This window comes from Miscanthus floridulus, chromosome 12, assembly GCF_019320115.1.
Source record: "Miscanthus floridulus cultivar M001 chromosome 12, ASM1932011v1, whole genome shotgun sequence".
NCBI classification, from domain to species: Eukaryota; Viridiplantae; Streptophyta; class Magnoliopsida; order Poales; family Poaceae; genus Miscanthus; species Miscanthus floridulus.
Window position 1 is genome coordinate 6,511,195 of NC_089591.1, and position 72,089 is coordinate 6,583,283.

Genomic DNA, 72,089 nt, shown 5'->3' on the forward strand with positions numbered 1-72,089 from the left:
GAGAGATAGATCTAATAATATAGTGAGTTCGTTTACTTAGCGTAAAGAGGTGGTGATGAAAACTCATAACAAAAAGAATAGAATGAGTTTTGTTAATTGTTGGCATAAAAATAATTTCTATGAACAACCGCAAATTATAACCAGAGTATAGTGTGGAAATAAAGATTTGAGGGCAAGTTACGTAGCTGGGCATGCAATTTTAAATCTTGAAGAATAATAATGTCAGCTAGTATTTTTGGGAAGCTCAGAATTCGAATTGAAATTAAATTCACTCTTCACGGTTAAGTCGGCAAACAAACGATTATGTTTAAAGTGCTATCTTTGGTGAATTATATAGTGGAACATACTTAAATAGTGCTTTAATATTATGTTTCTATGAGTTAGTACGAAATATGGACTAGGTCATGGTATGTTAGTTAGTTAAAATTAACAAGGTTTAGACCCTTTGAAAATTACGGCTAAAGTGTTAAAAGTTGTAGATCAAACTGAACCCTTAACGTTTCTAAATCGAAAATGATAGACGATGTCGTTTTTTGCATTTAAATTCCAACAAAATTGGTTAAGCGACACACCTTTGTTTTTGCACGATTGGGTGCATAGAGGTGTGAACTTGAGCGTGGTAAAGGTGGTGGTTGCGTTTGAGTTGCGACGTTCACGCAAGTAGTGTCCGAACTACGTCAGAGCGCGTTTTGGCTATGTCATTGCCGCTCTGTTCGTGAACTGCCATTCAGCGCGACAAACCTACCTTGGCGCCTCTCCAATTTCCTCTCGGGGCATCCAGTCGCGACGGCATTTGCTTCGTTAGCCAGTCGACAGTGCCAATTTGGGGTTCGTGGACTCGTGGAGTTTTTGGCGTTTCCTCCGTCCAGTCCACTCCACGATCGATAGAGTATCATCTCGGTGTTACAGAATAAGACGCGCGATGGGAATGGCGAATGCATGCATCCGTCAGTCCGTGCCATGACTTGCGGCTTAATTAAGTTGAGAGTTGCATTGACATAACTCTTCCTACTAGCCGGCCAGCCCGGTGCTCACTGTTGACACGTCGTCTACAGTCAGTCTCACAATCGCCTCGTGTGTATGTAGGCAGAGGCATCATCACCTTTTGCTAGCTAGCAGCTTGCCAACAATGGGCGTTGTGCATGTCATATGGTTGCGCGGTGGCAGCAACAGCAAGATCACTAGTGTGCACTGGCCGGCGTTGGAGCCCAGGCGAGCGTCCAGAGTCGCCGGGGTCGATCGAGGTCCGTCACTGCCCAAAATGGAAAACGAATGTACGTAGTAAGAATATTACTCCGGCCGCATAATTTACATTAGTGCGTATATATAATATCCCATATATGTATATCTAGAAAATAACATGAAGACAAATGGCACTCAAGTTCGATGAGAGGACGTGCCTACATCTATCGTCGATCGAGTTTCACTTTGATTTGAGGTGGCGGTACATATGAGCTCGCTAAGCACCGAGATTATGGCATGAGAGATAGATCTAATAATATAGTGAGTTCGTTTACTTAGCGTAAAGAGGTGGTGATGAAAACTCCTAACAAAAAGAATAGAATGAGTTTTGTTAATTGTTGGCATGAAAATAATTTCTATGAACAACCGCAAATTATAACCGGAGTATAGTGTGGAAATAAAGATTTGAGGGCAAGTTACGTAGCTGGGCATGTAATTTTAAATCTTGGAGAATAATAATGTCAGCTAGTATTTTTGGGAAGTTCAGAATTCGAATTGAAATTAAATTCACTCTTCACGGTTAAGTCGGCAAACAAACGATTATGTTTAAAGTGCTATCTTTGGTGAATTATATAGTGGAACATACTTAAATAGTGCTTTAATATTTTGTTTCTACGAGTTAGTACGAAATATGGACTAGGTCATGGTATGTTAGTTAGTTAAAATTAACAAGGTTTAGACCCTTTGAAAATTACGGCTAAAGTGTTAAAAGTTGTAGATCGAACTGAACCCTTAACGTTTCTAAATCGAAAATGATAGACGATGTCGTTTTTGGCATTTAAATTCCAAAAAATTGGTTAAGCGACACACCTTTGTTTTTGCACGATTGGGTGCATCGAGGTGTGAACTTGAGCGTGGTAAAGGTGGTGGTTGCGTTTGAGTTGCGATGTTCACGCAAGTAGTGTCCGAACTACGTCAGAACGCGTTTTAGCTATGCCGTTGCCGCTCTGTTCGTGAACTGTCATTCGGCGCGACAAACCTACCTTGGCGCCTCTCCAACTTCCCCTCGGGGCATCCAGTGGCGACGGCAATTGCTTCGTTAGCAAGTCGATAGTGCCAATTTGGGGTTCATGGACTTGGTGGAGTTTTTGTCGAGCTAGTAAGTGAACTTTGGGCTGCTTTAAGAAGCGTGCAAGACGTCATTCCAGGCTCTCGGCCTGAGTACCCTGGTCACCATGCGAGCACACCGTCGTGGGCTAGCCGCTCCTGGCCGTGGCCGCTGCTCCGCTGGCCTCCCTCGCTGGCTCTGGCTGCACGCCATGCCGCGGGCTATCGTTGTTGCTGCCGCTCTCGGTGCTGTGCCGTGTCCATGCCTGAGCCATGCGCGTCGGGTCGTGCTGCTGCGCTGCGGTGCCGCTGCACGTGCGCTGCCGCTCGCGAGGCCGATGGCCACTACCAGCCAAGAGCCACAGCTTTAGCCGACGTGGTTCCTGTCTCGACCACTCGATCCACCTACTGCCGAGCCGTTGCCTGTCTCTGTTGTCCCGTCGCATTGCTGCCTTTGTCGTGGAGCCGCTGCCCACCTACCATCGCCGCCGACGGAACCGCACCACTCCGCGAGTTAAATTCGCGCTCCATGGGACACCGCACCTCGATTCAATGCCCTAGTAGCTAGGTGTGGAAGCTAGCTAACAGCCCGCCCCGCATTAGGGCATAGCCAAGCTTTATTGCCGGCCAATTTCGAGTTTTGCTCACCGCCGGTCCATTTCACTCTCTTGTCTTGGTTGGTTTACGGTGAGTCTCTTGTCACCGCTGTAGTTCATTTGATGGCCGTATAAACTCACCTTAGACCCCTCTATCTGATGCTCGCCTCGCCTTGGCCAGAACCTTCACCGGTGATGGGCTGACGCGTTGATGTCGCGCCCGGAGCGCCGCCACGCGGTGCGGGCGCACGTGGCCTAGTCACCTCGTTGCTTCCCCATCTTACCCATCACCGCAGCTAGCCTCGGGGTAAGCTCCTGTTTCTCTCGCCCGATCCGTTATACTCGTCGTAGCCCTAGTTCGTCGGAGAAGGCGTGCCTCCGTGGAGGTTTGCCCACCTGTGTGGGCAGCACACTAGGGGTCATCGTTTAGTTTCAAATCACTGCTCTAGGTTTTGTCTTGGCCCCGCGGTGCTCGTAGGCTTGCTCGTAGGGCGGGTGCTTTGCTCTGATGGCCAGCGAGGGCGCGTTGCGACGGCCAGAGCCACGCCACCATGCGCGCGGGGGGTGTTGACGATCGGCTTGTTTCGAAGATAGGTTTGTTGGGGGGGTGCTCTCTGCAAAGGTTTTCTCTGGTGCAATAGTACTCGGAGGCGCCACATAATATTCAGGTAGGCTAGGGCTATTTTACAAAAAGCGTGGCGCTGGTGCGGGCTCCCCCGCCATGGGCCGCTGCTGGGCCAGCTGCCGCGCGCGCCGCGTCCACGTGGGCCGCTGGGGCGATATGGTTGCTGCCGGCCTCTTTTTCTTTTCTAGGCATTTTCTAATTTTGTTTCTAAGTCAAATTGTAAATGTAATGTAAATTTGTGTAGTGGACCAAAAATTATGAAACCAATTTTGTTAAGCTTCTAAAATCATGATCTACCTGCTAGTGTACTTGGTTCTAAAATATTTCACAGATGCTTTAAATGTTTTAACATGCTCTAAAATTATTAAAGTATGAACTTGTAGGAATTTTTGTGGTAAAATAATTATAGTGTTAGCTTTGAAAATTTTACAGTAGCTTCACAATATTATTAGGTGCTTTCTGTGATTTTTGCAGCTCCAGAATAATTAGTTTGCTAGAGTACCTATTAAGCCCTGGTTTGAAAATATATTAAATCAATAAAATGAATTAAGGATATATCTGGGGATTTTGTAGCTAAAATACTTATTGGGAAGTAATGCCTCGCCCGACAATATGGATACGTGGCCTTGTACATTAGTCGCTAGAGCCAGCTCGTTGGTTTAGCAGCGTAATCGTATTCACAGACAGATGCAATGTAAGTGACGCGTGTTTTCTGCGTCACTAATGACCCTCTGGACGCGTCACTAATTAGCATTTCTAGCATAGTCGCTGGTCAGTTTGGACGGTGAGTAGATGGTGACATGCTGATTCTCCTCAGTCTCCAGCGGCAGTTAGCAGCACACTTTCAAGTGCACAGACAACAGCTAACCGATGGTCGCATGCAACAGCATTTTGGCCATGAATGCTCGCGCTAAACGCCAGCTAGCTGATGATTGTGAATTAGTGGTTGGTATTATTTATCGAAAGGCTCTTGAATTTGATGATTGGGACGTGCGTCTTGCCATGCATGTCGTGCCACTAACTGATTTCGTTAATTGAGTAGTGATAAGCTAACGACCACACCAACTTGCTTATGGCCCTGTTTGGATCTCCCAAAAAAAAAAAGAGTTTCGAGGTAAAAAAAATGAGAGCGAGATCCATTCTTGAATGAATGACATTATTAAAAAAAAAGGATTTGTAGCAGCGTCTCTTTTTTTTAGGAGCGGCTCTATATTCAGTCGCCGCTGCAAACGGTGTCCAAACGAGTCGTCTCTACAAATCTATTTGTAGAGACCGCTGGTATTATCAGCCGCCCCAACAAATGGCTCAATTTGTAGGGACGGCTATATATCCAGCCACCCCTATAAATCGGATTTATAGGGAATAGACGCCGAATAGTAAAAATTAAGTACTAAAATTTGATTTTTTTTTTGAAAAAAAAATGGAGAAATGACCAAAATAAAAGTTGTAGATCTTGAAAAGCTATGAAACTTTGTTGTTTACAACTCTTTTATTTGAAATCATTTACTGCTTCAAAATGCTATTTCAAATTCAATTCTAAAATTACTGTAGAACTCTACTTTCTCTTTTTAATCTGTGGCTAAAACTTGTAACTAGTATTTCTTCCTCGTACTAACTTCAAATTTGATGATTTTTTTCCTAAAATTTTCTAAAATCATGCTCTATCAATTTATTGTGCTCTTACGGCTATTATTTTGTCTATATTTTCATGTGACTATGTTTTATCTATTTAAATTTTGAATTTCAAAAAATAACAACTTCAAACGTTATTTTAAATATTAAATTACTTCAGCTAGAAAAGTCATGAACATAAAAGTTGTAGAACTTATCAAGATCTACAAATTTTATTTTGGTCATTTCTTCATCCGACAAAGTGGTAGTAACATTGTTCACAAAATATAATCTCTCTCTTATAGTTCCGTAAACTATATGAGGGATATGTAAAATTTGCGAACAATGTTCACAAAATTACTTCAGCGATTTGTAGCCACCCTTCCATAGGTGCGGCTGGCGAAACCGCCCTACAAATGTCCATGAGCCGTCTCTACAAATGAACCCTAGCAGTGTGAATTCTTAATGAAATTCCGATGATCTACCCCAAATATACTATTTAGAGATTTTCACTATACAAAAGCAACAGTCACTGTGCATATGAAATCCGAACACTCCTCATTTTTTTAATCTGGCCAGATTCTACATTCACTCTCTAGAATCTAGAATCTCACTCTGAGAACGAGATCCAAACATTCCATGGTGTGGTGGTGCCAGGCTAATAGGTTGCCCCTAGAGTGCCTTGAGTGTTGGGCTGTTTTTTAGGCCGCATCCCATATTGATATATTGTAGAAGTTTTTTTATGCTAGTTGAAAAGCAGAGCTCCCGCTACTTACGTCAAAAAAAAAAAGACAGCTATGCATAGTGGTTGTGTGCAATGCGAGTGACACTGCGTGCATGCATGGGACTGAAAAAAAAGAAAGAAAAAAGGATTCTTGCTTTTGCTTCTTAGAATGAGTTTGTGCGTAATTCATAAATGGTGATGGAAATGCATATACCCATCAAGTTCTTTTACATGAATCTTTCTTTTTTTGGAACGAACGAGCTACATATTTGTCTTCCTCTCGTTTATTTTGGAAAGGAGGGAGCATGTGCATGGCATCTACAAGCTTCAACGGGATGGGTGGCGTTATATGGTCAAGATTCTTGGAAGGATCTGCACACAACAGATTTCATCTACACCTACTTGTCTTGTACGTACGCCCAATCGGCCGGACGCGTAAGATCACTATAGATGGCTACTGGGAAAGACAAGAACAAAGCTAGAGCTTTCTATACTCGCATACATGTGGTGGCTAACAAATGATATCTAAGTTTCTAGCCTCTCAGATGACCTCCGCACCGTTTCCACAATCTTTTTTAATGAAAAAAAAATTGCACCATGGTGTAGGCCTAGATTGCACGGGTCAAAAGTACTTTATTAATTCTATAATGGAATTGCTCTTTGAATCTAGCCGGCCGGATGGAAGAATCTTATTAGTCGACTTTAACTTTTTTTAAAATAATATTTACACTTTTCATCTAAAAAATACGGTTCTGGCTTTTTGAGAAGTCAAATAATTTTAAGAATAAGTAAATGTATATAAAAAGGATATTAACAGCTATGATACCAAACGAGTATCATTAGTAATTATGAAATATATTATCCTAGTAAGCATATTTGGAGACATAAATATTGATACTATTTTATTCCGGTATAGGAGGCCGTAATACCAGGCGCGCTGGAGCATGGAGCATGCAGGTAATTACTCGAAGGGTCGCATGCAGGCTGAACTGGCCGGCCTAGCAGTCGTCCAGAACAATAGCGTCGCATGCATAGGAGTATTAAAGCGGAAATGACGAACGTCCGTGCCTGGTAAATAGGAATGGAGGGAGTATAAAGTTAGTCAAACTTAGTAAATATTTACTTGGTGTAGACTTAGAATTGCATTCTTTTTGGAAACACGCAGGCATCTACAAACACACGCAGTAACAACACCCTTATGGAAACATGCTTCGAAAATAAACTTTGGCCAATAAAAAATATACAGTGATACATAGAAGCAGGGGAGGGGGCGTGCATGGATGGATTCACGGCACGGCATGTAATAATAACTAATAAGTGGTGCAAACGTAGCATGCGTCGTCATTGAGATTTTTACTGTGCCGGCCGGCCAGTAGACAGCGTTATCATCGCAGGTGATGCGGCACCGTCCACGAGACTGGTCGGCCGTTTCGCAGGCAGCATCATCCTCCCAATATGCATAGCTTCCTCTTTGCCTTGCTCTGCTCTGTTCTGCTTAGAGCATGGATAATAATTTCGCCAGCAGCCGGCGGTAAGACTAAGCCACGTCACTTAAGCCAGTAACACATATAGTGAGCGGGCTGTTAAGTTGGCTATATAGTAATATTTTAATAATTGATGCTTGAATGTGTATATTATCAATTGGGATTCATTGTAAACTTGAACGGGATGGCTTGCAGGCAGCTGTGCAGCCTTGCCGGTGTGGCCGGCGCACAGGATCATGAGGTGGTCCATGGCAGGATGAAGCGTCGGTTTTGCCGCCGGCACCAGGCTGGATACGGGCTTTTTGGCCTCGTTTCTTGCGTTTCAGCCGGCAAAGAGCGAAGCGCCCGACCAGCCCTCTCTCTCCTCTTCTCTCTCTGCCACATCAGATTTTTATGACGTGGATATCTTCTTAGCCAGCTAACTAGGCACTATAATACTTGCTCTTAACAGAGCGGTCCTTTCTTTTGCTGCTGCAGTACTCCTACGTGATTCACCAATTGCATGCAATTCATCGTCTCGCATCATCGCCCCCGAAAGCTTGAGCAATCATGCATGATGTCGCATGGTTGACCAGCTTTTCATCGACCTCCTTCCTTCCTGCATAGCATGAGTACCCATCTCAAGCACAGGCACGCGGCCTCTGCAGCTCTGCTCTTCATCGTTCCTCTGCTTGCTTGCTCATGTTACTGCATATGGTGATGATATAGTAGGTTCGCCAGTTCGGTTTTTTCACCTAGCTACTCGCGACACAAGATATATAAACATACATAGGACGAGCAACGTCAACTCGTTAGTTGGCAAAGAGGCATCAGAAAGAAAGAAAGAAAAAGGTTGGAAGGTGAATACGTGACATGGCCTGCCTGCCTCAATCACACAGGACAGGAACACGACATGAGCACTTAACCGCCAATGCAACACCAAACATACTGATGGATCTCAGCAATCTCTAGCTATATATGCAATTATGCAGCAGCAGCACCGACGAGCGAGCTGAGGTTCTATACATCCTCTAGCTATATCATGATTGCAATGCACAGTGGAGTACTATGTATACATGTATGTATGATGTAGCTAGCTAGTTATACGTGATGTGTGACAATACAAGTGGTGCTCAAGTACTGTTCAATTCAGACACCAAACCTAGTACACTACGTGGAACTTATTTGTCGTTGGCTACACCAAACGCACAACTTTACAATTAAATAAGTGCATTAATTAGTCAGCAAACGCAAATGTACGCCGGTTATTAGACCAGTCTAGGTATCTAGGATAACGACTCTGTCCCTGCATCATACTATCATAATACTATCTTCCAGTGCAGTCCAGTGTGGATGGGTAGTAGCATACGCCGCGTACGGATTGAGAAGAACATTTTAACGAATATATTTAGCGTTGGTACAACGTGTACCTACCACATCAAATCCGACTTTGTGGCAACTGCTTCCTTCCAAGATGGCAACCATTAGTCATGTATGTACTCCAGGCTCAGCCCTTTTAATATACTGTTGGGACACGGTTATGAGTCGCGGAGGCTAGGGACCGCAACATCAATGAAAGCTAACGATTAACGAATTTTATAAGTGACGTGCAGGAAAAGAAGATGAAGGCCTCCGCCCGATCGGCCGATCAGGGTGAAGGACCAGAGGCTGTGGTGAAGGCACCCGAACGCGGTCCAAGGCGGAGGCTCCGACTCCCTGAGCGAAGGCGCCCGGATGCGGCCAATGGCTAAGGCTCAGATGACACCTGTGGAGGCTACGGGAGTCGGCGCGAAGGCACGGGCGAAGGTCATCCCGGACGAAGGTTCTGAGAGCCGAGGGACTTCCTGTAGGGCAGCGGTGCCGGGCCATGGGCTGCAAACGGGCTCACGCTAGCAGCCCATCAAGTAAAGGCGGTTGAAGAAGAAGGCACCCGAAATACCCCTAACAGTTTGTATTAGTATAGGAATATTCCAATGATGTTAAATGGGTAGAATTATAAAGAGTAGCCTTAGCAAGCAGTTCCCTATAAAAGGGGAACAAAAACTCTATACAAGGTGGTCGTTGATTGCATTAATGAAACCCTAACCAAGCTTGGATCCACTCTCCATCTTTCACGTCTTCGGTTGCTCCTCTCTAGTCCTACCTGCTGAAAACCCTCGCTCTCCAACATATACAGTATATGATGATCCATCGCCAATGGTGTAAGGAAGAGCTGATGATGATGGCAAAAAGCAGCAGCTTCCTTCTCAAATTAAAGCCTAGACTAACCTATATGCATCATATATATGCATGCATGTGCGAACTGCGAAGCTAGTTCGGTTTTCTTTGTTTCTTGATTTCTTTTACGATTTAAGGGGAAAAAAGCAAAGAACAACACGCACATGCCTGCCTCTGTATCCAGTAATTGGAGTAGTATCTCTGGCTGAAAAAAAAAAGGCAAGATGGGCTGTTTGAAAAATAAATGAAAATGGCGTTACTGACTATCTAATTAAGCCACCAGCAGGCTAGTAACTAACTCCAATAAACAGAAAAGGCACAAGTAACGACTAACATGCATGTGTGTAGAGTATAGACATAGAAGAAACGGCGCCTGTGTAGTGGTGACATACAAGAGGACGTACGTACGATGGAAATGCAGGCAGCAGCTAGTACCAAAAGTTTGAATTCGCACGGTGAGAGTGAGAAGGCGACTTGCTATCCAACTCTGGTAGTCGCGACAGTGGTAGCTTTATTATTAGTCGTCCCTTCTCCATAGCTAGCGAACAGCGGCTGCGCAACAACACAGGACACAGCTAACCGACAGTCGACAGCGGCAACTAACAGGATTTAGACGGCCGACGGTTGCGATGCATCTTGCCTAGGCAGTATCAAATCTAATCTAATAATGCACAGCACTATTACTCTACTAGGAGTACCACTACTAGTGAGTGTGATCAGTACACAGAGCGGACGATTAGGCCATGTTTCAACCTTTCAACTTGCATCGTATAGTTCAATTTTTAATCCTGAACTATAAAACCAGGTACCTGACATCCTCCAATTGTCAAAAACGAAAAAAAAAAATAGTTCTTTCGTTAGTTTCAAATGCAGTTTACTATTTCTAAAATAATAAAAACATGTTTTAATCCCTATAAATTCATAACTTATGTATTAGTTTTACTAGATCATACCGGTGCGTTGCAACGGGAACAAAATAATGCTCGACCTTTACTCAGACAACATCCAAAACCTTTTCAGGCCCGCACCTTTCCCACCAACGCACTTCAGCACCCTCATCGCACTCTGCTGGCAACTTTGGAAGCGAAGGAATGGAGGAGAGGGCAACAATACGGCACAAACTCAACTCATGGCATGTGCTACTGATGCAAGTCTCTGGAGGCTGCGGCTGCCCGTCAAAGATAGGGCTGTTGCAGATATCTGGATCGGTGTTTTCACAACGTCTATGTAATAGCTTTTCAAAAGATTAAAACCGCAAATGACGTATTTCTCAAGCTTTGTAACCATCTACTGCCCAAGGGCAGCATATGAGCAAGAAAATTCAGGTGGGGATGTGACTTTCAAAAAAAATGCTCGACCACCTCAGCGTGGGTCAGGTGATGGCCATAGTCAAGGTCCACAGACATACACAACTTTAGTATCACCTCATCGAATGCAACTTAAAAATGAATGTTACACGACATCTAGATTCTTCATAGTAACTTGCAAAGACGAATGTTACAACTTAAAACCTAGGTCATTTGATTTGGTTGAGCCCGGTTAGGCTCCCTTTTGGTCGAGCCCAATTGAGCTCCCTTTTCTACGAATGTTACATGATGTTGCATGCCATGGCCACTTATGAGTAGTATTGCCTCCTCGCGTCCCCATGGCCAAGGCTAAACAGGCAAACACGTAAAAAACAAACAACTCCTCACGTGAAATCCCAGTTCCACGAGGCATGGGTGACAGATGGGGCTAAAAACAACAAGCTTCTCCATTGTTCTTGCTTGTGGCCTAGCTCCTAAGTATCCCTCCTATGTGCGCGGCAACGAGGCGCGCGGTGATAAGAGCACAAACAAGGCGAGGCGCTGGGGCAGAGTCGCGAGGATGGGGAGGAGTTGCCAGGACAGAGTGGCAGTCGCTGGGGCGAGGTAGTGCAACTTTCTCTCCGTCCATAGCGAGCTTCTTTTACACTTCAGTCTATAGCAGTCACCAAGCTTTATGTAGTAGTAATTTGGACAACTAATGTGATTTCTTCTTATTCTTCTCTGTCAACTATCACTCTTTTTTGAATGGAAGGAGTAGTTCGGATCTAGCAGGAGTAACATGTTTTGCCGTTCATCACTCTGTTCACTAGCTTAGCTACTGCCACGCCCATGCTTGGTAGGCGTCCTCTCCCTGTTCGTTTCGCTCAAATTTGGCCGATACTACTGCTAATGCTGATTTGTTGTGAGAGAAAATACTATTTTTTCACTGAAAAATACTGCTGAAGTAGCGCTGCAAAATAGGACGAGCTATGGGCAGCAATAGTTGCATGAGAAAAGCAGGCTGGGTGGCATCTGCAATGCGAGCACACTCTCGGTCAATTCTCAGTTGGTCGGTGGATGCCAGTAGAGTGGGCGTGGCTGGCAGGCATGGTAGTTTTTTCGATGTCCACGGGACCAGCGAACGGCTCTGCCGCCTATCGATCTGTGTGGTACGGTGTGGCCGGAAACAGAGCCGGTCAGCCACTGCTCTCCTTTGTCACCTCACCTCGCCTGGCCAGCATAGGAGTACAATGCAAGAGCCTAGTTTTACTGTGCCTAGCAGCACACACGCTACTAGGAGCAGAAAAGATGAGCATTTTCAGAAGGGGGGGGGGGGGGGGGGGGGGGCGATTAACAGAGGCTTGTCTCTGTAAATTTCAGATAACATAGCACTTCATATGATTTTAGAAAACAGAGCATTTTAGAAAGACAGGCCGTTTTCAGACGGGTGACGTGGTGGGTGTGGGCAGGCGCGGGAATTACTATTTTAATTAATTGCTAAAATTACAAAAAAATAATTTCTAAAATTAGAAGGAAGAAGAAAATGGCTGTAGTACAAATTATCCACAGATGAGGCAGAACCTGGAGTCATGCATCCATGGATTCCATGGAGTGAATGGGTGTTCTGGTCACTGCTCGGTGCTCACCACACGCTAAAGCAAGCTTCTTCTTCTTTTTTGCGATTCGATACTTCCACTCATTTAAGAAACATCACCTTTGGTCATCACCGGCTTCCCACAGCTTGATTAGCTCTTGGCAATCGGTTTCAATGATCCGCTTCTGCACTCCTTTCTCATGAGCAAATGCGGCTCCATCTCGGCAAGCCAACGCCTCCATGGTCAGTGCATCAAGCCGATGACGGTACCATATCGCTCGGCCCCCCACAAAGGCCCCCAGCCCATCACGTAGAACACCTCCCGTCGCTCCTTCACCCTGTCCCGGATAGAAGGCGCCGTCTACGTAGCACTTGAGCCAGCCCTCTTGCGGTGAACTCCATGTTGGCATAGGCCGCCGTGAATCAGTCTGCCGGCTTGGTTTGCAAATCTGCCAGAGGTCCAGGGCCGTATCGACGCACCACTGGATTGCAGCTCTGATCGGCAGCTCGGCTTCTCCATGGCGCCTTCTGTTCCTCTGAGTCCACGGCGAGTACATGCCAATGATGAAGATACTCCTGTTCTTCTCGCTGCAAATATCCCCTCTCAACAGGTCGCTTGCCCAGGTTACAGGGTGCATCCGCGGTAGTTTAGCCCTGGTACGCTCCTTGATCTGATGCCAGAAGAGTTTCACCAGCGTGCACTCCATGAGGGCGTGACTGATAGACTCCCGATCAGCACCACACCGCTCACAGAATGCCGTTGGATCTATGTGCCGCCTGTTAAGAATTTCTTTCGCAGGGAGAAACTCATGAAGAACACGCCACCAAAAAACTTTCACTTTCGGCGGGACAACCAATTTCCAAATTTTACTCCACGTATCGTCACCTGATCCCCCCGCCCCTACCATCTCACCTCGTGCCATGACCACGAGTTTACGGTAGGCAGATTTGACAGCGTATTCTCCATGTTTCTCTGGCTCCCATGCCCACCAGTCATCATCCTGTGGACGGATTGGTATTCGCAGTATCGCCGCTCCACATCAATCGGCAAGAAGACATCGCGGATCAGCTGCTCATTCCAGCTCAGTTTCAGTCAAAAGTTCAGAGACCAAAGTAAGATCCTGTCCCTCTCCCGGCGTGATTGGCTTGGCATCAAAGTGCAGGGGAATCCATCTATCACGCCATATGTGGGTCGAGACACCATTGCCAATTCTCTTGATCATGCCTCTGTCCAGCACCCCCTTTCCGGCCATGATAGCCCGCCAGGTGTGACTAGCACGCTGTTTCCTCGGGAACCAGCTCCTCTAACTTAGGAAGGACTACGTCCTGGGACGTACTTGTGCCCAATGCCCTTCGTTTCTGAGGAAGCAAACAACTAATCCAGCGGCAGAAAAGAAGCAGGAAGGCACAGATGCATCGTCCCATATAAACAATGTGGCCCAAGTAGCATCGAGAAGCACTCCTATTTGAGAAAAAAAGAAAGAAAATAAAACGGAGGCACTCGGCTCGCCGCCCACACCCTCGGAAAAAAGGTCGCCGCCGGCCGATTGTTTTCGCTCACCACCTCCTTCGGCTAGGTGAGCAGGCCCCTAAGACAGCGACCTCTACTGACGTCGCTGGCTCCCACGTCATCCTTCCTATTCCTCGACCCCGCGAAAGAGACGTGCTTCAAGATAGCCGTCGGCCGATTGCTGCTGGTCGCCGCCTCCCTCGGCGTAGCTGTGCTGGCGCAGGTGAGCAGCCCCTAAGAAAGTGAGGGGCAACGGAGGAAGGGTGGCCGCTACTGCCAAGCCTACGGCACCATGGAACGAGGGGCATCACACACAGCCCTAGACGAGGGCAACAACGGCAGGTTGAGAAGACAAGGTTCAGAGTAGCAGTAGACATATAGTTGAGAATTAAAAATGTAAAATGATGTGAATTGAGATTATAGCTTTGTATTGGTTGTGATGATGGAATGTTTGTCAATTTGAGTGCCTGAACCTTGTCATTTTGAAACTTCAGTGCTTTTTTGGTAATTGTGTCGATTTGAAATCTCTGAATGCAAAAAGAGTTTCAGATTTTGTACTCAAATACTATCAATGAGGCTTGCAGAGTGGCAACAGAAAGCTGAACATATATAGCAGGTCACTTCTATGTGGCAAATATATGACCGTCAATTCAACTAGTGCAAATATATACATAACTAGAGTTTTTTCAGATTAGCACATTACTAATATGTGGCAAAAGGAAGTTGTATATACATCTTCATGCCCCCAAATGACTAATATATGGCAGGTCACTTATATGCTCCAAACTTCAGTGTTGTGATTTTTTTATCTGATAACTCTGAAGGGCAGAATATGTACCAGTTCTACTACAATGCTCATTTGCAACATAGCAAAAGAAAGCTAAGTTATATGTACAGAACTAGAGTTTTTGCATTCATGATAATTGCCAAATAGCAAAAAAAAGCCAAGTTTGCCCACCTGGGAGCATATCATCTAGCACCAGATTTGTGGCAAAAGAAACCTAAACATTTATGTCCACCTGGGAGCGTCCCCAATGTTACATACAATTCTCATACTTGAAAATACTAACAGCTCTTCATAACAACATCACCAGAACCTAGACAGAAGGTCATTGGTCATTGGTCCCTGTAAGTTAAATGAAGAAGTAAGTTCTTTTAAAAACGAAATATTATCTCAAGATTTGTAAAGTGGCTATATTATGAGCATATTACCGTCAACATTTGAGTGAAGCTAACTTGTGCCTGTGCTTGTGTACCACCTGAATTGGAAGCTTCAGAAAAAAATGGATAGAATGCACCTTGTGCTTGTGCTTGTGCTCCACCACTAACTGCCTCTTGTTCATGTACAACATCATTATTACCTGCTTCGCCAAACTGAGATGTAGCTTTGTTTTCTCTCCTTTTTCTAGCCTTGTGCTTCTTATCGAGCCAGGTTCTTTTTTGTTTTGAACTTTTTGTTTGGACATCCCTTTTCTTTATGCTAGCATTAATCAACGATGTCAAGTGTGTTGTACTTGAATCTTGAACAGTGCTTGTACTTATATTGACCTGATAAGTGCTTGTACTTGTATTGACCTGATAAGTGCTTGTACTTGTATTGACCTTTTCTGCAATTTGCTTACCAAGGATGTCAAGTGTGCTGTCCACTAACATTGTGCACTCAGGAGAGTTAGCTGCTTGGTGTGCCAAATTGAGAAATTTGTGGGACATATATTTCAACCGAAGCATAGCATCCATATTAGGATTTTTAATTATGTTTCTCTCTTGGTTGTCTTGTACAGTTATAGTCCGTGCTTCCCGTGTCCAACGCTTTAACATGTATTGTGGTGGTAGTGACTTGATATTCATCAAATCAGGAACCTTAAGAGCATGGCTACACAATATCCCAATTCTATCAAACTGCCTGCAGCTGCATGCAACTGTTTCCTTCAAAGGATCACCGATAACTTTATATTCCTCCTCATATGTAAAATCCCCTACTAGATATTCATTAGTACCATCCAGTGCTTTGGTGCAAGCGGCCAAAGATCTTTCATATTCACCTTGAAAAGCTTCAAATATAATAGGCGTGTACAGCTTGCTAGCCTGCACCAACATAGGTGGTGGCCTCATCATACATATTTTAGGCATTTTTTTTCCTTGAATCAAATTCTAAATTTAGTTCATTATTTCTTTTCCCTTGCACCACCCTTTCAAAATGTTTAAAGAACAGGATGGTATCAAAATCTGATTTGAAATGGATTTTCAAGTCATCGTTTAGACTATCACTAAGTTGTGTACTTCTCATTCCTAATGTGAAGACATCCTTCATATAACATTCAGTCCATTTTTCTTTCAACTTGTAAATACTGTCTAACCAAGTTTGCTTGCTCACCTTTTGCCTCATAAGTTTAAATTTTTGTTCAAATTCTGCAATGTCTTCATACTCAAACATGCATGCACTAAAATCTGACAGAACATTTGTTTCCCCATTCTCCTCCTTTTTCTTCTTCCTTTTCTTCTCTTTTTTCTTCTCTTGACTCTTCTCCTTTCTATTCTCTTTGTTCTCCTCTTCATTATCCTCTTCATGTAGATGTTTGACTGCATTTTGCATGATGTGAAAGGTGCATAATCCATGCCATGTTTCTGTAAACACTTGAGAAACTGCCTTCCCCATTGCAGCATCTTGATCTGTATAGAATGTTTTAGGTTGCTGTCCATTATGAGATTTTAGAAAGGTCTCAAATAGCCACTTGAAAGATTCAAATGTTTCATCATACATGAGAGCAGCTCCAAAAACAACAGTTTCTCTAAAATGATTGAATCCAACAAATACACCAAAAGGCCTACTCTTCATGTTTGTTCCAAAAGTAGTGTCAAAACTAACGACATCACCAAAATGTGCATAGTCCATGATCATTTTAGCATCAGCCTAGAATATATTTGTTGTCTGTTCTTCACAATCCATTTGCAGTGCATATTGGAATGATGGGTTCTCAACAATTTTGTCATGAAAATACTTGAGCATGCTGCCTGCTTGGCCGTATGCTATCTCTCGTTGGCGCTTGGTCCGCAAATAATTCTTGTGATCATGAAGGGTGTAGCTAAGATTGAGTGGACCACCAACTTGACGACTAGCCAACTCATGTGCAGCTTTTGGTCCAATTCCTGCATCATCCATTGTTTCAATTTCAAAAGCTTGTAACTCTGAAATTTTCCTTTGTGATGCCATTAAGTGTAAGGTTTCTGACAGGTGTAGTGCATGATTGTGTTCCAAAACTAGCTCAGACACTTTTAGATTTCCATTTTCTCGATCCATTTTTAGATTTATGTGGACTTGGCAGTCAGTTCTAGTTTTAGCTCGAGGGCATCTTGTTAGATGATCTCTTTTGTCCGGCAATCGATGACCCTCCTTTGCACAAACAAATTTGCAAGATGTAATCTTGCCATCGGATGGTCTTTTGTTTGTATACCTTTTTCTGACATCAAAGCCTTGCTGTCCACCGTAGCTAAGCCAAAATGACCAAGCTTCATTTGAATTTCCAAATTCCATGCCAACGTGTGGTACCAAACCAGGCAGCATTTTTCTAGAACAAAAAAACATGATTCACTTGTTAGGATCATGATTCGGAGAAAATTCATTTGACGTCAAATAACATATATGAGAGTAGCTGTACATGGAAAATTCAGATCTGAGGGTAGCAATTTCAGAGAAAATTCTACTACTAATTTCAGATCTGAGAGTAGTTGTACATGGGATTCAAATAACAAAATTCATTTGACGTAAAATAACAAGTAATAGAATACAGAGGGGTTGTGTTACTCACTTGTTAGGATCATGATTCACTTGGTTAGCTTCTTTTATGTTGGCCTCTTCTTCCATCTCCATGGAACAGAATACAGGAGCAGAGCAACTTGCCCCTCCAGTGCTTGAATAACCCAGGGAATTGTCTTGTTCATCGATAGAGTAATTCGGCGGCGATCACTCCTTGGTAGGTCCGTCTGTGTAGCCCTCTCGCAACCGCGTGCCCTTTTTCGGCAGCACGGCCCTCTACCCGCCATTTTCCTTGGCTCGCGCCTTTTTCCTGGTCGCTCATGCTACAGGAATGGGCCACAAACAGGCTTATGGACATGTGTATGCGTATGTGCTTGTTCTTTGCCTATTTGCTTCCTACCGCTTGATCAGGAACAAACGGCATCGGGCGCCACTACGTCCCACTTTCTTAGGGGCTGCTCACCTGCGCCAGCATAGCTACGCCGAGGGAGGCGGCGACCAGCAGCAATCGGCCGACGGCTATCTTGAAGCACATCTTTCGTGGGGTCGAGGAATAGGAAGGACGACGTGGGAGCCAGTGATCCACGACATGAACTTGGCACAGAAACCCCTTCACAATCGGTCAACGGTGTCTCAACTAGATGCCATTAGACGCTTAATGGGGTTGAAGTCCGAGTTAAACTTGAGTCGAGAAGGCTTCGATAAGATGTTGGCCGTGATTGGCACCCTGCTTCCGGAGGGCCACATTCTGCCAAAGAGCATGTACGAGTCACAGAAACTCCTTCGTGCACTTAAAATGACGTATGAGCAGATACATGCTTGTCCAAAGGGGTGCGTCCTATTTAGGAAAGAACACAAGCATACAAAGTTCTGTCTAAAGTGTAAATCCTCCAGGTACCTAGAGGTAGACTCTGATGATGGCAAGAAGTGGCAACTTACGATCCTCGTGAAAATCCTATGGTACCTTCCATTCCTACCGAGGATCCAATGGCTATACATGACCAAGGAATTCGCGAAACAGATGACATGGCACAAAAATGTCAAACGGTACAATCCTGACAAGATGGTACATCCATCCGATGGTGAAGCTTGGATCCGCTTTAATGACAAACATCGTGACAAAGCAGATGAGGCTCATAATGTACGTGTTGCGCTAGCAATAGATGGGTTCAATCCTTATGGAATGATGGATGCCCCATACACATGTTGGCCCGTCTTCGTTATCCCCCTTAATCTCCCCCCTTGGTGTCTCCTTTCAACGACATAACGTATTCTTGTCGTTGATAATTCCTGGACACCCAGGGAGTATATATGGGTGTATTCATGGAGCCCATGTTTGATGAATTGGTCCGTGCTTGGGACGAAGGGGTATGGACATATGATCGAGCTACAAAGACAACCTTCAAAATGCACGTTTGGTACCACTACTCCATGCATGACTTCCTGGCGTATAAGATATTCTGCGTCTGGTGTGTTCATGGGAAGTTTCCATGCCCAATATGCAAGGAAGGTGTGAGGTTCATTTGGTTGCAGAAGGGTGTCAAGTATTCGTCGTTCGACAGACATTGTCAATTCCTACCTCTTGACCATCCATTCAGACAAGACATCAAGAACTTTACAAAAGGTGTCAAAGTGACAAACCCTGCACCGCGGATGATGACTGGTGCCGAGGTTCATGCTCAGATAGATGCTCTCGTGACCAATGAAGAAGGTGGTTTTGTGGGATATGGTGAGCAACATATGTGGACTCATATCTCGGGCATGATGAGTCTCCCTTATTTCGATGACCTTCTTCTACCACATAACATTGATGTAATGCACACTAAAAAGAATGTCGCTGAGACACTTTGGGCAACACTCATGGACACTGAAAAACCCTAAGGCTAGAGTGGACCTAGCAACGTTATGCGATAGACCAAATTAAGAGATGCAGCCTCCTAGTCGTGGCAAGACCTGGAGAAGACCTAAGGCCGATTTTGTCTTGAAAAAGTACCAAAGGAGGGAAGTACTTGAATAGATCCAGACGCTAATGTTCCCTGATTGGTATGCAGCGAATCTAAAGAGGGGAGTGAACATAGGCACTCTGTGAGTCAACGAGATGAAGAGTCATGACTACCACATATGGATTGAGTGGCTTCTTCTGGCGATGGTTCGAGGCTATGTCCCGGAGCATGTCTGGCAAGTGCTGGCAGAGTTGAGCTACTTATTCCGCCAGCTTTGTGCCAAGGAGCTCTCTCGGACCGTCATTGATGACTTGGAAAAAGCGGCACCCGTGTGGCTCTATAAGTTGGAGAAGATCTTTCCACCCGGCTGCTTCTTGTCGATGCAGCATTTGATTGTGCACCTCCCATATGAGGCATAGATGGGGGGGCCCGTGCAGGATCATTGGTGCTATCCAATCGAGAGATGTCTGAAGACTCTTCGCAAAAATGTAGAAATAAAGCCAAAATTGAGGCTTCCATTACAGAGGCATACATTCGAGAGGAGGTGTCGAACTTCACAGAGAAATACTACACTGAGAACCTTCCTAGTGTTTATAATCCACCCCCTCGTTACAATGCTGGCGAAAATGAATCAAACCTCAGCCTTTTCCAAGGGCAACTCGGAAGCGCAAGTGCATCGACCACTAAGCAATTGAAAAATGAAGAGTGGCGTAGTATCATGCTATATGTGTTGACCAACCTTGTCGAGGTGCAGCCGTTCATTGGGTAAGTTTTGAAAAAACTTGTTTTATTTCGCCGTATGTCCTTGTTTCTTCGTCCAACCCCCTTGTTTCTCGTTGGTACAGGGAATTTCTTCGTCAATCCTGACATGGATCAAGGCAACCTACCCCGCAAGAAAATGATACCCTTCTTTCACAGGGTGCGGGACCAGAGAGCCCCAATTTCATTTGTTGGTTCAAACAGAAAGCCCAAACTGATGCGCCTATAAGTGATGAGCTGAGACAGGTTGCAAACGGCTGTGCCGTTAGGGTCAAGTCATTTACCGGTTATGACGTGAATGGATATCGTTTTCACACAGCAAGCTACGAGCAGAGTCGGCCCAATCGAAAACCACAAACAGCAGAGTTATTACGCCCGGTACTGATGGACTCGACTATTATGGAAGAATTAAAGAAATCTATGAACTATCATTATATGGTTCCAAACCTCTTACTCCTATCATATTCAAATGCCATTGGTTTCATCCTGGAGTAACGAGACGGACCCCTAAGCATTGGCTAGTTGAGATTCGACATGATTCCGTCTATCTAGGAAAAGATGTCTACACTATGGCTCAACAGGCCATCCAGGTTTATTATACGTCATACGCGTGCAAAGACGCCGAGCATCTTAAGGGTTGGTCTATTGTGCATAAGGTATCGCCATATGATAAACTACCTGTCCCAAACGATGAAGATTACAACCTCAACCCAAACACATATGATGGAGAGTTCTATCAAGAAGAGGGGCTACAAGGGAGGTTTGACATAGACTTAACCGAAGAGATAGGAATGGAAGTAGACAATGAAAGGGATGATGACGAGGACGCTGGAGACGAGGTGCGAAATCTGAAGGGCATACAAATGCTTGAGCGATTACGTTTAGGCAATGACAATGAAGACAACATTCCTCCTTCGGATAGTGTTGATGAGTTGGACAATGTTGATAATGATGACGAGACCTATGATCCAGCTAATCTCAATCATGAAGATTATTTCTAATACATGTAATACTATGTTTTTTATAATTATGTTTTGTTTATTTTTGCATATATTTCTAATACATGTATTACTATGTTTTTTGTAATTATGTTTTGTTCACTTTTGCACCTATTTCTAATTACGTCTTTTTTTCTTTTTTTATTGTAGGTGATTGAACAAAGATGGCGGGCGACCGTCATAGGTCCGTAAACTCGATTTACCAAAGACCATGCCGGCTACAGGAGGAGGCGGAGGGGATGGTGGAGGGATCGAACAGGAGGAGAAGGAGGAGGACCGCCAGCCACAGGAGGGGGCCGTCTCCTCCCACGCTGCGTGAGGAGGAGGTGGCGCCCGTGGATGAGTCGGACGAGGAGCTAGTTTGGCAGACGGATGAGGAGAAGGGGCCGCACGAGGACGACGAGTGGGAGGCGGCAGGCACGGGTTCTGCTTCCTCCGACTCCTCTTCGAGTGTCTACTTGCGAGGTCCCGCGAGCCTCCCACAGGTTCCGCTTCCTCACCAACGCCCAGTGATTCGCCCTAAAGGGCAAAAGTAAGTAACTTTATATGTTATCACCACTACTTTGTATGATATGATGAAAAAAACTAATAATTTTTCTTAATCACTTGCCTAGGAACTGGGTGGTTGTGCCGGGTGGTAGCGCACGGCTAGTCAACGGCATCCTGGGTCTTCTGTGTAGGCAACACTTCCCCGGCATTATCACGTACGCATCGAAGAAGGAGCCGGCCTACTCGTTTGACCACTACACCATCTCCCTCGATGCGGAGTACCCCAGCAAGGCGACGTGGGTGAAGGCAGAGTTTTGGGTAAGTCTCCCTTGCACAACATTGCTCAATACGTCGCATTCATTGGACTTTTCTTGAAATAATGAATGGATACATCACTTTTGTATGCAGACTTATTACAGATGCGAGGAGGGATTTGAGGCCAGTGCGGAGCATGTGACTATCAAAGCCTGTAAAACACTCATCACTAACATGCATCACGAGGTGTGCATCTAGGCCATCGTAACCTACTACGGGTCGAAGCTTGGAGAGAGGAAAACCAAGAAAGACACAAGAGAGATGCAGCTGACCCGGGAGCAGTACCTTGAGGTAAATGAAGAACATCAATATTGATTCGTTTTGAGATTAAGTTGGTTTAATTTGATCTTCTTATATGTCCAATACTTGATGACGTGTAGATGATTCCCTGGTGGTGCCAAGCGTATCCCGAGTGCTGGGCGATGGTGGTGGAGAGGTGGTTCATGGAGGAGTACCTCAAGATACACAGGGATGCCCAGGACCGTCGTTTGCAGATGCAAGGTCCAGCACACCATCAAGGCAGTCGCAGCCTCGCCGGATACAAACAAGCATGGGTACGCGAATTCATTTATCTATTGTGACGCTCAATTTTGCCTAATTTCTAATCATCGTGCTGTCTTTCTCGTAGTCGGTGTCACATAGTGGCCAGGCTTGCTCGGACTTCCAGGCATGGTGTATGGCCCACAAGGGCAAGACGACGTCTGGCGTCTTCTTCAACCTAGAGGACCCACCCGAGGCATACACAAACCCGAGCGTCCACTCCCACATTAGTGAGTACACTGAGGTGGCGAGGTCGCTCCATGGGCCAGATCATGATTCGAGCACCCAGGACTTCGATGGAGAGGCCGTCATAAGGGCAGGGCAAGGCAAGAAGCATGTGTGGTTGTGGCTTAGCGACGGCGTCATCGACACGGCCTCTACTCCCTCTCTCTTCCAGATCCGACCACGGAGCACGAGCGAGAGTCCGGCCATTCGCACACGGTCGACCGATGCACAACACTGGGTCGACGCACTCGAGGTTATTCCTGTTTTACTCGTCATACATTGATCTTTACACACCTTAATTAGCTTTGCATTACTGAAACATTAGAGTGAAATATTGCAGGCCCGGCTAGAACAAGAAATGAGGCAACATCAGGAGCTGGAGGTCGGGCAGCAGAGGATGGCGGCCCAGCTGGAGGCCGAGCAGCAGGCCCAGGCGCAGAGGCTGACGGACATTACGGAGTTCCTACAAGGGCTTGGGCAACGTGTGGGCTTCTCTCTGCCGGCTGGGCTGTTGGTTCCACATCCGCCTTGGTTCCACATCCGCCTCCGCGTCCTGCAGCTGCAGCTACTCCTGTGAGTATAAAAGTTTTTTACTTTCGCTTGTGCTTTGCTTGTATGGCCTCTACCTTCCTAGATTAGTTATCCAAATAATCTTGTCTCACATGCAATTTTTTCTCCTTTGTGCGGTCTCCATCTGACGGTGGTTCGAATAATCCACCTCATGCACCTCCGAATGATGGAGCTGGGCCTTCACCACAGTCGCAGTGCCCCGAGATGAGTGCACGTTGTATTTTTTTCATTTGTTGTTCACTTGGTGATGGACTTGTGATATACTTGTGATGCACTTGTGAACTTTGATGGACTTGTGATGGACTTGTAGATTTATTTGGATAAACTTGAGCACTTATTATTATATATGTGATATATATTGTGATGGATGTGATATGTGCGGATGGATGTGTGGATGGATGAGATATATATGTGATGAATGAGATATATATGTGATATATGTCTGTATGAATTTATTTGTCATGATGAAATATAAAAAAAAATTAAAAATTACTGTTTTGGGTCACTTTGCCGAGTGTTGCACTCGGCAAAGGACCCCGTTGCCGAGTGCCATGGTCACAGCACTCGGCAAAGCTAGAAAAATGGGCGCTCGGAAAATCATTTTTCCAGCTTTGCCGAGTGCCATGACCATGATACTCAGCAAAGATTTTTTTTAAAAAAAATTCAAACTTTGCCGAGTGCCGGCCAGCGGACACTCGGCAAATAATTTTTTTAAAAAAAATTCAAACTTTGCCGAGCGCCGGCCAGGGGGCACTCGGCAAAGAATTTTTAGAAAAAAAATAAAACATCTTTGCCAAGGGCCGGATAGAGGGCACTCGGCAAAGAATTTTTTTTAAAAAAATTAAAAAATCTTTGTCGAGTGCTTGCAGGGTTGGCACTCGGCAAAGCGACCGTCAACAGGGCCGGTGCCGTGATGGTCGCTTTTCTTTGCCGAGTGCCCGATAAAAGACACTCGGCAAAGAGGGCTTTGCCGATCAATTTTTTACCGGTGTGTTCTTTGCCGAGTGCAATTTGGCCTTTGCCGAGTGCCTCAGGCACTCGACAAAGAACCTGAATCCAGTAGTGGCAGCGGTGAACCTGCCCTCGCAGGAGAAGCAGTCACAACACGATCACAACTCTACCCTAAGCGGCGCTTAGACCCAGAGGGGAAGTTTGTGTTCAGCGGCGCCACGACGGCTAACCGACGATATGCGGTGGCCGGCACCGGCTGTCAGTCGGTGACGGGACATGGACGCCGTGATCGCAGTGATCAGCGACAGAGCAGGCCCTAGAGATCATCGGTGAGGTGATCTAGGACGGTGGCGGGATCATGGCTGGCGGCGGTAGCGAGATCGCCTCCAGAATCGCCAGGGAGAGGCTCCGTGATTTCCGAATATTCTGTTTCCTATCCTTAGCCCGTGTTTAATTCAAAAAAAACTTCCCCAAAAGTACTACAGTAGCCATCATATTGAATCTTGCGATATGTGCATGGAGCATTAAATGTAGACGAAAAAAAAACTAATTGCACAGTTTGGTTGAAAATCGCGAGACGAACGTTTTGAGCCTAATTAGTCCATGATTGAACACTAATTGCCAAATAAAAACAAAAGTACTACGGTAGCCAAATTCAAAACTTTCCCCCAACTAAACACGCACTTAGTGTGCATGCCCCGGACTTAACCCGACGTGGGTTGGTTGGATGGATCAGTCTTGCTTGCATATCGGCCGGGTACAGGGCAGAGAACAGCCAGCAGCTAGCTAGTAAGATCCAGATGCTGGCGACCTCGTACACGTACCCCTATTTTTATCATCTTCTCTCCTCTTTTTTGTCTGTATGTTTGTTTCTTTTTTTTTTGTTTGTTTGTTTTATTATGTACCCTGCCGCGCATTATGATGATCTAGTCACGCTTCGGATGAGATAAACAAACATCATCCATCAGACAAGTACTCGGTGCTTTTTTTTTTGGAGAGAGAGGGAGAACTAATATAAAGTAGTGTTGGTATAACTTTAATTATCCAGGGGCCAATGTACGTGTCTCCTCCTGCTGCTGCCGTCGTTTATCCTGTTTGTCGACTACCGGCTAACATTCACGATTAACACTAGGTCTTCTAGGTCTAAAAAAAACACTAGGGCATCTACTAAACACGAGTATATATACATCCTCCGTTCCAGAATAAACATACATTATATTTCTCGAGAAGTTAAAATGCTTTAAGTTTGATTATTAGTTTGTACTCTAAATATTAGTATCAAAATTTATATCTCTAAATAAATTTATTATACATTCCACGAATCTATATAATGTTGCTTATTATTACGCATTATAAATATTAGTATTTTGAGTATATTTAGTTGCTCCCTTTGTTTTAGAAATGATATGGATTGTCCAGATTTATTTCTAAAACAACGGTCTTTTTAGGACGAAGAAAGTATATTTTAAAAGATTTGACTTCTTGATAAGCAAGATGCGCGTTCATTTTGAAGCGGAGGGACTACATGTGTCCTGAACATATTTTAGTTAGTACTACTAGCTACTTATTACTTTAACCGCTGGTGAGCCACCATCAGTCGCTGGTGTGTTATGTTGGTTGTGCAATGGTCTAGTCTAAGAGAAGAGATGTTAACCGTTACCTTCGCCTTAAAACAAATCAATTGTAGAACTGTCAAGTCAAACTTATTTAAATTTGACAAACCATGCATATAGCCTCTGTGTCCACAGAAGGATATGATTATAAGGTTTATGTAGGTCAAACTAGCTTAACTTTGACTAAATTTACAGTGAATAGTACTAACAATTATGCCTCCAACTAGGTTTATTATAAAAATATATTTAATAATTAATTTAGTGGCACTTGTCTTGTATTATTAATCTTAGGATGTTTTTTTATAAACTTTTTCATACCGTTTGACTCCTCAAATGCGAAAATTGTTTTTTCTTTACAAGGGAGTATGAATGGAAAACATCACTGTGATAACACAGTGCACATAATAATAATAAAAATAAATCGAACCATTTAGTATTCCAAATGAAATTAAGTTTTTTTTTCATAATTATTCCAAACGAAAGTACTGTAGAAAGCTGTAGCCATGCACGCCTACGTAGCGTAGGCCCCGCACGCTGGCGGTGGCAGAGCGGCAGGCATTGGATTGGATGCCAACTTACGAGAGCTCCTGCGGCAAACAAGAAGGCCGGCCGGCTTTACGCTAGTCTGCCGTCTATGTAGGGATTCGTGGACGTTGGTTGGTTCCAGCTTAAGTTAGCCATCGGATCCAAATTAAGCAACAAGTATATGCATGCGTATATGCCGATGGATCTGCAGGCCCGGCGTGATTGATTAATTAAGCAACAAGTAAGTCATGCATGACATGAACGACGACCCCCCGCTTAATTTGCATCACGCCCAAGTGATGATCAGGAACGCGCGCGCGCCGTGAACCCAGACCCTCTACCCGTACGTGGTCGACTGGTGTGGTGCGGTGGCCGTGACGATCGATAATATGTAGACCCACGGGAAAACACAAACACGCATCATTCCGTCCGTTCCCCTGGCGTTTCCTGCGTCCGTCCACGATACCATCTCAAGGCCTGCTGGTCACCTGGAGGTAGCGTACAGAATCAGGCCAGGCGCGAGAGATGGGCTGGAATGGCGGATGCATCGTCCGTCCGTGCCATGACGTGCGGCTTAAGTTCAGTCGCATGACATGCATCTCTTGCAAACTAAAGCCAATGGCCTCATGTGTATGTAGCAACGACTAGCTAATACATGTAGGCAGAGGCCATCATCTTTTATATTTTGCTACCTAGTTTGCCAATAATGGGCGTGTCATGTGCGGCGACTCGCACTACACATACCATGTGCATGCATGCGAGGCAACAACAATTAAGATCACGCTAGCATGCAAATGCATATGCACGCAGCACAAAACTAGACGTGCACGACGACGGCTGTTCACACTAGCTAGCTACTACGCTAGCGCCCCGGCCGTGACCTTGTTGCTTGCCACGCATGCTACCACCATCGACCTTGTAACTTTTATATATATATATATATATATATATATATATATATATATATATATATATATATATATATATATATATATATATATATATATATATATATATATATATAATGTAAAATCTGCCACGAGACAACTGTCCGGATCGAGTGGTCTTTGCATCGCTGATGGAGGCAGACAACTCAACAGGATACATACTTCCTCTGTCTCAAACTATACGTCGTTCCGATAACCTTCGAGAGTCAAATAATCTCAAATTTGACCGAAATTATACGATGAAATAATAATATTTATGATACCAACTAACTAAGTATACTTATTTGATGTTATCAATCTTTGTAATTCATCTCTATAATTTTGGTCAATGTTCTGACTCCTCAAAATTCTTGGAAAATGATTACCCAAAACCAGTAGTAAGAATATTACTCCCGGCCGTATAATCTACATTATTAGTACGTATGTACTCAATGCCGTACATATATCTAGAAAAATAATTAATCTGCAGAAAAATGGCACTCGAGTGGGATGAGAAGGCGTGCGTACATCATCGATCGAGTTTCATTTTGATTTGAGGTTGCTGTAGTTATGCTAATGCAAATGCAAAAAGATGACAAGAAATAATCCCAACCGCAGACGTCAGCCAGGGCACCGACGGAAGTCCGGGCCCACCTGCCAGCCAGTGTACAGCGGCAACTGGTCCTTCGGATGCTTTGTCGGAGGTCCCCGGCCCCACACCGAACCAAAACGGACCACCCGCTCTCCCCTCGCTTCTTTACCGTGGTCCTCCGTTCCGTTACGCCGCCAATGTTCGTTACGCTACGCTACAGTTGGATTGGATGCTTCTGCAACCACCGTAGAGCCGCTGCTGCTATGATCTGTTTTCTGACTGTGTCTACGTCTGCGATGATAAGGTTTGTGTCAAACATTTTGAGAATATAAATCATGAATAACTTTTAAGCTGTTGAGTTGAAAAATGTGAAAACCATATAAATATATAGATTTCTCTTGAAATGTATTTTTATAAAAGTATGCATATATCACTTTTGAACGAATATTTTAATAAAAATAAGAAGTCAAAGGTTATGCTTTGTAGACTGTGTCGCTATTCAAAACGACTTCTTTTACCAACCTAGAGGGACCGAGGGAGTAGGAAAAAAATTAAGTTTCTCGTTCAATTGCGGATTTTTTTTTTGAAACAACACAATTGCGGATATGTATCCCCTCTCTTCACCGCACTTTTGGATTGTGCTATATCATTCAGTGAATGCAAATAATTTTGTATGCCACGGAAAGGAGCGGGGAAAGATACTATGCTAGCTATTTGATCATTGTAATCCGCTCGAGTGCATGAAAACAGAGGATCTATTTTGTATCCATGCAGATGATATGGCATTTTTACGGGCACTTTGTACACAAAAATTCACGAATTGTTTTCTTTTCTAAAAATAAATAAATTGATGCTATTTTCCTTCAAAAAATCCTACGTTGTACTTAGTATACTCCAATAATTTAGCAAAGATGTTAACTCCCATAATTCGGACAAACAAAACAACAAGATGTTCTTGCTCAGCAATCAAAGATAATGTAGTGCCAACTTTACAACTCTGGAAACACACAAAAAAAAAAAAGGAACCAAGGAGTCCGGCTATCGAAACATGGACACAAATTTGGGAACAACCTGTTGCAAGAACAAGAGGGCAATTCTAAGATACTCACGATGTTGTTCAGTTCGGTCAAATTTTCTCTAGTTCTGAAAGTTTTTTTTTCTCTTGTTCTTTGTAGCTTTTTCTTCTGTATTTCTGTAGCTTCTTTTCTCTTGTATTTCCTTGTTTCTTCTCTAAGCCTCTTGGCTTTGGACCTGCATTTGTACATACTGTAATTTTAATACAAATCAGGTAGGGGCCTCCGCTCTGGACTTCCTCAAAAAAAAGAGAAGATGTACTGGTGCCTGAGCTTGACCATCTCTCCACTGCATCTAGCCTGTTCGCTCTCTCACCCCCCTACTGCTGACGATGCCCGCCAGTTCTCCTTCCCTCGCCATCCATCACGATCACGTCCCTAGCCATTTTCTTTTACCATTGTTGGCACTTTTCCTAGAACGGATTAGAATTAGGACATCTCATTCTCCCTTTTAAATTAGTAGTGTTTCTTGTGCTACAGTTGAGCAAATTTTTGCTTAGCATACCTTGAACATCTACAAATTTAGGATCTAATTGTGATCTGCAGTATTGTTTTTCTTAGGAAACAAAATAAAATTCTATATTGCCAATATTTTCCCTCTTCAATGCACTTAACCACATTTTTTATTGTACGTGCAGTATCATTCGTTGAATGCAAACGATTTGATAATAAGAGACAGGAGCGGAAAAAGATATTGTGCTATTTAATCATCAAACCAACCCACTTATATTCCTTCAAGACATGAAAAGCGAGATGCGAGAAATATGGGAAATAATATGATATTTTTGCATGGCAGTTTCAACCTAAATATCTGCAAAATTCCTATGTAAAAAATAAATACATTAACTATATATTTTGCAGGATTTTAATCTCTAAATCATCCAAACAATCATTTTTTGTGGAATCTAGTGCCACATAACTGTAATAATTTTCGAAGATGTTAACTCTCCCAATTCAGACAACAAAACAACCAGATGTCGTGACGCCTGACCACCATCTCTCCCATAGCCCACAGTGGCAGTGACTACACCGCTATGACATTCTAGTGCTCTCCCTTCCCATTGCCTCTCTCCTGTTCGCTCTCTCACGCCCAACACCGACCATGCTACCACCCATCATCGCGTCTATCCCTTTATAGGTGTCAATCTCCTTCCTACAACTCTAGTTCACATCGATCATTTCTACGTGTTCGTGCTCATAGTGTACGCTAGGGTTCATGTACAAAGGCAATTATGAGTTTAATTGTGACTTGCAACATTGTTGTTTTCTATAAAAAAATTCTAACACGTGGTCATTCCCCCTTGCCACGATACATTTGATCGTGGACTATCATTCATTGAGAGATTATGCACTGATTATAAAGAAAAAAAAGTAGGGAAAAAGGGACAATATGCTATTTGCACATCGAATCGTCCAACTTGTATTTCTTCAAAACATATGTAAGAGTTGAGGCCCTATTTTGCAGCCATTGATATGAATAGAGTATGCCATTTTTTGCATGGCGCTTTATTAGAGAGGAAAAAACGACATCCATTGAAAATGTTATAAAAGAAATACATATGGAAAGTATTTCCACGGAAACTTTACTCAGCACCAAAGTTGTTGCTGCATGTTTTCCGCTAGGATGCACCAAGCAATCATTTTGGGTGGATTCCTTGATGCCCATACATCCTATAATTTGGCAAGATGTAACTCTTCTTGATTCAAAAGGAGTAAACCTCAAAAATAAAAACCTTGCAATTCAATGTACTGCCTTTTTATCTGTTGTTTTCGCTTCTGGCGAAGTCAAACATAGTTAACTTTAACCAAATATATATATATGAGAAAACATTAGTATTTATGGTACATGATTAGTATCATCGGTGAATCTATTTTTATAGTAACAATTTTATTTAGAGATACAGATATCGATAGTATTTTTTTATAAACCTGGTCAAACTTACTGCCACAGTAATTGGATCCCGCCCTCATTTCAGAGTACCATCTAGTTGTGCGTTGTGGGAGTATACCGTACGAGCCCGAACGGTTATCGTGCTGACAATAGCTAGCGTTACTGACAACAGTGTGACTGATCACACACATTCCATCCCGTTTTATATTACAGAGAACGAAAAAAAAACCATAGAGAAAATGGAGGAGGCGCTGCATTATATATGACGCCCGCAACGCCAGTTTGGTGGAAGCCCAGTACAGTCTGACTTTGCTGGACCGTAATGCACGTACACACACACACCAGCAGCAGCAGGAGGCCATCTTCCTAATCCTATCCTAACCCCCGCAATTAGTTGGCGCGACCGCAGATTTTGGAAGGCAGAGGAGCCGTGTAAACAAACCACCATGTGGTTCCTCGTATTTGCGTTTAGGTCCTTGAGCTCGCAGTCGTGGGGACCTGTTTGCGAATCCGGTAATCTGGAGGGGCAATGCGGGTACGGCTGGTCGGGGGCTCGAGGCCGGAGCGGCGGCACTAGTATAAATCGGCGCGGCGCTCAAAGCCCGTCCTCCTCGCCTCCCCCACCGTCCTCCCTCCCTCCCTCCTCCGCCTCCATCCGCCTCGCTTCCCGTACCTCGATTCCTTTCTCTCTCTGCGCACGCACGCAGTCTGAGAGGGTGTGCGGTGCTCGAGGGGCGGTACATGGCAGAGGCGGGCTCTTCCGCGGCGAGGACCAGGAGGGCGGGGCTCGCCGCCGCAGCGGCGGCGGCGCTCCTCGTCCTCGTCGTGGTCGCCGGCAGCGCGGGGCTCCCTGGCGGGCCGGTGAGGGTCCTCGACGGCCACCGGTGAGTTTGCATCCCCCTCCTCCTCTGCGTCTAATGTGGGGCTCTGCGTGGGGTTTTCGGTTGCCTCTGTTCCAGAATTCGCCTCTGTTTTCCGTTAAACTTCCCTTGGGAATTTTGCTTGCTACGGTTGGGGCCGCGTTGCTTTGCTACCGAGCCACTCGATTTCCGTCTCGCGGCGGCAGTCTCCTTTTTCGAATTGGTTTTCATCTGCTCCGGCGCCCGCACGACGTGGTGCTGCGCGGCGTCGTGTGCCAACCACCTGCGCCTCTACTAAGTATTACTAACCGGCTCACCGCAAGCCTCTGTGCGTCGCAGGAACCGGAGCACCACCGCGGCGGCCGTGGTGGCGGGCGGCGCGAGGCGGTGGCTGCGGGACTCCTCCTGGCCGGCGGCGGCGACGACGAGGTGAGCGCGCTCCACCAAGTCCTTCCATCCTCTGCTTTTTCCTCTGCGCCTCCTCCGCCTGGGGTTTGCCAGGTGGGACGAATCCGGTGCGTCGGTCCACGCGGACTCGCGATCTGGGCCGTCTAATTCTCTCCTTTTCATTTATGTATACGTTCGGTCCCCATCTAGATCCCGGAGGCAGCTGCTGCTGCGTCACTGCTCCGTTCCGCGAATAATCTCCTTTTGGGTTCCTTCATTCAAAAATTTTTGATCCCAAATTTTGGTTTTGGGTTTTGAGGGGGACGTTGGTGCGCGGTAACCAGCGGAATTCGTAATTTTGGGCTGGGAACTTTTGGTTTCAAATTTTGGATTAGAGCCGTGTGCAAAGCAGTAATAGCACAGAGATGCTCTCTCTATGCTTTCCGTTGCCGAGTTCGTTACGGTGGCAGGTAGAGAGAGAGAGAGAGAGAGAGAGAGAGAGAGAGAGAGGGGCAGTATCATAGTTTGCTGCAACCAAACGTCCAAACCCCGACGTGCCGCTGCAGTCCTGCACCGGCCACGGTAAAAGTGGGGTAAAGATTTGGGAGGACGGACGGCGGGCGGACAAGAAGCCGCGGAAAAAGCTGGCGGAGGAAGCAAGCGAGATCGCGGCGTGTCCCTTGGCGTCCCCGGCAAATGCACTCACACCTGGCAGGAGCAGAGGAGGCACTCATTTGGTTTTGCACTTTTGGCTACACAAAAAAGAAAAGAAAAGGCTGCAAAGGAAAATTCGCTTGGATAAGCTGCAGCCTTGTTGCCCTCTTGGGTACGGTCTCGCGTGCGCAAAGCGATGTTCTGTGTGTGCTGCGCTGGTTGTTTACTCCCGTTTGCCTTTTGGGTCGCGACCGACCAGAGCACGCATGGAGCGGCACGGCCACGGCGTGCATATGCATCCACTCCGCTGCTCGCCGCACACGAACCATGATGATGAAAAACGGCGCATGGATTCATTCACCTCGCGCCCTCGCTTGCTTTTCCGCTTCTTCACCCACTTCTGTTATTCCTACTGCCTAAAATTTGCAACTCCATCATCATCATTGCGATGAATTGCTAGTGCTGGAGGAGTAAAGTACCATTATTTAACTCCATGTATAACATGAAACTTTTCTCTTTCTTTCTTTCTTTGGTGACAGCAATGCCGTACGAAATTGGTCTTTTTTTTATTGAAATCAGCTATAACATACCGACTGAAAGCGCTGTGTTAGCTGTTGCCATCATCTGCATGTGCTGTGTTTCTTGGTTGCGGCGGTGTCCAACATCACTCACGGACTCACCTGGAATTGTGCAGGGGCAGGGCCGACGGTGACGCCGACGGGTCAGCCAGGGCCGTCGTCGCCGGCGCGGTGGAGGATCCGGAAGCCGTGGCCAACGATGTGCACGTGTAAGTCGCTCTCTCCTGCCTTCCCCTTCAGCTCCGCCTCAAATCAATAAATCACGCCAACTGACTGAAAGCCCTGTTGCTGATGTAAATAGTAGATCTAAGCATGATTTGCGAATTGTTTTACCACCAGCACTGCAATGGAAGTTCTTTGCTTTTCGGCTAGACCTAGTAGTGTGTACAACAGACTAGTAGTAGCCTTTCTGTCCACACCCGGCAAGCCGGACCCACCTGCAGTCTCACACAGTAGAATAGAAAAGGAAAAAAGAGGAGATATAAACAAGAATACTGTTCTCTGACCGGAGCAGATCTGGTTCACCTAGTACCAGCAGCGGCGTACTTTACTCTGCCACGTGGGAGCATAAACGCGCGCGGGGCCCGCCTGCCATGCACCTCCCACACGCACTGTCTCTCAGTCACAGGCCCGCACCTGCGCTCTTTTATGGCGACGCGACCCTGCCGCACCGCCCCGCCGTGCATGGGCAACTGCCGGGGCCGGCCGATCGCCATTAACTCCGTTGCCTTTTTACGACGTGTCCACGGCGACCGGGGACACCTCTCTCCCTTTCCGTGCTCACCGCATCACCAGCACGGCGGTGCAGCTGCTGCCACCGCACACAAACGCGCGAGCTGTGAGGCTCTAGAGCCACTGGTGTGGGTGGTAGCACACTGGCATGCAGCAGTGACACACCACGTTCTCCCCACGCCCCGAGTGGGGCAGCCCTGCCCTGGTCGCCCCTGCATTTGCGACGCGCATTCATGGTGTTTCCGGTCCATCTCTTTTTCCCACCAGCCACCTATTTCTATGCAAAGATCTTCTGGTAGAGCTGGTAACGGCAACTGATTCACAGTTGAGTATGCACTGTAGTGGAGCTCGAAACCTGTAGGGCCGATCTAGAATACAATGCTGCACCGACAGAAAAAAAGAAGTGTTCTTGTTTGAGTTTGGGGCTAACAAGGCATTATTATTGACCGACATGTTAGATGCAACGAATGGGCATGGACAGTGAATTGGTCCCCAGAGAAATAGTGTATACAGTGTAAATCTCCTGCAAGTTTCCTGGCTGCATTGATCTCCTAATTACTGTATCTGAATTCCGCAATGAATATCGCTACATCTAGAATTGCCGTGGCCCATGCATGAGATGCAAGAGTCAGTAGGAAATGTTGTTTCTGCCATCTAATTATTACTGCATTGGGCATCAAATTGCTGAATTACTGAATGCTACTTCTATCTGTCATTGCTCCTTTTTCTGTGTAGTTAGTGTTAGTAGTAGTTTCTATAAACTGAGTGGTTGACATGCTGCATGCATTCGAAATAATTGGATGAATGGCTGTTCTGCAGGTCCATCAGGAACAGCACGGCCCGGCGAAATCTCGGGTACCTGTCGTGCGGGACAGGCAACCCCATCGATGACTGCTGGCGCTGCGACTCGGACTGGCACAACAACCGCCAGCGCCTAGCTGACTGTGGCATCGGCTTCGGCCGCAATGCCATCGGTGGCCGGGACGGCAAGATCTACGTGGTCACCGACCCGAGCGATGACGACCCTGTCAACCCTCGCAAGGGCACCCTCCGCTACGCCGTCATCCAGGAAGAGCCGCTCTGGATCATCTTCAAGCAGGACATGGTCATCACGCTCAAGGAGGAGCTCATCATGAACAGCTTCAAGACCATCGACGGACGTGGCGCCAACGTGCACATCTCCAATGGTGCCTGCATCACCATCCAGTACATCACGAACGTCATCATCCACGGGCTCCACATCCACGACTGCAAGCCCACGGGGAACGCCATGGTGCGCAGCTCGCCCAGCCACTATGGGTGGCGCACCATGGCCGACGGAGATGCTGTGTCCATCTTCGGCTCCAGCCACGTCTGGGTGGACCACTGCTCACTCTCCAACTGCGCCGACGGCCTGATCGATGCCATCATGGGATCCACGGCCATCACTGTGTCCAACAACTACTTCACCCACCACAACGAGGTAGTACATCCTCCTACTAGATCCTGTGTTTTTTTTTGTCCTCACCCTGTAATAATTAAGTGCCCCTGTGCGATCGTCCTTTTGTTTTCTTCACCAAAGACATCGGAAACTTGGAGGATTCTACATGGTTTGGCACATAGAATTCGTTTGTTTTCTGCCAGTACAAGTGTAGTTTAGAATTAATTCCTTCATGCGAATTATTCTCTCAAATCCAACCAGAACTTGTCGGTTGCTTATGCTGAGGATGGTGCTCTAGTATCTGACGGTCACATGCATAACGAGATTTTCTCGGTGTTCTCTGGAAACAGCCTGGTTGGATTTCTCATCTAATGGTGAAACTGAAATTGATGCAGGTGATGCTTCTGGGCCACAGTGACTCCTATGAGAAGGACAAGGCAATGCAGGTGACAATAGCCTTCAACCATTTCGGTGAAGGTCTCATTCAGAGAATGCCAAGGTGAATATATGAAATGAACACCAGCATACTGAACCTTGTCTGTTTGTTCCTCTCCAGCTGCATCACTATGCACTGATCTGTATTCATTTCTTGTTACACATTTTATTTTGCTACCCCTTTGCCACAATCTCAATGGTTCTTGTTTCAGGTGCCGGCATGGCTACTTCCATGTTGTGAACAATGACTACACCCACTGGGAAATGTACGCCATTGGCGGGAGCGCTGAGCCAACCATCAACAGCCAGGGCAACCGCTACCTTGCTCCGACAAACCCATTCGCCAAGGAGGTACTGTAGATATGATGTCTTTGTTAATTCTTTGCATTGAGCAGTCAATTTTTAGTAGCTAAAAAAAACTCCAATGTACTGAACTGCAGGTGACCAAGAGGGTCGAAACTGCTCAGACTGTCTGGAAGGGCTGGAAACTGGAGATCAGAGGGCGACCCTGCTGCTGAACGGCGCCACTTCACCCCATCCGCCGCAGGCGCCTCAGCCAGCTACTCGCGCGCGTCCAGCCTTGGCGCCAAGTCATCATCTATGGTTGGCACCACACCCTAGATGCCGGTGCTCTGTCGTGCCACAAGGGCGCGGCCTGCTAGCGCACCCCAGAAGGAAACAGACCCCACCCCCACGCCACCCCTCCAACAGAAAGAAACAACAACAGAAAACTAAGCTACCTCCACACCATGGTTACAGTTTTTTTCCGCTTCTCTCTTTTTTGTCGCTTTTTGACAGGGTTATATATGATGGGTCCTTCCTGATTCACCATTTGCTCACCTCCCCTGCTCCTGACTGGAAAGCTACCCGGAGCAGGCGTGAAGCGTTGCTGATTGGTTTCGCTCGGTCTCTCTATTAGTCATCTGATCTGAGTGTGGTATGTTGTTGCCTGCCAGCGAGTGCGTGCGTGCGTGTGTGATTGGAGAACATGTCAATTGTTAGTAGTGGCAGTAGTACAATGTTATGCCTGGACTGGGATGGATTTGCCCTGTAGAAGACATGGAAGAAATCCATGTTCTATTCTTCTTCTTCAGTGAAAGCGAAAACATTACAGGTCTAGCTGCATATTTTGATCTGGACGTACAGCAATGCGCTGCTTTGAAATGTTTGCGCTGCAGTTTGCTGTTTGTCCTTGAGTCATGTGTTCAATGTCGATAAGGCTTGTTTCGGTATAATCTCTAGTCCAGGGGGATCGAGGGGGATTTTGGTCTTTTTCACTTTTTATGAGCCGTACTGTTTTCAGCGAAGGAAACAATGTTTTTCTCATCGCAAACCAGTCAGCGAAGAACTGTACTTTCAGCCATGACTTTTCAGCAAAGCAACCGGGCCTTTGACTTATAGCAGGGGATCCTCGATCCCTTTCAATCCCCCACCAAACCGAACAAGGGTTCCATCTGAATCTGATGTGCTGAGATGAGATTTTGGCTGAAAGGACACTATCACCAGCACATTGATCGTGCACTGAGGGCTGGGATGTTTGGTGACCGGGCCTCTGCCAGTTGAACATTGTGAGATCCCACGTCACAAACTTGCACCTGCACCTGCCTGTTCCAAATCAAGAATTTTTCTGTGAGCACGAATGCAGGGAGGAGATCCTCTGTCAGTACTTTATCCTTGGAAGCAGGAGTACTTGTGTACTGTAGGAGGGATCGGGGATGGATCTTGTCATGTTCATTGATCATTGAATGCTGCACGTCGGGCGCCTCCCGATGAAGATGCAGATGTCGAGCGGCAGCTGCAGCAGGAGGGCTGTCCACGCCAAGTGTTAACAGGGGCGGAAAGCATCTTGTTCATTGCTCGGCATTCACAGTTGCCAAGGTCCTTCCAGATCAGGTACTCGGACACTCTCCGGCATGGCAGTAATGCTGGCGTGGGGTTTGGTGTGTTAGACTGATCTCTAGAGCATAGATCAAGTTGGGTATTTCATGTAAATAGATAGCAAGTCCTAGTACATGTTCTAAACAGAGATTAGAGGGAGGAGTAGAGGAACGTGTCGAACCTGACACTGCAGAGGAGGATCTGCTCGCGTCCGCCATGGAGTCGGTGTCTACGCTAGGCAGCGACGGTCGGAGAAGAGTACGGTGATGAGCAGTGACGACCGACGGTGAAGACCGATGGTGGCGCAGTGAAGTCTGGCGTGGTGGCAGCCCTTCGGTGTAGATGCAGAGACGGCACGGTTGGTGGCTTCCCGTCACTGGCTGCGCCCCTCTAGATCGGATTAGGGTTTAGGGATTTCGGTGAGGAGCTTGGCTCAGGCGAACCTCGTGTTAAGAGCCATCGGCCCCCACCTCTTTTTATAGCGCAATGTGACAGGGGCCCTCCAGCCATGGTGGGCAGGGCGTGCCCGATCAGGGCGTGAATCAAAGACCCAACTGGGCCGTTGGGTCCAGTTAGGATTAGAGATCAATCTAACAATCCCCCCTTGATCTTCTTCCATCTTTATTTTCATATCATTTACTTTCGTTCATTCCATTACAGATTAACGCATAGAGCATGTCTCATCATCATGGCCCATTGCCGATAGATTTAACAACTACAACACACCACTCTGTTTTGAAATAGATACTTATCTTTGGGCCTTCTTTTGTCCAGGAATTATAGGTTTTCCCTTAAACCCATGCCGGCTATATGTTCTCTGACCACATTGGGTGGTAAGCCTTTTGTAAGCGGATCCGCGAGCATCTTTTCAGTACTTATGTGCTCAAGACTTATGACATGATCCCGGACTTTATCTTTCACAACATAATATTTTATGTCAATGTGTTTGGCAGCACCACTTGACTTATTGTTGTGAGCATACTGTATTGCTGGATTATTATCGCAGTATAACTTAAGTGGTCTATAGATGTCGTCAACCACCTTCAAACCGGGTATGAACTTCTTTAGCCAGTTCACCTGCCCCGTTGCCTCATAACACGCTACAAACTCGGCATACATTGTGGACGATGTAGTGACGGTTTGCTTTGAGCTTTTTCATGAAATTGCTCCCCCTGCGAGAGTGATTGGCTTCTTCAAATAAGGTGGGATCATCATCCATCTGAAATTCCTCAGTGTTGTATACTTCATAGTCAGCAGGAATAGCTGATTTTCTAACTCTTTAAGACCTTCTAGGGGCCTCCACATTTAGCACATCTTCTGTTTGAGGCTGTTGTTGCTCCCCCTCATGTGTGGCAATAGGTTCTATAGGATCCTGAAGAACAGGTTTCTCATCTTCATTCATTGTTGCCACAGGCGGAATAACAACAGCTGCTGGCACCACAGTATCTTACATTATCGGTACAACGACAGCAGGTAGTGAGAAAAATGGCTCATGAATCATCGGAGTGGGCGTATATACCCGCTTCTCTTCAAGGTCAATTTCTCGAGCTACCATACTCTCCCTCATCATTTCATCCTCTAGGAAGACAGCGTGTCTCGTTTCCACAAACTTTGTATGTCTGTCTGAACAGTAGAAACGAAAACCTTTTGACTTTTCTGGGTAGCCAATGAAATGATAACTTACTATTTTGGGATCTAGCTTCCCAATGTTTGGGTTAAATACTTTAGCCTCAGCAGAACTCCCCCCCACATGTAAGTGGTTTAGTGAGGGTACTCTTTCTGTCCATAACTCATACGGTGTTTTTAGGCACCGACTTACTTGATACTCTATTGAGAATATGAATGGCGATTTTTAACACCTCCATCCACAGGCTCAACGGTAAGGTGGAGTAACTTATCATACTGCGCACAATATCCATCAGGGTATGATTGCGTCTTTTAGCTACTCCATTTTGCTAAGGTTCGCCCAGTGTAGAATACTGGGCTACTATGCCATTCTCCTGTAAGAACCTTGCAAAGGGTCCAGGAACTTGGCCATATGGGATATGCCGACCGTAGTACTCCCCCCATGGTCGGACCTGACTATCTTAATCTTTAAATTGTGTTGGTTTTCAACTTCTGCCTTAAATATCTTAAATTTATCCAATGCTTCTGTTCTTTCTTTGATTGGATAAATGTAGCCATAACGGGAGTAATCATCTGTAAATGTTATGAACGAATCATAACCATCCACACTCTTTATAGGAAACGGACCATAGATATCTGTGTGAATAATCTGTAAAATTTATGCGCTTCGTTTGGCATCTTTCTTAATTTTTTACATACTTTCCTTTAATGCATTCTCTGCATTGTTCTAAATCTGAGAGCTCTAATGGAGGAAGAATATTATTCTTAACTAGTCTTTCTATTCTCCCCCTCGAAATATGGCCTAAACGACAGTGTCATAATTTCGACAATGCATCGTGAGCTCTCTTTCATTTTCTGTTTACATCCGCAGACGAGGATACATTCACATTGTTGCACGCAACGTTCCCATTATCGCATACAACATTCACATCATCACGTAGTGATAACAGATAAAGCTCATTTTGTAAGATAGCAAGACCAACACATGTATTATTAAATGTTATCTTACATTTGCCATTTCCAAAATGGCAATCATATCCATCATTGTGCAAGCATGAAACACTAATCAAGTTTCTTTGTAATGAGGGAACATAAAGAACATCTCTAAGTAAAAGTGTGAAGCCATCAGCAAGCTCTAGAGAAAGATCGCCAACGGCTTCGACATCTGCTTGGACTCTATTTGCAACTTTAACGTGTCTTTCTCTTCTTTGCGTAGTCCTCGTCGAACGGAATCCCTGTAAAGAATTAGCAACATGAACAGTTGCACCTGAGTCAATCCACCAAGTAGATTTCGAATATTATACATACATGGATTCATTTATGAACGTAATAATGTTCTTACCTTTCTTTGCCATGATCATCTTTAAGTAATCGGGACAATCTTTCTTATAATGTCCTGTCTTCTTGCAATAGAGACATTGATCTTTCTCTACTGTGAACTTGTTTTGCTGAGGCTGATGCAGCATGGGACCCTTCCCCTTTGACTTTGAGGAAGAGTTAGCATTATTATTCTTTTTCTTATTGTCTTTCAAATAATTGATAGAGCCACCATTGGTAGCTTTTATTCTCTCCTCCTCTTGCACACACATAGCCATGAGCCTCTCCATGTCCTATTTTTCGGGCTATATGTTGTAGTTGACAACAAAAGTGTCAAACTCTTTTGGCAAGGAAGCAAAAATCAGATGGATAAGGAACTCTTCCTTGAGAGCTAGATCCATTGGTTTCAGCTTGGATGCCAAATTGCTCATCCTTAGTATGTGCTCTCTTATGCCACCATTACCTGAGTACCTCTCTGTCACCAGCTGCTTTATCAGCTGGGTAGCATATGTCTTTGAAGAGCCAGTGAACTAACTCTTTATTCTTTTGAGGTACTCGGTGACGGTGTCACACTCTAGGATTGAGCCTACAATTGCAGGCTCAATCATGTTCTTTGTCATAGCCAAACATTTCTTGTTGGCAGTGACCCACTTCCTATGCTCAAGGTCATAGAATATTCTTTGAGATGTAAAATCCCTCTCTTTGGTTGCCCAAGCGGCATCAGCCTCGTTTGTCTTCCTCACCGGTGCCACAGGCTCACTGGGACACGATGAGGTGACTACCCAGTCCACCTTAGCCAAGATGAAGGCCAGGTCAATCTTTTTCTTCCACTCCGTGTAGTTATCACCTTTGAGAGTGGGGATCTCTTTGATACAACCCATTAAGTTGTATCCGCCTGAAAACACAATACATATAGAGTGAGAACATAAACATAATAATAATAACAATTGCATGCCTTAGTTCCAACGTTGGTCAAAATTAAAACATACAATTGTCCTCTACATTAATTCTACATCATCGTTGGACAGAAATAGAATTAATGCAAGACAAAACATCATAATATTGCCATTAATCAACGTTGGTCAGAATAATAACAATATTATAATCGATTAAAACATATCCATTTTCAAAATTAAATTCTCCTGTTGGTTCGAATTTAATAATGAAAATAACATCTTTAAATATGCAGCGGAAAAAAATCTCAATTTAGTGAATTTTACCCACAGGAAATTCTCTTTTCTATTTTTCTTAAGCCATTTATTCATTTTCCAGGGGATAAAGCTTTTACTGGAAAAAGAAAAAACAAAATGACTCAAAATGTATATTGTTTTCTGCCCAGCCGGCAAAACGGCCCGACCCATTTCTCTGCGCGGCGTCCGACCGCACCCAGGCCGCAACGTGGGCCTAGGCCGACAAAGTGTCATGGTCGCGTGTGCCCACCTAGGCCACAAAATGGCCCGATCAATCTCGGACGTCCGCACCGATCCAACGGTCGTCCGCGCGCGTCGCATGATCAAAACGCCGACCGCAGCGGCTCCCTTGAAACCATAGTGGCCATTATGCTCCACCCTTTCTCTCTCTTCGCCTCTCTTCTCAGCGCAGCACAGCGGCAACTGAGCGAGTCTGAGTGAGCAGACGACGGAGGGTGAGCAGAGCCTCAACGCTGTCGCCGCCCCCCTCGCTGGCGAGCGCGCTCCCCAGCGGGTGAGCGCGCCGTCGTCGAGTAGCCTGGCCATGGCGCCCCTTTGGCCAGAGCCTAGCGAGCAGCGCCCCTGGCTTGGCCTTCTTTTCCCCACGCGCTAGCGAAGCAGCAGCGCTGCGCAATGGCGAGGTAGGCCTCCCCTTCCCTAACATCCCCCTCTGATTTGCTTCTTTCTTTTGTTCTTCTCGGATTCAACCGATTGGGGATCTAGGGTTAGGGTTTCTTTTCTTGTTAGGGTTTCACTGTTTATCTTCCCCGTAAAATCTTCACGGGTTTAGGGTTCGGCTCTTACATTCTTAAGGCCAAAACCCTCTTCTTCTTCTCCTTTCCTTAACTCGGTTAGGGTTAGGGTTCAACCGAACCCTCTGTTCTTCTTAGAACCGCACTGGATCTAACCTTCTACTTCCTTTTCTAATCGGTTTACCCGTTCTAGATCTAAAAAATCCTAGAAACCGATGGCTCTGGTACCATTGTTAGACTTATAGGATCTCTAGGAGCATAGATCAAGCCGGGTACTTCATGTAAATGGGTAGCAAGTCCTAGTACATGTTCTAGATAGAGATTAGAGGGAGGAGTAGAGGAACGTGTCGAACCTGACACCGCAGAGGAGGATCCGCTCACGTCCGCCATGGAGTCGGTGTCTGCGCTAGGCAGTGATGGTCGGGGAAGAGTACGGTGATGAGCAGTGGCGACCGGCAGTGAAGACCGATGGCGGCGCAGTGAAGTTCGACGTGGTGGTAGCCCTTCAGTGTAGATGCAGAGGCGCCGCGGCTGGTGGCTTCCCATCACTGGTATTAGGATAAAAAATCTAGATTCATAATGGTATTATAATATCCCTAAAATAGAAAATAATAAATAATAAAAACTATGAAATATATAGAGATAGATAAATAAAAATACAATATACCATAGATGGAAGAAATCAATAAACTAAAGATAGAACAAAGCATAAGGAAGAACATAAATAGCAAATATAAAAGGCCACATAATAGATAAAAATTTCTAAGAACATCATATGCACAGTGATTGAGCAACCTAAAATATATTATACATAAGGATAAAAACAGTCGGGATATATCCCAAACCATCCCGCATCGTTTTCTATATTGACCTGCTCGAATTCGTATTTTTGGACAAATTCAAAATCGGTACGAAATACGGTATACCAAATTCAAAAAACAAAACCAAAACAATTTAGGTATTATCCTAACTGTTTTCTACTTTTTCGCTTTTTATTCGGAATATCCCATTTTGAAATACGGTGTGTATACCCTTTTCTACTTTGCCTTATAAAAATTGTATCTTTTTCATACGATCTCGGATGAAGATGATTTTTATATGAAAATTGTAGCTCTCAACAGGGTCTACGATTTTCTAGTTTTAAGTTTTTTTTCATTTAAGATCATTAAGATGCTCAAGAAATTAAACAAAATTTCAGTCGTATATTAATTGCATACAAGAACTTGTCATTTGAGAAAAATCCTGGTGCCTATACCGCTATCGATGTTCAGAGACACGCGGGGGGCTTACCATATGAGAGTTTTAGCGGCCCCTACAATACTATTTGTATTAGGGTGGCTGCAGAGTACTATTCCATACAGGCTATGGTCCCTGGTACAGTGGTTTTGACTTGTGAGCCTTGTCTTGCCTTTCTCCACACGTCTTCTGGTTCCTACCGAACGGGCGTCCCTGGTCGGATGGCTCCAATCGGCTCTGAGTGCGCCGGTCGGAGAAGAGTGGTGAGCAGGGTTCCTACGAGCCCTGGTCAGAGGGACGCGATGTCAGAGTCGGAAGTAGCGCTTTGGGCCAGGCCTTCCGATTAGAGAGGGCGTCCGGAGGCGGCTGGAGGCCGAAGCGAGTGCTCTGATCGGAGTGGTGGGCCCATGGGGTCGACGAGCGGGTGCCGCTCCTTTCGGTCTAGACCTTCCGGTCGGCGATTGGGCCATCCTTCCGGCCTGTTGTATTTAGACTCTTGGGCCAAGCCTTGGCGCGAAAGCCGGTCCCCGAGGGACCCCGTATTTATGAACCCGACAGAAGCCTCCGAGCCCCCGGGCGATTCGGGTCGAATCGTTTGGGGGATTTTTGTCTTGCCGATAGGTGCGCGCGAGCGCACCCATGGGTGTAACCCCCAAGCCCCCGAACGGTTTGGGTAGAACCATCTGGGGGTGTTGTTCTGGTGGGCATGTGTGCGTGTTTTTAGTCTAAGACGGAATTTTGTCGCCCAAGGCGTCGTTGTGCAGCCGAGGTGGTTTTTTAGTTTGTTTTGAGAGATTGGGTGAGAGGGAGTTTGTGGATCCTGACGTCGGTGTGCGCCGTGGGATCGAGAGAGGGAGTTAGTCAAGGGTTTTCATAGGATATAAGGAAGATGTCTTCCCGTAAGTCTTACTTCCTCTAGGCGGAATACGCCTAGATGGCTAAGCTCGAGCGTCGGGTAGAGTCCGCTCACCGCGAGTCCTAGGACCGGGCGACTGAGGTGGTCATGGCGCAGGTGGAGGGGTAGCGTGCAGTGGAGCGGGCGACTACCGCCGAGCAAGGGCTCAAGGCGATGAAAGCCCGCCAGGCGGAGACTGAGGCGGAGTTGCGGGCATCCCTGGCGAGCACCGAGACGGCGCTTCAAGAGGCCTTGGCGGCCCTTGAGCCGGAGCGGAGTGCTCTGGAGTCAGAGCGGGCCACCCTGGAGTTAGCGTGGATGGCCTTAGAGGTAGAGCGGAGGGCCCAGTCGGTGGTGGACCAGGAGGTGCACGCGCTCCGAGGCGGGGTGATGGGGATGGAGGAGGCGAACACCCGGCTGTGTGCGTAGGTGACTCGACATGCGGAGGAATTCTCAGCCCTTGAGAACTCTCGCACTGGTACATACCCTTTCTTGTTTTTCATTGCGTTTGTTTCTTTCTTCAGCCTGTTCTTGAGCTTGTCGCCCCTCCTTCAGAGCTAGATGGAACGGTGAAGATGCTGGAGTAGGACCTAGAGATGACCAAGGCGACCCTCAGCCAGAATGCGGAGGAGCTGGCCAAATCCCATGAAGAGTAACGTGCTCTTGAGGGGGACCTTGACCAGATCCACAACGTTGCCCAGCTTGTCATCTCGGAAGTCTTCGGGTCGGTGCCAAGCACTAGCATGCCTGCTGTCTAGCTGGTGGAGGTCCCAGACGCGGTCAAGGACCTTGTCAGGAGCAGGCTGTTTTACAGGGTGTCGGGGGTGCTGACCTCGGTGGCGATGCACCACCCGAATCTGGACTTTGCCACTATCTACAGCGGGTATGCTGAAGGCCTGAGTATGGAGGACATCCAGTCAATCGGGGAGAGCTTGCTGCCGCATGCGCGGTCGGTGTAGGAGCAAGTCTCCGTCGAGTGGGTGATGGACGTTCACCGTGAAGACATGGCCCGAAGCATGCGTGGGGAGGACGCTTCCGAGCCTACAGATAGCACGAAGCCTGGTTCAGGGGGGAACGTTACCTCAGCCCCGATCGAGTCGAACGTCGTGCTGCCGGGGAGTGAGCAGCCTGTGCCTTCGTCGGTTGCGCCGTCAGCAGATGCCACCGGGCCGGTTTAATACCTTGCAGAATATAAGTAGTTAGTAGATGTAAAAAGTTTAAGTTCGTGGGGGAGCCCCTGTGTAAAACGTTCATGTGTGTTTTAATGACTGCAATCGGTTTTTGTTTTTGTGATGGAGTTGCTCCGTTGGGGAAGCTTGTTCCCTTTCCTTCCTTAGTTCTCCCTTAGCATAATTTTGTTTTTTATTTCTTTCTTTCTTGTACCTACCCATTTGTCCCATAGGCTGCAACCTTGTGAGCCCAGGGCATGGCCTGCGAGGCTCAGCCGCTCGCAACCATAGGAAAAGGTGGGGTGCGATCAGTCGGAATGTTCTAAAGCAAAGCTACATAAGGTAAATCAAAGGAACGAATTGCCCTTTTGTTCGGGTAGGAAGGAGTTTCTCCATATGAAAGTAAAAGAGTACTCAAAGTAAAAACAAAACAGAGGGGTAGTAGAGCCCCCTAGTGGAGCCCCCGAGCGCCCCGAGCCAAAAAGTGTTCAGGTCGGGGTGCTTTTATAGGAGCGTTCGTTAAGTAAACAAAGGTAACACTAAAACTTAGGAAGAAAAAGCGACATAGTTGTTCCAAGGTGCTCAAAGAGAGCGTCGTCGTTGTTGTCCTTCAGTTGGTAGGCGTCCGGTCAGATCACTTCATCCTTCAGTCATCTGGATCCTTACACGCTGCGCCCCTTTCTTCGGTTGCTGCCTTTTCACCTTTTTCTTTCCTTGGCATGCCAGTCTTCCTCAGCAGGCGCTTGAGGAGCTGGCAGTCCTTGTAGAGATGTTTGACGTGATAGTCATGGTTGGTGCACGAGCTCTCCATGAGCTCATGAAAGTGACCCAAAGGGTCTTGCTGGGGCTGCGTGCCCGCGTGATTGGCCATGGCGACCGATGCGGAGTTGGCCGGTCGGCGGTGATCCTTTATGTTCTTTTTTCCCCTCTATGTGGAGGGGCCCTCGTCTTGATCCTAGTGCTTGGCCTTACCTTCGCCGCGGCCTTCGTTGAAGCGCGGTGGGAATGGCGCTTGCTGGAGGTGTTGGACAAAGGTCCATGGTCCTAGGCTATCAGGGCTAGGACTCCGGTCGACGCTGCGCGTGTCTTGGTTTGGTCTAAGCCATGCGAATATAGGCGGTCGATGCGGAGCGGTCGCTGGGTCAAGACGAGGTGCAAGTGCGGCCTCCTATACCGTACTCAACGATTGTAGTGGCGATTGGGTGGAGCGACCCATCTGCTGCGTCCTTGTTCCCCTGGCGGAGAGCGAGGACGCGAGTCAACATCGTGATATGGAGCACTCCGCTTGTTGAACGGCGGCGGTCTCCACTAGTGCCCAGAGGTTTTGGTGGATCGCCTATTCATGAGGGTCGTTTGGCTCGGATAGGTCGCACAGAATCATTGCCAGGGCGGTGATGTTCTGGTTCGCCCGAGCAAAGTGTGGGGGATCATTCCCCTGTCCATGGTGTTGTGCTGGACCTGACGGGTATGCCCCCGAGCGCCGCTCGTGGGTCTGTGCGCGCGGGGCGCAGTGAGGTGCACCGGGCGTGTCGGCGCAGTTGGTGGCTGATACAACCACCGTTGTCGTAGTTCCTCCCTATGCTCAAGTACGAGCTCGGGGGTCCCCATGTGAGGGTCCAGAGAGGTGCGAGTCCATGAGGACTCTGCTTCCACCGGTGGGCGTCCCGGAGGGTCCACCATGGCGCACTCTGGGGACGGACGGTAGCTAGGTGTCATGTCGCCGATGCTGGAATCGTCACTCTCACCATCGTCATCCATGAGGTTGAGGAAATAGGTGGGAGCATAGCTCGCCATTCCCACGAATTCGAATGCGTGAGGGGGCAGCGCAGGCATCCTTCGGAGCCCCTAGGCGTATGTGTCCGTGGAAGACATGAGGCCGTTGGGGAACCGGCCATACGGCGGTTGCATTGGGGACAACGGGGTTCCGCCGGGCAATCGGCGGAAGATAGAGAATAGTAAGTAAATAATAGCGTGTATATTACTCACGGCGGGGTTTGAACAGAGAGTTTGCTCAGAATGAAGCACAGATGCCGTGTCGCCGAAGTCATGCGTCCTAGAGTTGATGGAGGACGTCCCTTCGATGGTTGCCAGGTCACAAGCCTCCTCGTAGAGATGTAGCACGCCGAGCCAGTTGGCGATGAAGTTTAGGCTTCCGAAGAGGAAGGCCTGGGATGGCTCAAAGACAGGTGGAATCCACATCCCAGTGGGTGAGAGTGTGGGAAACTCCAACGAGCTGAAGCGAATCATATTGCCCAAGCCCGCCATGGTGAGGGTGGCGGAAAAGTGGGCCATCCGATGACCAAAAAGTGTTGAACGTACAACGTGTTCCCCACGGACGGCGACAACTGTCGGTGCAGAAAGTGACCAACTAGTGAATACTTATAGTTTTGTTGTACGTTGTGATCGGAGGTGGCCGAGCACTCAATGACACAGGATTTATACTGGTTCGGGCAACATGCCCTACGTCTAGTCGGGGTCGGTCGGTGACTTTATTCCTGAGCCCAGGTGCTCGAAGTCTACAGTGGGGTTACAAATGAGAGGGAGAAAGATGGGGTGTACAAAAGGTTCGATCGGCTCTGGTCAGAAGGGCCGAGAGTGACAGGAACTTCGCTATGAGCTAAGTGTTCAAGCAGATGCTTGAGGTCTAAACCTGGTGGTTCTGTGGTTGTGAGCTATCGATCTAAGGAACTCTGGCCTACTAGAATCGGTCTCCTTTGTTGGAGGAAGCGCATCCCCTTTTATAAATGAAAGGGATGGCTTTACAAGTGAGAGGGTGAGGGTACGTATGCTGCCGAGCCTTGTTGCCCACACCAGTGGGTACAAGATAGTGGTAGGCGCCTACAACACTGTTGTTGTTGCTGTAGAATGTCAGATGCACATGGGAGGTCATGCTGCCTTTTTTAGGAATGGTGGATGTCAGTAACTACAAATACTGTTTGATGCCTAGAGTCATGTGAAGAGTCTCGCTATGTTCACCCGATACAGTAAATCCTAGTGCCTATACCGCTATCGATGTCCAGAGACACGCGGAGGGCCTTACCGTATGGGAGTTTTAGCGGCCCCTACAATACTGTTTGTGTCAGGGTGACTGCAGAGTACTATTCCGTGCAAGGTATGGTCCCTAATACAGTGGTTTTGACTTGTGAGCCTTGCCTTGTCTTTCTCCGCACGTCTTCTGGTTCCTACCAAACGGGTGTCCCTGGTCGGATGGATCCAGTCGGCTCTGAGTGCGCCGGTCGGAGAAGAGCGGTGAGCACGGTTCCTACGAGCCCTGATCAGAGGGACGCGGGGTTGGAGTTAGAAGTAGCACTTTGGGCCAGGCCTTTCGATCGGAGAGGGTGGCTGGAGGCCGAAGTGAGTGCTCCGATTGGAGTGGTGGGCCCAAGGGGTCGACGAGCGGGTGCTGCTCCTTTTGGTCTAGACCTTTCGGTCAGCGACTAGGTTGTCCTTTTGGCCTATTGTATTTAGACTCTTGGGCCAAGCCTTGGCGCGGAAGCCGGTCCCTAAGGGACCCTGGGTTTATGAACACGACAAATACCTTGTTGTGGTTTAGAGGATTACATAATAGAAACAAGGGATGATAAGCACTCAACTCATGATATAAGTGAAACGATCCACAATTTCCTCGAAGGAAAATCCACAGATTACATCATAATATGATTGCCCTAGAAGACCAAGATATCACATTATCATTATTCAGTTGATACCACAGTTCATACATCGCAGAATTATAAGTTTACAAGGTAATACAACACTTGGTAACACACCTAAGTATAACATTATACTAGTGGAAACGCACACAGATCAGCATTAGAGTAGACGTAGCGCGTCGGCGGGTGAAGGCTCCTCCTTCATGTGCGGTCATTAGAGTAGGCGTAGGGTGTCAGCGGGCGTAGACTTCATCCTCAACCAAACTTGAGTGTAGGAACGAGACCACATAATCCTTCTAATCTCCGTCGTCGTCGTTGTAGTTGACATCCAAACCTACCAAATATCTTTCAGTACGATTTGTATTGGCCACTGGCTCCCATCCTATGCTTTGCGTTGCTTTGTGGTAAGTGTAATGCAAGGGTAGAGCAAAAGGCCTATTTATGGCTGTAGTTTTCCTATGCAAGTTCATCAATATTTTATAATAATTCATCAAGTTTTAACCCATCTCACCCACACGTTCACCCACCCCATCACACACATCTCACCACATTCTCACTCTCTAGGTGGCAAGGATGACTCCCTCTCGTGCCTTGCCTTATCGGCTAACAGCTAAAATCCAACAAACCCGGGGGGAGAAGAAGAAAGGACTCCTCTCACTAATCAAGGGAAGCGTAGGTCAAAGGAATGTCCATATCTGCCACCGTGGCTATATGTATAGATCGATCAACTCTATAGAGCGTGTACACCTTGAACCACAAGATCACCATCATCAACGGTGGCCACCGTCTAGGCTGATACTAGGCTACCTCCCAACCGGTACGATGCCACCCTGCCACTCAGCCCTGAGTCACCCCAGAGTCCACCAGCATGCTAAGACTATGAGACATAGTACCAGGCCCTCAAGGTCACTACGCTGTCTTAAGAGGGTGCGAGCCATATGCCCGTACCTCCCTACAGTATCACCTACATCCTAGGCAGTAGTGGCACCACTCTAGCTGGTCGACATCTGTCCCCCACCCATTTAGGAATGAGTGGTGTGTACGTAGGGTCCTATGATTTGGTTCTCCCGACATATCAGTCCTTAGGGGGACTAGATAGGTCATCTTCTCAAGTGGGGTTAATCGACACCCGTGCCTCGACGGCACCTCCTCCTAGGGGCTCACCCCTATGAGGCATCCCTGGGTCTACTCCACTCACATGTACCTGCTACAGGTACCTCTCATCATAGAGGATGCTCAAGTCACACCCTCCCGACAAGACTTATCCTAAGGACTCATCGTAGAATCCTATCCGGTCGACTAAACCCTCACCACACACCCAAGACGCATGCTAAGATCTCCCCAAGTTATTACCACATTATCGGCACCGAGTGCCATAGCCACTCACAAACAATCCTCCACCAAGCATCATATCACAGATATAATGCGTAGTAGAAGTAAGCAGTAAGTAGAAAGCGAGCGTCTAGCCTATCAGCATGTGTGCAGGGGTAAAGGTTGCGTCAAGGTAATGGCTTCAAGCAATTCTACCATGCAACCTATCATAGTTCATTTGCATGAAAATAAAGCACTATCAACTATATTATTGCATGTCTAATAGGATTCTATGAGGTTGGGTGGGACATGGCACCTATTGACTAATCGACTCTGAGATCCTTAGTGTACTTGTAGTCATTCTCCTCAAGGTTCTGTTGCCATCCGTGTGTCCTTCCTCCAATGGATTTCGGTCTGATCAACGTTATCCTTGATGCAACTACCGCAATAGAGTGACAAACAAGGCAAAAGAGCAATCAATCCCTAAACCAAGAAAGACTATGAATAAACAGGCAACAACACACGGGAAGATCGAATAACACCAAAAGAACACTGAAGGAAAAAGGACTTAGCCCTCGCGGAGGATGTCCGATCCTTGGGCTTGAAAGAAAACAGAAGTGGTGTCCGCTAAGCACAAGCTCGAGTCACAGCCTAGCTAATACCTCCTAGGCTGATCGTGTCGACCTGTATGACTTCAAGAATAATGGCCTAGACCCTAGCCCAACTTAAGCAAACACCATGGCAAACAAGGCTAGCCCTCATGAAGCGAGTCCATTTTCCTCGAGCTTAAAAAGAGAAAATCGGCTAGGCATGCCCATATCACATCCTCGGTAGAGACGACACTCTAATGGTTGATTGAGTCGACTCGCAAGGTTTCAAGAACATAACATAGACGCTAACCTTGCTAACTAGAAGTGATAGTCCGGTCTTTGATCCGATCGTCATGGCTAAAGACAGGACCGAATAGAGCAGGCTAAAGGGGAAAAGGGAGTAGTTTCAGTATCTCTCTCAATCCTTATGCCATTGTAATTGACGAGAATCGAAGAGAGGGTGGAACAAAAAGAGAAAAGAGAGGAGCAGTGGTCTGCTTCTTCCAATCCACAAGACATGGCAAAAGACGGAGCATTGGAAGGAAGCGACACACAAGAGGACACGAACACCTGAGTCCACTCGTAGGGTACCTCAACCTACATGCACTAAATGGCACCAAGACACCCCTAGGGTCTTAGCGGTGCGGTTGTCACTGCGAGAACCTAGAGAGTGCTAAGGTCTAAAATAGGTACAAGCATACAAGGGGCCCGAGCACGAAAGACCCAAAAGAGGGGAAAGAAAAGATTCACCATCCTTTGATCCACTCGTCATAGTTGTTGACGGGAATCGAAGGAATGAAATCAAGAGAGCAATAAATGAACACCAAAAGGGCACAAATGAGCAAAAAGGGATTTTGGTTCCACGATACTTCAATCCACAAGTCATGGTAATCGATGGGAATCGAAGGCGTTGGAAGAAGAGACCTCAATCCACATCTTATTAGATCGATGAGGATTGAAAGAAAGAACAAGAGAGGATAGAAGAATGGTCCTACATTCCTTCAACCCGCTCGACATGGTAAGGGACAGAGGTTGAAAGAGTCAGACCAAAGAAAGGAGAGGCACGGGTTGCAAGATCTACCTCTCTTCGATTTAGTCGCAATGGCAAAAGGCAGAGATTGAAGAAACACAACAAAGCACAGCAGTCGACTACCTTCTGATCCACTCATCATGGTAATGGATGGGAACCAAAAGAAGCGACGCACAAGAGGGTTGTTGATGCAAAAGTGGATCTGCAAACACAAAGGGCTAATACCCGAATCAATATCCAAAGCATGCCAGTCGATTTGACCTGTTAATCGACAAGGATGAAGATACGAGCACTTTGGTCCTGACAACAGCGATACGCCCGGAAGTCACGACCAAGAGGTACTCACGCGGAACTCGAGAATCACCGAAGGTTGCACTGAAGCGATGCAACTCGCCGAATCAATGAGAACTCGTAAAAAGGAAAAAATATGCAAATTGACGAAGTCGCCGAAAAGTAAGTAGATGCAAATAGGAGTAAAAATTGGTTTTTGATATTGATTGATTTATATTACATTGCCCCTCAATCTATATTTATACCCTGATCTAAAGAGACATAACCAAATACGACTAGGACACCAAGTCCATATCTAAGGAAACACGTGACTCTTACATGAATCATACTCTAACAAATATAGAAAAGGAAATCAACTCCTATCTATTTCCCTGTCCGCCTCAATTACGATGGAATTCTCACCGACCTCCTTTCCATCGGCATACTTCCTGTTTCATTGGCAGTAGTTTTCAAGCCTTCCTTCATTGGCATCGACAATAACATCTCCAACCTTATCGGCAACGCCCGAGTCTAAATCAACCTTTCCATCGATCACCACCATTCATCGGCAACCATCTTTACAAGCTGATTTTCATCGACTGTCAGCGTATACAGTAACTTTCCTCCTGCCGATTAGCCCAATCTGATCATTTTGACACGTGCAAAAAACGGTGTCAACACATGCCCCCCAATTTCAGAGTATAAAACCATTAATGCTCCGAAATTTACTCCAGACAACGTTTGCCTTCGCCTAATTACCGTAACTCATCCTCCAAGCCAAAACTTGATCTGTTATCAAATCTAATCAAATCTAGTCCTGATTCACGTACCTCAGTAAATATCGCACAATTTCCAACCACTCTTGCCCTGATTATAGTTAAGATACCAAAACAATAATCCATCGGCAAGATCCTAACATAATAATGCCGCCATTTTCAGAATTAAAATATCCTGTACCGAGATCTCTTCCAAGTCATGATTACTTGCCATCAAATCATCTGTACAATCCCTTGATTATCGTGCGAACAGTTACCATATCCATCTGAACCACCTTGACCCACATGCGCACGGCATAGAGATAAGTCCAGAATACCCCTACTCTAAGTGGCTTATAAATAGATTTCTCCGGAACGCTCGTCTTCTACCCTCAGACTTCAATCTTTGGCATTCTCTCTTTCCGGTGACGACTCCGACAAACAACTGCGCGACCTCAACCAACAAGAACTTTTCTCCAGCGTCAACCTCGAGTCTCCAGCTCGTGCCCCCATCTACCTCAAGATAATGGCAATCAACTTCGACGTCCCTGCGGTTCGTTCCACTTCCGTTACTTTTTACCTCGATTCCTCTGGTCTTTGCGAGTTCATACAGTTGGTAATTTTTTCTCTTTTTCTTTGTTCTTCGGATCCTCTAAACTTAGGAACTTCACAACAAATTAGTTATTCCAACCGATCAGCCGCATTTCCAATGCCTAGGACCAATGAGCAACCTAGATCCAACTGATCTGATTAATGCAGAGGTTAACAGAATCCCTTTTAGAGCCCAAAATTTCTCTCTGAATTTATGGAAAGATACATTCCGATCTTGGCCCAAAACCACCAAAGGGTGGAAAGATTGGTACTTGAGGGTCAACAGGTCGATGCAAGTACACTGGGCAGAACGGAAGCTAGACCAACGCATTAGGCTATCCATTGCCGATATGCAAAAGAACGAGTCAATGATGATTGCAGCTGCTTACTTCTGGTCAGACATAACAAACACTTTTATGTTTGGACATGGCCCAGCTACTCCCACACTTGCCGATGTCTACATGCTCACTGGCTTGGACATTTCAACTGCCAATGAAGGCTCCATCTATGGTAGAAAAATCTGAATATAGGGTGAATACCCGCAACATCGGCGGTTGGACGGGATATATTCAAGAATGCCAGAGGACCGGGACAGTTAAACAGACGGAACATGCCACATTCTTGAATATGTGGTTAGAAAAATTTATCTTCTGTGGTCGATCAGTAGGACCAACCATCGCCTTCCTCCCCGTGGCTGAACTCTTGGCTAATGGTGTAAGGTTCCCTCTTGGCCGATACCTTCTGAGCTCCACTTATCATCTTCTTCATCAAGTGTCTCAGAAACTTTTGCTTGGCGAACCCATCGGCAACTTAGGAGGCCCGTGGTGGTTTATCAACATGTGGCTGAATGCCCATATGCACAAACATTTGCAATGGGACTTCTTTGCCCAACAATTCCCATGAGAAATTGCTAAAGACCACGTGCTTGGGGATGAGGAATCGGCAACACGCTCACCCCTCAATTTTGGTGAAGCCATAATTGTCCTCCCTGGGACAGAGGCCAATGAAGACCAGATCGGCAGATTCTTCCAAAGCTTCTACAATGGTCTTTCTCGTGATCATAGGGCCTGGGTACCTTATATTGACGAAGAAAACAGATTCCCCCTTCTTTTCAACTTTGCCGATGACACTCTGAATCAGGATAATGAACTCATGATGGCCATCATTACTCCCAGGGCAATCCCAGTAAACACATTCGGTAGCGGGAAAAATACCAATATCACGTATGAATTTTACAATCCATCGGCAGTATCCCGTCAATTGGCTTTTGGGCAACTGCCAATCAAACTTTGTTTTGCCGATGTGATCAAACCCAGAGAAACAATCACCTGCAGAGCAGATTGGAGCAGGGTAGTACGACTCTCCCCCGATGCCGATACTACAGATGTCGATCTATCCATCTGGACGCCAGCATCTTTCATCACCGAATCATATAAGCAATGGTGGCGAGAGTGGAGGGAACAACTGTTTGCAACATCTGCTCACACATATCGACACATGATCGACCCTGAATACACCATTCCCGATGACACAGTAAGTTTCTTTTAACTCCCTTCTGCTTTTTCCTTTCATATATCAGTAACTAACTTTCTCGTGACAGGTTAACAACCCAGCACCATCTATGAGCAAAAGTGGGAAACCCTTCGATCTTCGGCCTGTTTCCCCGATATCACCGATCGGCTACAACGCCCCCACCTTAGCTGCTTTGACTCACCAGAAGACCCGTGCCAAGACCATCACCTCCAAGTCTAAATTGGCTACAGCTAGGGCCACTCCATTGGCTGCTGCTACAAACCCTGATCAAGGCATTCAAGGTAACAACCCCGTTTATTTCTACTCATGCCGATCACAGACTGTATTAACATTAATCATCAGGGTGTAAGAGCCGCTGCTGGATCGTCATCGGCAATTCCTCCGACATCAAGCACCACTACCTCTGACAAACCTTCAAAGGTATTCCTTTGATTTTACATTTTATCTGTTAAATATCATACCTTACACTTGTTTTGCAGCAACAAATGGGTAAATCGGCAATCGTACCAGATGTTCAAGCTCCACAACCAACAAGTGCCGATGCCCCCCAGCCAACCATTGTTGAGGCCCAAGCAATGCGCAAAGCCTTAACAGATGCCGAGGCACAGCCAAAACGACAGAAGTCCATGCCGATCCCCACATCTGCCCCAACGTCTGCAAGCCGGCAAGAATCAGTCGATGCAACTAAGCAAGCAGTTAATCCTCCTATACAAGACATACCATCGGTCCTCATACCCCAAGGGCCAACCACCGATGAGGCCACAGAGGATATCCCATCGGCAAGCTCAGCCGGTCCTCCACATGGCATACTCCAGGCTGCTTCCTCCAACCAAGTATAGGAAATTGCCTTGAAATAGGTAAGCCGATTGACCTAGTCGATTTATAATATTCATACTTATCCTTAACTGGCCTCTTTTTCTCTTTCTCAGGAACAAGACTCAACAAACAGCCTATTTTCCTTTGCCATTGACGTTTCTGATGATGATGGAGAGGAAGCAAGTTCTTCCCTTGCACTGGGAACAATATCGGTAGAAATTAAGTCCAAGTTGGAAGCTCTCCTGGACTTGTTACAGTAGGATACCGCCCAACTGGTAGATGACTCAGACCCCGCAAAGGCAATTTTCAAAACAATCCATGGCCAGGTCCCTGCCGATGTTGAAGAAGCACTCTTCCCAGCAGCCCATTTAGAAAGCCGCCAACTGCAATATCAACGGGCTGCTCAACGCATTGCTGATAGAGCAGCTCAGGCTCAACTCAAAGAAGAGATGCTACAACTGAAACAGATTGTCGATGAGAAACACAAGGGCATCGGCAACTTGCAGACTTCGGGCGCTGAACTTAAGCAGAAAATCTTAGATTTATCGGTAAAGAGGATGGCTCTATTGGCTGAATTGAAAGAAGTCAAGGCAGCCTTAACTCATGCCCAACAAGAAGAAAGCCAGCTACCCGATGCCATCAAGGCCCTTCAGCAAGACATTGAAGGAAGCCGACCAGATTCGCCTGCGTGCGATATTGGCTATCCAATCCTTGTTAAACTTATAAATCTTGTCTATTGCATTGGCACTTTATGAGACATTGACATCCTTGTATAATTCTAGCCGATAGGACTGTTATCAGCACTTATACTTTTATGCATCCATCCAGATACTAGGGTAATATTTCTTTAAATATTTTCCATTTAATGCTCTGGGAAACACAACCCCTTCGAGGGTTTCTAGAATATATGCGTTACCAGGAACAGACTGATTTATCCGATATGGACCTTCCCAATTAGGAGACCACTTTCCAAACTTTGAACTTTTAGTCTCAATCGGTAAAATCAATTTCTAGACCAGATCTCCATTGGCAAACTCCTTTACCTTCACCTTCTTGTCATACCATCTGGCTACTCTTTTCTTATTTTCTTCGATGCTAACTAAAGCCCTTAACCGATGACCCGCCACATCTTCCAACTCATCCTTTATAAGAGTATCATAATCATCGGCTGTCAGCTGATTTTGAGAACGTATTCGCCTAGAGCCAGTTTTAATTTCCCAAGGCAATATTGCATCGTGTCCATATACTAACTGATAGGTCGTTACTTTGGTTGCACCATGACATGACATCCGATATGACCACAAGACTTCATTTAATACTGTATGCCACCTCATAGGATTTTCTTTAATTTTGCGCTTAATGAGTTTGATGATCCCTTTGTTAAAAGCCTCAGCCTGACCATTAGCTTGAGCATAATATGGAGAAGAATTTAAAACTTTAATTCCCATACCTACAGCAAACTCATCAAATTCTCCCGATGTAAACATAGTACCCTGATCGGTAGTGATAGTTTGAGGAATACCAAATCGGTAAACAATATGCTCTTTCACAAAATCGATCATATTAGCCGATGTCACCTTTTTTAAAGGAATTGCCTCAACCCATTTTGTGAAATAATTGATAGCAACCAGAATAAATTTATGTCCTTTGCTCGATGGCGGATAAATCTGACCGATGAGATCGATAGCCCGTCCCCGAAACGGCCAAGGTTTAATTATAGGGTTCATAGCCGATGCAGGCGCTCTTTGAATATTACCAAACTTTTGACACCCCTGACATCCTTTAAAATATTTAAAACAATCTTCAAGAATAGTCGGCCAATAGTATCCATTCCTTCTAATCATCCACTTCATCTTGAAAGCCGATTGATGCGCTCCACACACTCCTTCATGAATTTCACCCATCAAGCTTTTCGATTCATCACTGCTAACACATCTGAGTAAAACTCCATTTATAGTTCGATAATATAATTCATCATCGAGGAGCACATACTTGGTAGCTTGGAACCTTATACGTCTTTCAACCTTTTTATATGGATCCTTTAAATAATCGACAATCTCCTTTCTCCAGTCATCGGTATCGACTGCCGATGTTAGCACTTCCTGAATAGGCTGATACCCTGAAGCATGCTGAGCTAGTCGATTAGCCTCTTCATTATGCAGTCAAGAAATATGTTCAAGACAAAAATCTCTAAACCCTTTCAACAATTGCAAACATCTTTCATAATACGAAATTAAAACTTCACTTCGGCATTCATAAATCCCAGCCAATTGATTTATAACTAGCATAGAATCACCAAAGATTTCAACAGCATCGGCACGTATCTCCTTCAGCCATTCTAACCCTTTTATCAAGGCTTGGTATTCAGCCTGATTGTTTGTCGATGTAGCAACAATCGGCAATGAAAACTCATACTTCCTTCCTTGAGGTGAAATCAACACAATGCCGATACCTGCTCCTTCACCATATGTGGACCCATCGAAGAAAAGTGTCCAAGGAGCAACCTCCAGAGAGTCCACTGTATTACAATGCTGAGTGACAAAATCAGCCATAACCTGCCCCTTAACTGCCTTAGTCGATTTGTAACGTAGTTCAAATTCTGATAATGCTAAAATCCACTTGCCGATTCTACCACTTAATATCGGCATCGACAGCATATACTTGACTACGTCGTCTTTGCATATGACCGTACATTCGGCAGATAACAAATAATGTCTTAATTTGACACAAGAAAAGTATAAACACAGACATAATTTTTCGATGGCCGAATACCTTGTCTCAGCATCCACTAATCTTCTGCTCAAATAATAAATAACACGTTCTTTCCCTTCAAATTCTTGAATAAGAGTTGAACCGATAACGGTATCATCAGTTGACAAATACAACCTGAAAGGTTTCCCGTGTTGAGGTGGAACTAGCATTAGAGGATTTGTTAAATATTGCTTAATTTCATCTAGGGCTAACTGCTGCTCAGCTCCCCATATAAATTCCTGATCGGCTTTCAATTTAAGTAATGGACTGAAAGCCTTGATCTTACCCGACAGATTAGATATGAATCTTCTAATGAAATTAATCTTACTGATCAAAGATTGCAATTCAGTTTTATTGGCAGGAGCAACCACCTTGTTAATTGCATCAATAGACTTCCCACTAATTTCGATGCCCTGCTGATGCACTATAAAACCCAAGAATTGACCTGCCGATACACCAAATGCACATTTATTAGGATTCATCTTCAATCCATGCTTCCTTGTGCACTACAGTATCTTTTGTAGATCGACTAGATGTTTTGTGATATCTCCAGACTTAATCACTACATCATCAATGTAGATCTCAACTAATGTGCCGATGTATTCATGAAAAATAAAGTTCATAGCTCTTTGATAAGTAGCGCCGGCATTTTTCAAACCAAACGTCATGACTATCCACTCAAACAACCCTACATGACCTGGACATCTGAAAGCAGTCTTGGAAATATCTTGTTCAGCCATGAATATTTGATTGTAACCTGTATTACCATCCATGAAGCTGATAATTTGATGTCCGGCTGTAGCATTAATCAACAAATCAGCAATCGGTATTGGATAGCCATCCATCGGTGTGGCTTTGTTGAGATTCCTAAAATCAATACAAACACAAAGTTTTCCATTTTTCTTATAAACAGGAACCACATTAGAGATCCACTCTGCATATCGACACTGCCGAATAAACTTTGCCTCAATTAATTTAGTTATTTCGGCCTTAATGTCAGGAAGTATATTAGGGTTGCATCGGCGTGCTGGTTGCTGATGTGGTCAAAATCCAGATTTGATAGGTAACCGATGTTCAACTATCGATTGGTCTAATCCAGGCATCTCAGTATAATCCCAAGCAAAACAATCTTTATACTCTTTTAACAAATCAGTTATTTGCTGCTTACACTTGGAATCTAACTTAGCACAAATAAAAGTAGGTCTCGGCCAATCGCCATCACCAATATCTACTTCTACTAAATCATCTGCCGATGTGAACCCTTGACCTAATTTTCCATCATCGGCAAACCTATCCATTAAAACTCTTCTTCAGAACCGACTGCTTGGATCGGTGGAATTTCATAATCAGCAACTCTAAGGAACTCTTTTTCCCAAACTTCTCCTGATATGCATTTAGTTTGCTCATAAGTATCTGATTCTGCCGATGTGATGATATAAGAAGAATCACCAGGGACAAACTCAATCTTATCCCCAATCCACTATACGAGGCATTGATGCATTGTAGAAGGAACACAACAATTAGCATGAATCCAATCCCTCCCTAGAAGCAGATTATATGCACCCTTGCCATTAATAACAAAGAACGTCGTCGGCAAGGTTTTGCTGCCGATGGTCAATTCAACGCATACTATCCCCTTTAGCCGGTGACACATTACCTTCAAAATCCTTCAGCATCATATCGGTTTTGGTCAAGTCCTTGATCTCCCTTACCAAGTTTCCGATACATCACATAAGGCATAATATTAATCGCAGCCCCTCTATCGATAAGTATCTTAGATACAGGCTGCCCATCAACTCTGCCTTTTACAAACAAAGCCTTAAGATGCTGTCTCTCGTCATCGGTAGGTTTCTCAAAAACAGCCATCATTGGATCTAGTAGTCAACTGAGGCTACTTGATCAGAGAGAACAACTTCTTCCTCGTTATCAGATAGTGTCAAAAACTCCATTGGCAACATGAATACCATATTAACATCTGCCGATGGACCCTTATTTTTGTGTTTTACCTACCACTGCTGATGATCGGACCTCTCATTGGAGGAATTTTCCTCTCGGTATAAATCCTCCTGATGCTCACGTTGCATCCTCCTTTTTATGTGTCTTTGTCAGACCCTCCGGGCACCATCGAAGAAACTTGGTTTTCCTAAACCGGCTGAATAACAGGTCCCAGTTGATTCTACACGGCATATATTAGGGTCCCTATAGAATATTTCTTCATCGGGAACTCTTGCAGTTTGCCATCTCCTCAAGCTCCTCTTGATTCCTCGGAAAATATCAAGCGCGTTTACCAAGCCTTTCATGTACACTAAGTCTGCCCCCCAGCCTGATCATGCACTGATGCTCTGCCTCTGATCAGGCTCATTGATAAATAAACCCTGATTGCTAGGTTGAAACCTCCTTTCTGACCGATTGACCTCATAATAGCCATTGCACTCAGGGCAATTTTCAACAGTTGGCAATTTAATACCTTCTTCCCAGCAATGGATGAAAAACGGGCACCTCCAATGATCTTTATGCCGATACCATTCTTTCCGACGTCTCTCTTCTTGCTGTTGTCGATATCGGTCCTTACGCTGACGCCAACCCTCCTGCTGCCTTCGATGGGTAATCACAATGCCAGGTCGAGGAGGGTTTTTGGAACTACTGCTTTCTCCCAGTAAACCCTTACTTTTTGCATCATCAGTAGTTATCCGATGTTGGGGATCCACTGATGCGTTTTTCTCAGCAGCCTCTGACGTCAATACCTTGGTCTTCCCTTTGGCCTCCAACATATTTGCTGGAAAAGGGTGTTGATCAATTTTCATCGGCTTCTGGGCCTTGGAAGTACCAAACTTAATTCTCCCAGATTCAATAGCCGATTATAACTATTGCCTGAACACCTTGCACTCATTTGTACTGTGTGAAGTTGCATTGTGCCATTTACAGTACAAGATCTTCTTCAACTCTTCTGCCGATGGGATCACATGATTAGGTGACAGCTTAATTTGGCCCTCTTGAAGCAGAAGATCAAATATCTTGTCGGCCGTGGTGATATCAAAGGTAAACTTTTCTGGCTCTTTCTGACCAAAGGGACAAGATATCGGACTTTTTATTCTTAATCCCACTCAGCTAAGCCGATAACTGGTTCTTCATCAGAATTAGAATCTCCTACTTCTTCAACAAATGATACTTTTTTACTCTAATTCTTTTTAGGTTCAAAAACCCTAGTATCTTGATCAGAGATCCTTTGCACAAGATGACTGAGGCTTTCAAACTCCTAAGAAGCATATCTGTCTTTAAGATGTGGCAATAACCCTTGGAAAGCCAGATCGGCAAGCTGCCGATCATCCAGCACTAGGCTGTAGCACTTATTTTTTACATCTCATAGCCTTTGCACAAAGCTTTCTACTGATTCATCATTACGCTGTCTCAATTTTACTAAATCGGTAAGCTTCTTTTCATGGATTCCAGCAAAGAAATACTTATGAAATTGTTTTTCTAGATCAACCCAAGTAATAATAGAATTTGGTGGTAATGAAATGAACCATGTAAATGCCGATCCAGACAAAGATGATGAAAGTAATCGAACTCTTAATTCATCTCTGTTAGCTGCCTCTCCACATTGAATAATAAAGTGATTGACGTGTTCCATTGTTGATGTATCATCTTGCCCAGAGAATTTAGTGAAATCCGGTACCTTGTACCGATTTGGGAGAGGAATTAAATCATATGCAGGAGGGTATGGAGTCCGATAACAATAAGTATTGACCTTGGGCTTTATCCCAAACTGATCCTTCATAATTTCTGCTATCTTATCGGCCCAAAAAGCATCAGCCTCCTGCTGACGAACTGGCTGAATTTCTACAGGAGGTGCCTGCTGATATCCCTCCACATATCTTTGTGGCCCACGATCTCCAGCAATCAGCATATTTGCCGTTACTTGTGGTCCATTAACCTGTTGGAAAGGATTCATCGGCTGAGCTGCCGATGCTTGATTCTGGAAACCAGCTTGCATATGACCTTGTTGAATCCCTGCAACCTGCTGATTTTGCTGAACTATATGTTGAACAGGTAACTGTCCTGACCAACCATTATTAGAACTCATCGGTACAAAACTTACCGATGGCTGGTAATTTGCTGACATTGTTGGATAATTATAACTAGCTTGAGGCATGAACTAAACCCCAGTTTGACTCATAGCAGGGGCTTTCTGCTGCATCGGCAGTAAGCTTGCCGATGGACTTGAATTGGGTGTTTGAACCAAAGGCATCTAGAAACCTCCTGGAGTTGGTTGCACAGTAGTTGCTGTGGCATATTGAGGCACTTGAGCCATTGGCGAAACAGCCGATGGTATAGGAGCTTTTCCTACTGCAGCAAACACTTGAGGTAACCCAAGATTGAAAGCAGATAACTCCGGAGGCATACCATATCCCCACCAATTAGCATGAATCTGGCTATTCTGAGACACAGGGCCTAACATAGCTGATGCCGATAGATCTGTATTAAGCTGAACTCGTCCTCCTGGTAGTACCGGATCTGATCGTATCGGTGTAGATTGAATATTAGGTAAGCCTGCCGATACTGGAGGAGAAGTAACTTCTGTACCCACAACGGCCGAGGGAGCCGATGGAGTATTGACAGATGCTGGCTCTGGTTGGTGATAGGCAGGCCTAACGTAATGCGGTGACGCTTGTCCTTTGAGAGTTCGAACCACAGCATTATGAACAGTATTGGACAGCACATTGGAATGATTAATCAAAGCATGATTTACTGCAGAATTAACCATCTCTTGAAGTTTACCAGGATTGGAGTCAAAGGTAACCTGCCGAGGCAACGGCAAATCTTGCTTCTGGATGACTTGTCCACTCTTGTTCAGGCTAAACGATTTCAGACAAAACTGCCTGTATTCTTCTACAGCCTTTTCCATAGCCTGCCTCTGCTCTTCCTTAAGATCTTCTTCTGATACCGCAATAATGTTCCCTGAATCAATCTCGGGATTGAACATATTGATCGGATTGATTTGTCCCACCGAGTGTGCCAAAAGATGTGTTGATGCAAAAGTGGATCTGCAAATACAAAGGGCTAATACCCGAATTGATATCCAAAGCATGCCAGTCGATTTGACCTGTTAATCGACAAGGATGAAGATACGAGCACTTTGGTCCTGACAACAGCGATACACCTAGAAGTCACAGCCAAGAGGCACTCACGCGGAACTCGAGAATCGCCGAAGGTCGCACTGAAGCGATGCAACTCACCGAATCAATGAGAACTCGTAAAAGGAAAAAATATGCAAATTGACGAAGTCGTCGAAAAGTAAGTAGATGCAAATAGGAGTAAAAATTGGTTTTTGATATTGATTGATTTATATTACATTGCCCCTCAATCTATATTTATACCCTGATCTAAAGAGACATAACCAAATACGACTAGGACACCAAGTCCATATCTAAGGAAACACGTGACTCTTACATGAATCATACTCTAACAAATATAGAAAAGGAAATCAACTCCTATCTATTTCCCTGTCCGCCTCAATTACGATGGAATTCTCACCGACCTCCTTTCCATCGGCATACTTCCTGTTTCATCGGCAGTAGTTTTCAAGCCTTCCTTCATCGGCATCGACAATAACATCTCCAACCTTATCGGCAACGCCCGAGTCTAAATCAACCTTTCCATCGATCACCACCATTCATCGGCAACCATCTTTACAAGCTGATTTTCATCGACTGTCAGCGTATACAGTAACTTTCCTCCTACCAATTAGTCCACTCTGATCATTTTGACACATGCAAAAAACGGTGTCAACAAGGGTTGACTCGGCAAACACTCACAAATGGCACTCCACACCAACCCATAGGGCACCACGACCTATGTGCAACTAGATCGACACTTGCTATTCCTAGGGTTCATAGCGGTACGGTTGTCACCACGAGAACCAAAGAAATGCTACGGTCAATATGGCACAAGCATACGAGGTGGTTAGGAAGAACAAAAGAACAAAGGAGAACAAAAGAGCAAAAGAGGTAGAGCCCGATGGTCATGGCGAGGCAACTCGCGGCCATGAGCTTTTCCTACACGAGTTGACTTCTGTGAATTCCATGATGGTTGTCCCCTAATTCGTCCCTAGTAGACTAGGTAAAGATGGGCCCATCGTGTGCGGGTAGGAAGCGCACCGATGTCGAGCCTGTGGTGGCCATGTCCTAAGGCCATAGGAGGGGCCGGCGATCATGGCACTACAAAGTCAACTAAAAATGAGGGGTCGAGTTACGCTCGACATCATGGCCATGGCAGGACGAACCCATGACCGAAGCGTTCGAACAAGATACGATCCCTCGACCGGCTCGAAGGCTCGGTTGATAGGCAAACAAACAACATCACGCAAAGAACCAACAACACAACAATGAAACAACTACACACACAACAACCAGAGAAGTAGCACATATCCATGGCTAAAGTTTTCCAAACGGGCCTAGCCCATCGGGCCAGCACGGGCACGGTGCTGATTTGGCCCAGTCCGAAAATGGCCCGGCCCGGCCTCTCCCGTGCTTGTGCCAAGCACGGCATGGCCTCGTGCTCGTGCCTGGGCCGCTATGCTAGCCCGTTGGCATGGCATGGGCACGGCCCGCTCCAAAGGCCGGCACGGGGTCGGCACGGCTAAGAGCCGTTGGATGAAGCCCCCGGCGAGCACTGGCCGTTGGATGAAGGGCTACGGTGGGGTGCCTATATAAGCCAGGAGCCGCCCAGGGGAAGCTACTGTGCTCATTTCTTCCCCCTCCGCGCCGCGTGCACCTCGCTCTTCGGCTCTGCTCTCTCGTTCGAAACCCTAGCCGCTCACTCTCTTCTTTTCGCCGTCCGGTGGCTAGTGACAGCGGCAGTGGCTTGCATGGGCACACGGCACGGCCTTGTACACCCCTTCTCTTCTCTCTGACCGGCGATGTAGCTTAGTCGTTGAGATCTCCAACGAATCGTCTTCGTCTCTCTCTCATCGCGCTCGTCGCGCTCGTCGTGCTCGTCGATCTCGCTGGACTCCGACGTCATTGGGGCTCTGCTATGATGCGTTGAGGTACCAGGACGCCGGATCTGAGCGATGTCGTCGTCACCGTTGCCTCTGGTGCTCCGTCAAGCGAGGTGAGTTAGATCTGTTTCTTGTTCTTCTTCTTCTTCTTGATTCGCTGTTCTTCTTTACTTCTTCTTCTTGTTGATCTTGCTTTGTTGTTTTTTACTTCTTTTTCTTCTTCTTGATTTAACCCTAGATCTGTTTCTTTTTTTGAAGCCACTGGCGTTGAGGGACCGGAGGCCGGCGACGATGAGATGTCGAATGAGCAGGAGGACATCAGTCTCTCCATGACGATCAATGATGAGTTGCGCCTCTGTGGGATGACCGGAGACGACGAGGGCGATATTGTTGGGGATGCTGAGGAGCTCTTCGGTCGTCGTGCTGCCGAGGAGCTCAACGGCGGTACTGCTACTCACCCACTTCCCGTCGACGACGCTGACGGCCCCAACGCCGTCTAGGGCAACACTCAAGCCGCTGCTGATGACGGCTCAACCAGCCGGCCTAACTGCCCTTCTACCTCGGTTTGCTGGGAGGATTTCGAGAAGCTCTACAAGAAGGTAAATGGTAAGGATGTCAGGTTTGGCGCTCGGTGTCTTCACTGCCGTAAGGAGTACTCTGCTAATTCTAAATTTGGGACTGGCCACCTTCTCCATCATCAAGACTCTTGCCCTAAAAAGCGTGAGAAATGTCGTATGGCTCAGTCCCACATTACTTTCAATAAGGATGGTAGTATGCGTAATTGGGAGTATTTTGCTGAGGTTGCTCGTGTTCAGCTTGTCCGTTTGCTTGCTAGGCTAGATCTTCCCCTACGTCTTGGTGAAACTGAGGCCTGGGAAGATTACATAAAAACTGCTCATAACCCTAGGTACTCAATTGTTTCTAAGCAAACTACAACTAGAGATCTTTTTAAGTATTTCAATGAGAAGTGTGGTCGTTTGATTGATGATTTGAAGAACAATGCCATTTCATCTGTTGCTGTTACTTCTGATATTTGGTCTGGAAATGCTAAAGAAGATTATTTGAGTGTTGTTGGTCATTACATTAATGCTGATTGGCAACTTGAAAAAAGAGTGCTTGGCTTAAGGCTTATAGATGCATCACATAATGCTGAGAACATTGCTGAATGTGTTAGTAATGTGCTTAATGATTATGGTATATTGAACAAGGTCTTTTCTGTTACTTTGGACAATGCCTCTGCTAATAACAAAGCTATGGATAAACTGAAACCTATGCTTAAGGAGTATTTAGGTTCTGATTTGTTTTTGCATCAACGCTGTGCTTGTCATATCATAAATCTGATTGTTAAAGAGGCTCTGGTTGCTGTTAGTCCTTTGATTGATGCTTTCAGAACTGTAATATCATACATTAACTCTTCTAACCAGAGAGTTGCTGCATATAAGAGTTATTGCATGGCATCTGGTATTAGACCTAGGAAGTTTGCATTGGACATGGATGTTAGATGGAACTCTACATACCTGATGCTTAGGCATTTGCTACCACACAAGGAAACTTTTCATACTTTCATTGAGTCTAATTATCCTAGAGCTAAAGGTGGCCCCTTTCTTTTGACTCATGATCATTGGGCTATGGCAATTAAAATACTGGAATTCCTTGAACTGTTTTACGACTCAACAGTTGTTTTGTCTGGTGTCTACTATCCTACTGCCCCACTTATGGTTCATCATATTGTTAAGATTGCTATACACCTGCATAAGTATCAAAATGATGAACATATTAGAACTGTTGTTCAACCTATGATTGATAAGTACAATAAGTATTGGAGAACCATACCTGATCTTTACTGCATTGCATTTATCTTGGATCCAAGAGCTAAAATTAAAGGTTTTAACAAAGTGCTTAGAAAGTTAAATTTGCTTACTGATGCTGATTATTCTAACAAGCTCATGCAAACTAGAACTCTTCTCTTCAAACTGTATCATAAGTATGATGATTTGTATGGATCTGTAAGGGCCAAAAGGGCTGACCCTCCTAAGCCTATCTGGTGAGAAAAGAACAGCTTAGGCTGAAATATATGATGATGATGATGATGGTGGTGGTATGGTTGGAGCTGGACTGTTCTTCTCTTCCTCCTAATCTTGATATGTCTAGGACTATTCCTGCTACTGCTTTGCTACATGCAGCAAATTCTTCTAGCAGTAGTTCTGAACTGTCTGCTTATCTGGACTGTGACACAGTGAGCCAGTGGGATGATGACTTCAACATCCTGAACTGGTGGCATCATCATAAGCTAACATATCCAGTTCTTTCTACCCTTGCTAAAGATGTTTTCAGTGTGCCTGTTTCTACCATTTCATCAGAAGCTACTTTCAGTACCACTAGGCAGGATCATTGAAGAAAGGCGGCGGAGGCTAAACCCTGAGACTGTGGAGGCACTCACATGCATCAAGGACTGGAAAGCTGCTGAGTCAAGGCTACAACATATGGTGGAGGATAAGGAGCTCGAGGAGGTCCTTTGAAAACCTTTATCTTGATTAGTCATTCATTTATGTAATGGTCTGTAATTTTAATTGGACTTGGATGCTTTGGACTTGTGGATTGGATGTAATGAACAATTGAATTACACTAAGGGGCTGACTGCACTCTTTTTCCCTGTCCAGGGTTTCTCACAAGGGTGAGTTTTACCTGGACAGGTTTTTAATGAGGCAGCCATTGCACAGCCCTTCCTTTTGATATTTTGTTGCCTTGGTGTTCTCTTCTTAATTTTGATTTCTTCATATTTGAGCTGTTCTCTGTTTTCTGAAATTTTGATGTGGTTTTGTGGGTTAGTGCCAAGGCACGGCACTTAACACGCTGGACTGCCGTGCCCAGTGGCACGGCACGACATGATCTGGAGTGCTTAGTGCCGTGTCTGGGCCAGAGGCTGAGCACGGCGGCACTACACGGCACGGCACGGCAAGGCTACCGTGTCCTGACCTGTGCCGTGCCTGGCCGTGTCGTGCCCAGCCGTGCTCGTGCCGTGTAGTGCCCGTGCGGCCCGTTTGGAAATCTTTGTCCATGGCACAAGAGATAGACCGGCGCGATGGCACGGCACAGGCATAGATGTAGATAGATCATGTATATGAACAAGTATGGATGTCAAGCATGAATGAAATGAAAAGCAAGAGCTGTGTCGACATCGAGGATGACATCGACGGGGTTTCAAAAGGGTCGACCTTCGAGCGATGGGAAGACGGAGGTCTGCTGCATGTCCTGATCGGCTGTGGCTTGCTGCTCGGCTGGCTGCTGGTGTGCTGGTCGCGGCTACGGGCGACCGAGAGGTGGTCGCTGCTGCTGGACGTGGCTCCGGTGGTGAGGAAGGGATCCGGCGAGGTGTCGTCGACGTCCGGCAGCTGCTGTTCTTGGCGGGCGTCCGAGGTGGAGGTCGCAGGGGCGCTGCAGGATGGCGGCTTGGAGAAGCACGCTGAGGGAGGAGCAAGGTGCAGCCTTCCTGCAGGACATGGAACTCGGCACGATGGCCGGTCTCAGGCAAGAACAATGGCGAGAAGGGGAAAAAGGCGAAGCTTTGGTGTTGGCGGCTCACCGGCGGCGAAGAAGAGGTTCAGCGGCGAGGATGCAGGTCGTGGCCGTCGTGGACAGGGTGCTGCTACTGCTCGCGGTCGTCGTCATTGGTGCCCAGGAGATGGCACGACGAAGGAGCAGGGGGACTTGGCGAGCAGCTCATCCCGAAGACAGTGCTGGTCATGGCGTCGGGGTTCACCGCGGCCGGCTGGTGGCGCGGCACGGCGAGCGCGTGGACGCGACGAGGTGGAGCACGACGTGACGTAGGGCTTGGGTGTGCTCCTGGCTCGGCGTCGAGGAAGAAGCCCGGCAGCAGGGGCTCGGCATCGGTGCTGCGGTCGTCGAGGTGAGATCGACCGGGTGGCGCGGCTTGGCGCTTGGTGGAGTCCATCTCTTGGCGTTGGCGCTGAGCTAGACCGCGGCCGGCGAGGCTGTGCAGGACGGGGAAGGGGCTTGGCGGTGCAAAGGCCGTCGCGGTGCGGTGGCTCGACGCGTACGGAGCGGGGGCTTGCGGTTGGCGGTGCAACGTCACAGAGGCGGTCGGCGTCGGAGGCGAGGCCAGGCTGCTCGGCCGTGGCAAGGTCGCGGCCAGCTCGGTGGAGAGGACGTCGTGGCGAGTTCGTGGCCGAGGCGGACTGGCAAAGCCGAGGGAGGCAGAGGCGAGCAGGGCTCCTTCGTGGCCGGCAGGGCTTGGTGAGGCCAGCCCACGGCCTGGCTCGGCGAGGCGCTGGGGCAACGTGGTGGCGCTCGGAGCAGCAAGGGGCAGGCCACGGAGCGGGCCTAGCGGCTTGGGCTTTGCGCGCCGGAGCGGGCCAGGAGGGGAGGTGGGGTGCGGCTGGGCCGTTGGGGAGGACAAGGCTGGCTGGGCCAAGGTGGTAGGGGAAAATAGGAGGGGTCGGCTGGTTGAGAAGGGAAAAAGGAAAAGGAATTTTCCTTTTTATGTCTCGAAGAATTCGAGGAGGAATTCAAAGAAATTTGAGATAGATTTTAAGAGGGAATTTAAGAGGAATTCAAGGAGTGGAGGGAAAAGGGGTTTTTCCCAATTTGCTATTATGATTTGGGAGGAATTTCAAAAGGGATTCGAGATAAATTTACTATGGCTTTGTGCACTCCAAACTCCAAACAAACTCAAACCTAAAACCGACTCAAGAACAAAGCACACACCTGCAATCAATTCTATATGATGCACCAATTTATTAGCAAGCTCTCCTTAGTTTGACTCAGGTTTGATCTAGCGGCTACATGCCTCACACATTGTAGATTTTTTTTTAAAAAGCTCGTATTTTTTGTTACACAAAAACCCAGGTTGTTACAATAAGTGTGCACATGATATATTTTTCTTGAACCGGCTGGTAGAGCTGCCTGTGATTTACTCATCATACAAAGAACCGTTATCTTATGTTTTGCTCAGATTCATGTCCTAGAACTTCGTTAGAACTCCATGTGCCTCCTTACCCATGTGCATTAGAGCTTCTCAATATTTTCCCATTTTCCACTAAAAAAATGAAGATTCAGATAATTAACATGGTGGTATCCAGCCCCTCCACGTATCGTGCATACAAGGGTGCAGTCTTGCAGCACTTGATTGCGAAATCTTGCTTTCTTTGATGGCAAACAAATACACAGAAATTCAAGATAAAGTTGGGCAGCCAAGGACAGAGACAGGCAAAGCAGTAATTGCAGACCGAGACAGAAAGAAGTGCCCATTGTATAAAACTATGTAGCCCCTGCTCCTATGATTGAAAGATCTATACTACTGCTGGTTGCTCTTGGCTCTTGTTTAGTTCCACCTCAACTTCTAAAAAGTTGTTACAGTACCTATTACATTGAATGTTTGCGGTCTGTGCATGGAGCATTAAATGTAGACGAAAAAAAAAACTAATTGCACAGTTTGGTGGGAAATTGCGAGACGAACGTTTTGAGCCTAATTAGTCCATGTTTGAACACTATTTGCCAAATAAAAATGAACATGCTACAGTAACCTCAAAATCCAAATTCATGGAACAAGGGCTTGGTCTTCCTC

At 46.1% G+C, this 72,089-nt stretch overlaps 2 pseudogenes; one reads left to right on the forward strand and one right to left on the reverse strand.

Annotated features, from left to right (window-relative positions):
- Positions 1–15,002: 15,002 nt before the first annotated feature.
- On the reverse strand, positions 15,003–17,126 carry LOC136495519 (protein FAR1-RELATED SEQUENCE 5-like; annotated as a pseudogene).
- Positions 17,127–31,684: 14,558 nt separating this feature from the next.
- On the forward strand, positions 31,685–36,809 carry LOC136497720 (probable pectate lyase 8; annotated as a pseudogene).
- The last annotated feature ends 35,280 nt before the right edge of the window (positions 36,810–72,089 follow it).